Source organism: Mytilus edulis, chromosome 7 (genome assembly GCF_963676685.1).
Source record: "Mytilus edulis chromosome 7, xbMytEdul2.2, whole genome shotgun sequence".
Lineage (NCBI taxonomy): Eukaryota > Metazoa > Mollusca > Bivalvia > Mytilida > Mytilidae > Mytilus > Mytilus edulis.
In genome coordinates, this window is record NC_092350.1 from 19,314,232 (window position 1) to 19,375,421 (window position 61,190).

General features: G+C 33.9%; 2 protein-coding genes across 5 annotated transcripts; one reads left to right on the forward strand and one right to left on the reverse strand.

Annotated features, from left to right (window-relative positions):
• Window positions 1-3,652: 3,652 nt before the first annotated feature.
• On the reverse strand, window positions 3,653-58,876 carry LOC139480943 (sulfate transporter-like). 4 transcript variants are annotated; one of them, XM_071263931.1, is made up of 3 exons: window positions 10,000-10,096; window positions 8,681-8,730; window positions 3,653-5,991 (listed from the first exon to the last, which is right to left on the reverse strand). In XM_071263931.1, the coding sequence occupies exon 3, from the start codon at window positions 5,954-5,956 to the stop codon at window positions 3,872-3,874; it is 2,085 nt and encodes a 694-aa protein (XP_071120032.1). In that variant the 5' UTR covers window positions 5,957-5,991; window positions 8,681-8,730; window positions 10,000-10,096; the 3' UTR covers window positions 3,653-3,871. The 4 variants fall into 4 exon arrangements, with proteins under 4 accessions (XP_071120032.1, XP_071120033.1, XP_071120031.1 ...); XM_071263932.1 differs by lacking the exons at window positions 8,681-8,730; window positions 10,000-10,096 and adding an exon at window positions 58,780-58,876; XM_071263930.1 differs by lacking the exon at window positions 8,681-8,730 and having other exon boundaries at window positions 10,000-10,104.
• On the forward strand, window positions 29,619-32,344 carry LOC139482802 (sulfate transporter-like). The gene has a single exon (XM_071266856.1). It carries the CDS (start codon window positions 29,676-29,678, stop codon window positions 31,662-31,664), a length of 1,989 nt encoding a protein of 662 aa, XP_071122957.1. The 5' UTR covers window positions 29,619-29,675; the 3' UTR covers window positions 31,665-32,344.
• Window positions 58,877-61,190: the final 2,314 nt, after the last annotated feature.

Genomic DNA, 61,190 nt, shown 5'->3' on the forward strand with positions numbered 1-61,190 from the left:
GTACAAACCAAGGGCAATGAAAATTGTCACTGTGCATGTTTTATAGTCACCATCGCGAAATGTTTGACCGATTCGATTTTTCCCAACAGGTTTTCGAGGTTTAAAAAGTTAATATATCAGAAATGTTATCTGTAAATTTACCGGTTCTGTCCATTTCTCTGTGTTATCATTTTAACTGTGACTTGTCTACCTTTATGCATACATGTCAAAAGCCAACCATGGCATAACTATTTGGAGTTTTGTTTTTTTCAATGCTCATCAAACTTGATTTGGCTTTCCAACTTATATAATTATATAAAGCTAATCGTTGAGTAACCTGTGCGCTGCTGCATCGTCGTACGTCATCATGCCATCATAACCCAATTGGACCTAATTCTCCTCCACTTAGGCGAATTGTCTTATTGATGAGTACTTTATTCCGTGCAATCCTCTATGGCTTACAAAAAGCAGCAGTAGATTATTTATGCTTAAATCTCATTCATAGAATAAGAAGATACAAAACGAGTTAACGAACCCAAATTTGAGGAATTGCATGACCTATAAAAGTAACGATACCAGATGCTTCGACCAGGAAAGCACCTCCTGCTAAGCATGTATTACCGCCCATGTGAATCAATACTTAGCCAAAAGGTCACTTGCTATAAGTCGATTAAAGGCTGTTATTGTGTGTTTTACGATCTAAGACCATGAAAACAAATTGCCAGTTTGTTGAGACAAACATGCCTGGCATTGGTCAACCAATGTGTGATGTTGGAGTTTAAACTTAAGTTGTATCAATTTCAGTCGTTCTTCATAATAACCATGTTGGACTATTTTTCTGTGTCACAAGCACATCCTTGCCAGTTAAGCATAAATATGTACGAGCGTAACGTATCAAATGAAATATGTAAACGCACTGAATGGCGCAAGGAGGAAGTCGACAATTGAAAGCATTACTTTTGTCGTAGAACTTAGTTTGAAGTCGTCAATATCGAGGAAAGGGTCAAGATAAGTACTGATACCTCTTTTTTTAATATATACACATGAAAACATGTTAATAGAGAATAGTAAATGTTTTTTTTAATATTCCATACGTTTCAATACGAAACATCACATTGTTTGGGGATCAATACGGTTTGTAACATTGAATAAGCCATAGCATATACATATAAAAAAAAAAATTACGTGATTTACATATTAGAGGTTTGAAAAAGCCTATGGAACCGTGACTGATATCGATAACGTGACGTCATGCAGGATAGGGTTGTGGTTAAGCCTTTCTTACTGATATTGATATCATCATGATCAAAGAAGGCTGATACAACACGATTGATTGTCATTGAGCGTATTACACATACAACTTACCTTTATTTTACAACTAAGTATATGATAACAGATGATAATAATAAAATATATAGATAAAACTATGAACATGTCTTGCACACATTTCCCGTATCTGCAAATGGAGATTGGTTGGGACTAACCTTTACTATTTGGCTCTCGTTTCTTGCTCGGCCATAAACTAATCTTTGATTTTCTCGTTTGAATTTTTCATATTTTGTCTTGTTTGATGCTTTTGTATCTAACTACGGTTTGTGTGTTTGCTCATTGTTCAAGGCCATGCAGTTACGTAAAATTGCGAACATCCACTTTATTTGACCTTTGTAAATATGTGTCTCATTAGCAATCACATTTCACTTTCTTGTTTGTTATTGTAGTAAAAATCAATTACAGTTTAAAAAGATTTCATTTAAAAAGTTTACTGCAAGATTTAATATTTCTATTAAAGAAATCTCTGTTTTGACATTTAACTATAGGCAATAAAGTTATCAAGAGGTTATTATTATTCCTATGGCGCATTCAGTATCAGACTTGTTCCTGATTTGTTGCAAATTCCAGTTGAATGACACCATTTCAGTTTGTTTTTTTCTAGAGGATATTCTATAACACTAAACTAAAGATATATATTTCGCTCCACAGTAATTTTTCTCATTTTATTTTTATGGTGACGTTTGTTCATACATGTTGGCCATCATACATATCATTGTATGTATATCTCTAAAAACAAATACAAAGTATTTGCTTAATTCGAAAAGGAAAATAACACTATACATTATGTGTGTCTGAAGCGCTTAGAAAAACAAATGCTATTCAGCCTCATGAATAGTTTAAACTAGCCGTTATAGAAAAAAAACCAAAAAAAACAAACATTTCGGAATTTTGGATTCTCGATACTCTTTTCAACTTTGTTCCATTTTTTGTTTTATCTTTTTTGTTTTTAATTTAAGCTTCAATAATAAGTTCATTGTAGATAAAACAAACTATCGTAATTATAAGCCTTATGAGTATTATGTCGTTCAAATGTGTTTGAACTTGATTTACCGTCATCAGGAACGCTCAAACACAGCGTCATCAGGAACGCTTAAACTCACCGTCTTCAGAAACGCCCAAACACTAAGTTTGAAAGGAAAATGTAAAATCACAAAAATACCAAATTTCAATGAAAATTCAAAACGGAAAGACCCTAATCAAATGGCAAAATAAAAGGCTCAAACACATCAAATAAATGGTTGCAAAATGGCATTTTCTTATGTGAAAAAATGTAAAATTCACCTGGTTTAATAGCTACCTAAACCTTTCACTTGTATGACAGACGCATAAAATTTAATTATATTGACAACGATGTATGAACATAACAAACAGACATAATAGGTAAAAATGTAAAAATAGAGGTACAGTAAATAACAGTCAACATTGTGCTAATCACTAAAAACACAAACAGATGTGTAACAAAGAAAGGAGGAATAAAACTGAACTTCAAAAGAAAAGCCTATTCCACCTCAGGTGTGAGAGAATTGTCAAGTTCTTTGCCTGAGAAACTCAGAACCTTATTTACTCAATGATTTTTAAATTATCATGGAGAAGCTTAGAATGATTTGTTGTAGTCACTCTTTTTAAACCTAAACAATGCGATAAAAAGTTAACCCCCAATAGCTCTGTGATACAATATGAGTGATTTTACCTATTTGTTAGATAAGACGTAAAATGATTTTTAAAAAGTGGCGTAATTTATTAGAGTTCATGGCCATATAATATTAGATTTTTTTAAATAATATATCTTATGAATAGTTAAATAGAATAAAAAATAGAGCATCTTTCTCAAACAGAATGTAAACAATCGTATCACAATGTGAATAGGATGTAATGAGATACCGTTACATTCTTTACATTGTATTGTAATTCAACAGAAAAAACCTCAAGTACCTGTAATAAAATAGGGAATAAAATCCAATTTAAATAAAATTCAACGCAATAAGAAGATTATTGCGCATTTCATAACTTAAAAAAACTAGCTTTCATCTAAAAGAGGGACGAAAGATACCAAAGGGACAGTCAAACTCATAAATCTAAAACAAACTGACAACGCCATGGCTAAAAATGAAAAGGACAAACAAACAACAGCACACACGACACAACATAGAAAACTAAAGAATAAACAACACGAACCCCACCAAAAATCTAGGGTTGATCTCAAGTGCTACGGTAGGGTAAGCAGATCCTGCTGGCACCCGTCGTGTTGCTTATGTGATAACAAATCCGGTAAATAGTCTAATTCGGTAGGTCACATTCATATAAATGGTATATTCTCTTCATTTCAAGTTAAATCAGGTTTAAAAAATCTTATTTAATGATAATCTAAACATATTAAGAGTGTACAATAGTTCTTTACTGTCGACAAAAGCAATTTCATGACCGAAAACACCGTGTCAGTCGGCACAGTATAAATATATATTTCTATCTAGCAGTTCTTCTAAATAGCACCACTTATCAATAGGGACTTTAGTTAAACTTAAACAACATCGTTATTCTTTCTTCATGTGGATCACATCTTTTACTTTCTATGAGTTACTGCAAAATAAGCATCTAAAATGTCAGAATACACATTTTGTATATCTACTGTCTCTGATAAATCCGATTTCTCCGTGAATGTTTTCATGAAATTTGTACAGTTTCCAAACATTATAGTAACACCAACTTGTTTGAATTCGGAGTTGATCTGTATTAAAGCCTTCATACCATTCATGTCGATATAGTTGATAGATGAACAGTCGATAATTATATGCGTGAGAGGTACGACGGGTATTTCGTTTTCATAATTTGTTTTTGACAGCGACATTCTTTCATCGTTCTTACCGTATTTTTCGCTTTGATTTATGTTAATTTCAACATTATTTTCTAAATGTTTGTCTTGTTGTTTTCGAAAGGCTTTTGGATTAAATGTTGCTTTGTACAATTCTTTTACAAATTGATCAGCAGTAGCAAAATAAAGAGATGATTCCATTCTAAATATTACAATTTTGGAATTGGATAATGGAATATCATGAGTCTTTTGCTCCAAAAGACGATCTTCTTGCTCAACTTTTCTAATGATGTACGAAGATGAATTCTGACTTTGCACGACAACTGTTAAAAGACAAAGCAGCACTCCAACATACAGGGCATAAGGGAAATCAATTAGAACGCCGCACAATACTGTTCCCACAAAGATAACGAAATCATAACGGTTTACTCGCCACAGTTTCGGTAGTTCCTTGAACTGGTATAATAGATTTTTAACAGCTACGATGATCATTACTGCAAGAACAGCTTTAGGAGCTGATTCTAAATATTTCCCTATGAACATTATTACAAGCAAGACAAAAATAGCTGATACTATTCCATTCAATGTTGTCTTGGCGCCCATTGTACTTAATATAACTGTGCGAGGTGGCGCAACGCAAGCTGGAAAGCAGGAGAAAAAAGAGCCACCTAAATTTGCAATGCCATATGCGACGAGTTCTTGATTGTCGTCAACTGAATATCCGTGTTTCACTTCACAGAGTCGGGCCATCGATATCGTAAGCACAAACACAATGAAACCGACAACAACACTATGTCCAAGTATATCTACCGACACTCTTGGTAGCTCCGGCATTGGTAGACCAGGAGGTATTTCTCCTACTACACCTATACCGAAGGTGTCGTGTAACTTTGCAAAGTATGAAATAATTGTTGCTACAACAACTAAAATTATATCGATTGGTATTGGCATTTTCATTTTGTTTTTGAATCTCTCATTGATGACATCTTTTACCAATACAAGTATTATTAAGCATATAACGGAGACTATAAATGTAGCAACATGAATCTTCGGAAACGCTTTGAATATTTCAATATATACATATATAAGCTTTCCTGGTTTGTTGACGGGAGGAATCTTTATGCCAAGTGCATTAGGGATTTGACTGGAAATGATATGAATAGCACCGGTTGTGGTAAAAGCTGCAATGAAAGACGATGACAGATAAGATGTAATGAAACCCATTCGACACAACCCCATGATGAACAGCAATAATCCAACGATAAATGACGAACCTGCTGCTACCGACACTTTGTACTTTAACACGTCATTGTCCATGTCCGGTGAAACGGTTGTTAGGTTATCAACCGTGGAACCGTTAACAGCAGAGTGATGACCAGGCAAATCATACTGTTCTAATCGCGATTCTACAAGTTCTGCTGTAAAAATTGCAATCACAGCATTTGTTCCGAAAGAAACGTGTTGAGATGTTCCGAAAATCACATACAGAAGAACAGGGAAAAAGGACGTATACAACCCATACGCCGGCGACAATGATGCTAATATGCCGAACGCAAGTCCTTGGGGGAAATGAAGGCAAGCCACAGATAAGCCACTTACTAAATCATCTAAGATGTATTTCCTGACCTTATACGTTCTTACAACCTTTATTACTGGGAAAAGTGTTAGTAAATATGCACATAATTTGGAAAGGGTGCATTTGTTCGAAATGTTTTCTGAAAATGACTTCGATGGGCTCTTTGGTTTGCCATAAAATTCATATAATTCAGACTGTGTTTTACGAGATCTGGAAAGCTGTAAATTGTCAGAAGACATTTCTCCGCCGTTGATGCTCATGATAATTAGAACAGTAACCCAGGATAAATCATTACCTAAAAACAGACAAATAGTAAATTATAATTCTTAACTGACTACAAAACTTGACCATGTAATTAAGGTAATCGAAATTTGAAATCGAAATGCAATCGGGAAATAACTCTTGAATTTGTCATTTGACAAGTTTATCATACCTATAGGCACATCTTCAGTTTATAAACTTACCGTGAACAAATTAAGTTTAGTCAGCATTATATAAACCTTGTAGGAAAATATGCTACAAATAATTACATACTGAATAGTATTATTTTTTAACGTAAAGCGTATAACTGTGATGTGCCAATGAACCAGTATGTCCTAGTATTCGCCTCGTCATTATATAAAGTTCTTACAATGTACAAAGTTCTTTGAACATCTGATGAAATGTGTTAGCACGGAGAAGGAGAACAAAATGATAGTCGTCTTCATCATTAATCTTCGTCCATAGAGTAAAAACGGCATTAGCTGTCAAATTTATGTTTTCAAATTTGACTTCATATTTGATTTATGACTTATTAAAACGTATATCCAAATGATAAGAAGTCTAAAAATACAATTAAAAATGCATGGGATCAAGCATGTGTATCAACATTCCGTGTGTATTTTAGTGAAGACATCATATAATGTACTATGGGGGTGACTTCAGAAGACTGACGACGGTCATTTAACTAGATGTAAACATAAATATAGATGTAAATAGAAAGCGAACTCTTGCATTTTTATTTTTCTCGGTCTGTTTGATTTCAAGTTATAGGTTAAAAATATATGTTAATCATCTCTTTTACCTGTATAATAATGTGTTTTTGGGGATCGAATAAGTCAATCAAATGATTTATGTTTGTTTTACCTTCAATGTTGAAATTATTTTCCTGTTTATATATGAACACCCATAATTCATGCGTAACGCATCTCTAGCGGTTACATTGAATATCATATGAACACGGATTCACTGGGGTCGAAATTATAATTTCCAAGTGAATAACTCATTAGCAATGTTTCTTATCCTATTTTAAACAAAATTGAACCAAACTGACTTCTAAAAGCGAATTATTATTGCACTGTTTTACTTTCATTTATGATTAAAAAAAAATGTTTAAATAATGTATCTCGTAGCTAATGTCTCTTTAAAATGAGATGTTATGTATACGTCGATGAAAATTCAGCCTAATTATTAAAAACAAATTGCTACGATCTACCTAAGTCTTGAAATGGAGCATAAAAATAGAGATAATCAAAGCTCTGCCACGGTATCCGACTTCCAAATAGGACAACAAACACCTATTATGTAATGATGAACAAAGCAGTGATAGCGTACAAATTGTAATTAATAAGATGATGAAGTCGGAATTTTTGTTCATTGACGTACCAGTTAACTTTTGATATTAAAATAAATCATCTTAACTTTTACCAAATTGACACATTTTCAAAGTCAGTAGTTATCTTTAATTCCGATAACGATAGTTTGTCCACTTTCATTGACAATATAAACTTTTTTAAAGCAATCTTTAGAATGGCGAATATGCATGAAGATCACATTGGTCCATTATTTATATATTTTATGAGTAGACAAGATGCAGGTTGCATTTCTGTAAATATTGACAATGCAATTTACCATAGGAACTCCTTTTACGGTTAAAACTGTACCACTTTAACTATGAAGTTTTGAAAAATCCTAGAATTGAAAGTTCATATGCACCACAATTTTTTTCAAAGGTAAAAAAATAGGGTTGTGCGGCATATTTTCAACGTTTATATGCCCTGAACTTCTCAGAGTTTAAACTAACATCAATTTTCTTAACTACCCCTACCTCGAATGAAAGGTTACCACAGATTTCAATGTAAACAATATGCACATGTACATTTACTGGTAACATTCCCAAGTTATGCCTCTGTGAGATGGAAGACAGAGAGCATAACTGGGAACCAGTATGTAAACAAAATTAATTTTCTATGAATATTCAAGATCTCCCCAAAAGAGGCGTGTTTTGAGAAACAGCTGTATTTACAAAGTGCAACCTGTATGTTTATAAAATTGTAATATTTAAATGTATGCAAGTACGTTTGAATTTTGAATACATAAATATTGCACTGTGTTTATACTCGGTTATAACAGAAAATATATCCATTCGGTATTCAATCATTTATTTTGACTTGAAATTCAATCGCAAAAGTTCGTAGATTTAAAATTTTTTGCAACTATATTGATTTGTATAAACCAGGATTTCATAGATGTAAAAACTAGTTTGTGTAGAAGTGTACAATGGTGTGTTATCAAATTTTACAAAGTACACTATCAACACTACCCACCGAAAAAATCTAGAATCTATAACGGTGAGAAAGGACCGTAGAAATAAAAGAAGATGTGGTATGATTGTCAAGAGACAATCCTCCACAAGATACAAATGACACAGAAATTAACAACAATAGGTCACGGTACGACCTTCAAGCATAAGCAAATCCCATACCGCATAGACATCTATAAAAGGCTCCTAAATGACAAATGTAAACAATTCAAACGAAAACTAAGCATAAAGACCAAATGCCTTAAAAAAAATGCTGATAAAGTTTGACACGTACACCACAATCTCATTAAAATCCGATGTTCTGATACGCTACCCTAGTGGAGGGTAGCGTATCAGAACATCGGATTTTAATGAGATTGCGTACACCATGTACACGATCATAAGGAAGTAAAAGAGAACTTACAATTGTTCAAATTATGTATCCATTATTACCAGCTTAGTGTACACTTCTTCCTTAAACAAATATATAGTTTGTTTTTATTATCCAGAGCTTCCGAACCCATATCTGGTCTACAATTTAATCTTGAGATAAAGAATACACTTCCGGCAGTATAAAGATCAATATTTTAAATATAGCAACAATTTTAATGGTGATGAAAGAGAGATTATATGTAATACTAGCATATATAGATTAAAATTGAATTAAATGCGTGAATCGGATAAATTTCTCCATAAGTGTATCTTAGGTACTTAAAATTAAAGCTCCGCAAATGTTACGTGAAATTCTGTCAAAAATACTATATCTTATAAAATTTGTTAAAAAAAACGATGTAGAAAGTAGATATGAACATTCCCATTATAAGATTGTTTTGAAGGGTAAGACTAGATTATTATAAAAAATGAAATTTACATACATGTATTCCCAAGAATTTGAAGTATGAATTTTGATGAAAAAATAAAACATTTAGTTTAAGTAAGAATGAGTGAATTGATGGATTACTAGTATTTAACAATACTAATGGAACCTTCAAACACTAAATGTTATAAAACAGATTTCAATATTTGAATTATTATCGTGTCATTTTTATTTTTTTTAAATATCAAAGGTAACGAGATTACGCTATATACTTTAAGCCAAAAAAACGTGGTTTTGGTCAAAGAAGTCAATAGTAAAACCTGTGAACATAGATAATTTTTTGTGGTAATAAGTCTTTTATTTCAACTGCGCTTTTTGGTAAAACATCGTCTGATGATCACGAGATGTGCTGCATATTTTATTTAAAAAAAAAAGAAGTGAGGAATGCATCCATCTCAATTTCAATCAACGTTTCCTAAACTGGAAACTTGATGAAACTAGGTTGAATTGAATATCTCAATAGTTTATGTGTATGAATCAGTTTAATGTAGTGAAGTGTACTTCGGAGTTTGTAAGTCCTCCTTCCTTGTTTAAGCCACTTGTTTAGGGCGAATGGAAGATCGAATTATTAATGTGGTAAAGGATACGGCCTGGTATTAAGATCACAGTCCCCACTCGTGTAGTCACAAACATTAAATCTTTCATCTTAATGTTTATCATTGTTTCTTTATTCGTGCGTGTCGCAATAGAAGAATTGCTAGATGTTTTTGTACTTATATTTACCAGTCTTTACAATTTAATAATTGTTGAAATTCTATAAGCATCAATTTGTATATATACATCACCCATCTTAAATGTTCAAAAGTTAATTTATATTCGAAAGCGCCAAATCAAGATGATATTAAAACTAAATCTATTCTTCTTACCTTGAAGTTATACAACATTTAACAAGTTTGACATACAATGCATTTTATACCGTCTCAAAAGTTGCACATGGGATACTTTAACATTCATTTATTTAATAAAAGAAAAAGAAAACATCCAGTTATATAGTACGGGTTCAATAACCTGGAGGTTTAAACCATACGGTTAATATTAAGATATCAAGTTGCGACGGTAAAGAAAGTCGAATTGCGGTATTAAAAATTGAGCTGCGAGTTAATGAAGACGACTTGCGAGTAACAAATATCGATTTGAGAGTTACAAAAGTCTAGTTTCGAGTTACAATTCGAGTTGTAAGTTAAGAATGTCGAGCTGCGAGTTGAAATTATAGTGGAGTAGCGAGTTAAGAATGTCGAGCTGCGAGTTGAAAGAATAGGTGAGTTGCGAGTTAAGAAAGTCGAATATTGTATAGTTGCATTCACCTCTGCGTATAAAGCTTCTATTATTTGTTTTACCGAGATCTTAAAAATGCATGTGATTTATGTTAGAAACGAAATGCCTTTTTAATCGTCCGAAATGAAGTTACCCTGGGGTTAATTTCTCACTCCCGTCTTGTTGTGAAAATCTAAATACAGTGTTCACCATTTAAAGTTATATTCGAGATAAGATATTAAAATGGTAATATATTTTCCTATATTTTAACAATCCAACAGCATAAACAGGGTAAGAAAATTTAAATTTCCCTCAAACTCCAACTTCGTGAATTCCTCTCACAGATATGAATTTATTCCTATTATTCATCATTCGACAAAGAAAATTAAATACATACAAGTATATTGAGAAAACATAGATGACTTACTTTAAATCACCTTAATGTCGGATTTTTTTTACAACACAAGATAGATTGCTTGCTTTTTTTCTAAAACCACAATTGTTCATTGAGGAAGTCCAAACCGGCTTATAGTATACTGATGTCGAGCGGATAAGTGGACGGAGAAAAGCGATACCTAATTTGATTTCTTAAATCCTCTTACAGGCGGGGGTCTCTTACAGTATTCAACCCAGATACTTGAAGTTTCACAAAAAGTACAAAGTGTTGAAGCTGTGCAATTCGTGTACCAAGTCAGGACTACGACTGTTGCTAATCATTCGTTTCATGTGTTTGAGCTTTTGATTTTGAAATTTGATAAGGGACTTTCCCTTTTGAATTTTCATCGGAGTTCAGTATTTTTGTGATTTTACTTTTTGCAATTATGGAATTGTATAATCAAATTCTCAAATAGAGTTCTAAATTTTCGTTTTATATTAATCCTTCATCTAAAATTTACATCTAGTATTCAAATATTCAAATTGAGCTGGAGTTATATATTAACAGAACTGAAACAGAAGTTAGATCATTTATATATAATTAGTTACAGCCGATTGCATTGACTGTGTAGATTAAGGTAATATATTTGTATCTTTGATTAGCTTGCTTGAATGCTAGCTGAACCGTGAATTCATTATTAAGTAAAGTTAAATATCCTCCCCTTGAAGTAGCCTAGTCCAACAGACATATATAGATTGGTTATCTGTCGAACTAGTCTTCTCTAATTTTTGTGCTATTTTCACATTTCCTGACCGGTGTGAGAAAAATATTTCTCCTCGCTAGTGAAAAATCTGTTCTCGGCAATTGATTAGTCGAAATTTGATTATCACGTCTAAATGATTTGTTTTCTTCTGAATTTTCCTATTGTGACGTCATGAAAAAAGGCGACCATGCCTGATGACGTCGCATATAAAGAACACAAGTTTCTGAAAATCTTTGAAAAAGAAGGATAAAAATCAATAGAGAAACAGATTCCTACACTATAACTCGTGTATTAAGATATTTTTTCCACTCTCGACAGTTAAATTTTAGTTATTTAAAGAGCTCGGCAAGCCTCGCGCTTTAAATAATAAAATTTAACTGTCTCGAGTGGAGAAATATCGTAATACACTTTTTGCAGTGTTTGAATCTATATTACTCTTAAAGGAGGGTAGTTTTCGTAACCGAACAATTACTTCACGGTTCAGCTAGTAAGCAAGCTAACCAAAGATAATACCTTTATCTACACACTCAGTGCAATCGGCTGTAAGACAGAAATTACAGAAACATTCTTGCATAGCAGAACTGGAATACGATCAATATCAGCACTTGTTGCATTCATTACAACTGTATGAATTAATAGTATTGTTGTTTTAACCTAAATCAATAAACTTCTTTTTCTTTTAAAATATCTCCATTTTAAACTTTAATACACTCTGTATCTACATTTGAGATTAATAAACTGAAAAGTTTACTTAAAATAGTTATGGAATATTTATCTGTATCTCGTATCCCATACAAATATCAGTGTCACCGCCAAAGCTGTTTTTGATCATTGTCATTTGAAATAATATAACTCTTCCTGATTGCAGTACCAACATTGACGCCTACATTTTTTATCACATAACAAAAGAACGGTGCAAATGAAAAAAAAAATGATTTAATTGCATGCAGTGTGGCGAAACACAAATATTGAAAAAGTGAAGAAAATTTGAAGAAATGAACTAATATATTGCAAATAAGGCACTTCCCGTTAGATATAGACATAACACCTAGAATGGTTCATTTGCTGGATTTGGATTAATTATGGTAAATAAATTAGCCCTTTATAGCTTGCTTTTCGGTGTGAGACCGGGCTCCGTGATCTCTTTTATACATTGTGACTTGGATGGCACTCATACCACACCTTATATATAAACTCTCGTACAGTATATATATACTAAGTTTACTGTATATGCAATTGGTTTCTCTAGATCTACGCCGATGAATACATTGGCTGTACCAGAATAAGTATGAGATCATTTTTATGTCTATTATTTTGTCCCACTTTTTGAACATAGTGTTATGTATTAATAGAAACTTCCTAAGTTTGTGATCAAATATAAAGGTATGCAGTAATGACATGTATTAATCATTCTGCATGCATGAGTCTTGCTACGTATATCATGCAAATCATACATAATGTATAAAATGAAACTAAATTATGTAAGATATATAAAAGGAAGTTCACTATATCATAAAATTTATTCATCATTAATTACATAAAATATAATATGGTGAATGCATACATGTACATCTTATGCAAGTGCACATAAAAAGGATACAAATAGAATTGATAGGATTATACTTCGGGTGGCTTTATTAAGAAACACCCATTGAGGCTCTGTAAGCAAACTTCTAAATTGGATCTGTACTCAGAATTTTCGAAAAACTTTATAACATACAATTAATGAGACCTCTGCTTGTTGTAAACACATTAAAGGATTACACAGAATTTAATTATTTTGATTTATTTATATTTTAAACATTTGAAAATTGACCTTATTCAGCAAAATGATATATATTTTTATGAATGTTCATTTTGTTCAGGATAATTCTTTATATGTTTCAATTAGCCTATTTGGTTCTGCTTATTGTTGGAGGCTGTATGGTAACTATTGTGTCAATTGTCATCGTGTTTTGAAACCCTAGATAAAGTATTGACGTATGCAAGAATAAAGGGGGGAACAAACTCACAATACATTGTAGAGAGGCCGGAATCAGCAACAGGAAAAGCTAGAATACAATAAGTATTCGAATTGTTTAATGAACAATAAAGTTGAAATATTACAATATTAGATAATATTTTACACATTGTTTTTTTCCAAAGTATTTGTAAATTGAAAACATTAAAAAAAAAATGAAACATACATTTTTAATTGTTCGTAATATAATCAAACAGATATAATGAATACAGTACTTATGATCTAAAAACTTTCTTTTATTGAAAATAAGTAAATTTAACTATCAGAAATTATCTTAAGAATAAATAGTTTATTTCAAATCATTTCAAACTTACCTAGAATATAAAAAGTGTTTAAAATGAACACACATTGTAAACCTAGGCTTTTATAGACTTTATTGTAATTACTGATTATCAAATTATCATTGATGTCACGACCACTACTGGTAAAATTTCGAATCATGAACGTAACAAACAGATGTTTACGATTATTGTTTAATTATATCTAATCGTATGTGTGTCCAATACTTGACCATCAAGTAAAACGACACTAATGTAGCATCTGCTATTTGTCACAAAATACATAATTAAATTTTCATTATGATATAAATTTTCATAAAATTGTTGATCTTTAACGTGTACTGACTGATAAATTACATAACAGTCTTTGTGGAATTGAGCAACTCAATTTCCATTCTTAATACAGCATATTGATACCAATAATCTATAATAATATCAGGAATAGTTAGATGGATAGTTTACAACATAGTTTGTCCAAAGTCATGTCAAATCTACTTTTATGATTTAAAGCATCAACAATCTATACCTTATATTGAACAATAGCAATATAAAACACAATTTTACATTGCAATAATTGCACTCCCTTTAAAAAGATGACTGTTCCACCAATCATATAAATCAGAAACAGTGTCATACCAAATTCTGGCATGATCTTCCAAATGGAAAAGGAAAGATTCTGCACTAGTTGGTTTCGATAAATCATAACAAGAACAGTATTGTCGAAAAGTGTTCAACCAAGTTTCAGGGTTTTGTAAATTGTCACCCTTAAATTTTTCAATCTTTAAAATAGAAGACATATTAAATATGTTCAGAGTATGTACTTTTGTCCTACCTGCTGAAGCGCTTAGTGTTGTTGTTCTTGGTGGTGCAGATGTCGTTGAAACTGCTATAGTAGATGCGGATGAAGCTGGAACAGTTGTTGCTGCTGTCACAACTGCTAGTGATGCCGTTGCAGTGTTGGATGAAAAATGAGACGGTGTCTGTAAATCAGGCAATCAGAGTTTATTTACCGCCAATGGAGTTCCAAGATAAGGTGGTTTCACTGGTCCAGGTGTTGGTGTCCCTGTGGAATTTGTTAGAAAGGTTTGCGGAATTTTAGGTCGAACCAACCTTGTTGGTTGTAAAGTCCTTATTGGTGTTGATATGATTGACGGTGTAAACGGGTTGTTAACAGGAACAGGTCCAGTTGGTTGGTCACAACTATATTGAGGAGGCAGTGTCCACGGATCTTGGTCAAATGGTATTGTGGTGTCCTCACGTTCAGGTAATTTATGTTCGAATTGATGATTAACTACCAATTCCTCCTCTTCGGGCAAAATGTTCAGTTGGTAAAACGATGTGTCTACTTTATGATGTTCTGCCTCTTTCCTGTAATTAAGAGGTGTTTTACCAGGCTTTGTAGGTTTTCTGTTGCTTTTAACATCCTCACACCATTCTATTGTGCCAATTGTTATCGTGTTTTGGATCCCTAGCTAAAGTATTGACGTATGCCTCAATAAAGGGGGAAACAAACTCACAATTAATTGTAGAGAGGCCGGAATCAGCAACAGGAAAAGCTAGAATACAATAAGTATTCGAATTGTTTAATAAAGATTAAAGTTAAAACATTACAATATTAGGTAATATTCTACACATTGTTTTTTCCAAAGTAATTGTAAATTGAAAACATTAATAAAAAATGAGAAACACACATTTTTAATTGTTCTTAATATAATTAAACAGTTTTAATTTAATTTTTACAGTACTTATGATCTAAAAACTTTCTTTAATGAAAAATAAATAAATTCAACTATTAGAAATTATCTGAAGAATAAATAGTTTATTTCAAATTATTTCAAACTCACCTAGCGGACAATAAGTGTTCGAATTGAACACAAATTGTAATCCTAGGCTTTTATAGACTTTTTTGTAATTACTGATCATCAACTTATCTTTGATGCCACGACCACTACTGATAAAATTTCGATTCATGGACGTAACAAACAGCTGTTTACGATTATTGTTTAATTATACGTCCAATACTTGACCTTCAAATAAACAGAAACTAATGTAGCATCTGCTATTTGTCCCAGAATACATCATTAAATTTTCATTATGAAATAAATTGTCATAAATTTGTTTATTTTTAACTTGTACTGACTAATAAATCATTTAACAGTCTTTGTGGAATTGAGCAACAATTTCCATTCTTAATACAGCATATTGATACCAATAACCAAGGAATTGTATATTTAAAAGGAATGGAAACGCGGCTCGAGATCAATCGGGATACCAACAGCGCACCCGCAGAGCTATAAACCATGTCTGGCTCAGGCGGAAGTAAAATGAATAATATAAAAAATCATGACGGAGTTCCATTTCCTGTCATATAAATCGGTCTTTTAATTCACGGGGTCATCTTGCTTGAGACGATATAAATGAGAGAGAAACCCGAAATCAAGAATAAACTTTTATTCCTAGCAAAAAGTAAGGCCTTAGGTATCATTTTAATGCCTCATCAAACATACGTTTGTAATATTGTATTGAGTAAATTCTCATTAGAATAGACCTCGGTCTTGAAAATTGAGGGAGTTTCATCCGGATAACTAAACAAAAAATACTGTGTTTTGATTTTTTTTCTAAAAACTTGAAAACTGCGAAGTGCAAAACAAAACAGTTGATATCATTATGAAGCTGAAACCTTATTCTATCGCTTAGGCTCTTTTTGAAGTTTCTTGTAACTTTTAAGAATTTTCTACGATTTTTCGAAATTTCAGTTTTGAGTTTCAATATTCTGTCAAAATATGTCTATCAATCTGGGAGTGCACTACGATTTCTTTATTATATTGGAAAGTAGAAAGAAAAAAGTGAGAAAATGAGATATCATTTTAAAGAAGGAATATTTTTCTACAGTTTGATCTAAATTACGAATGCTAAATGTAATTGGTACAATATATATGATTTTATTTCGAAACATGTTGAAAATTTGAAGTTGTGCGTCAACAAATACATCGACACTTTGTATTTTGGTATAAGTTAAATAACTACTTGAAATAGATGTGACATTGACATATAATTTAAAAGCTTAGTCTTTTTTCTATCGCATAGTGTTGGTTTTATGAAAATGGTGATAAAAACGAATTAGCTATGATTTTTCAAAATCCCATGTTTATATTTCACATTGACGCCATTTTGTTTAAAATAACAGACAAGATATATATAGAAGACACACGATTGGGATTTATTGTGCCTTTTTATATACCATGTACGATATTATGCATTTCAAGTTTTTTTGTCAAATGCTGCTTTAGATACTAAATCGTTGTTTAGAATGCAGTTTGCCATTATAAAGCGTTGCCGCAAATTACCATACGAAACAACAAAACTGTTCCTTCCTTTTTCTCCCAGAGCAGTAGTCTATAGGCCGCAAAAGTATTCCTTTGGTGTTAAAATAAATAAAATGCGAATGTGGGAAAGTTTTAACTGTTTCTAATTAGAAAATTTATTGCATCTCTGCATAATTTAGCATTAATTAACAGGTGAGCTCGACATTATTAATTTTTAACATCTTAAAAGTATGTAAGACCAGAGACAAATTAGCTTATCATTGATACATGATATATTATACCCATATACCTGCAAATTGAAACATCCTGCATGCCGTTATTTATTATAACACCTGTAATCTGAGTTCTTTTATCTAGATAATATTACTGCAGTTGTTAAAATTTTCCTTCCTTCATAATAATTTATTAACTTCTTTCTTTAACAGTCATTTAGTTACATTTTTAAAATGTTCTTTATTTTGCATGAAAACTTTTTAACACTCGTAAAATGTCCGATATCATCTGATTATGACATACCTTCATGAAATAATACGATGAAAAAAAATTGAATAATAAGGTTTTTATTACTAACTTTGCATGTGGTTGTATTGTTATATTTTTTTTTCTTGGATTAATTTATTTTTCGTTTCATGATTTATCACTTAGCTACTTTACCACGTTCGTACTACACAATGTAAGTACCGTTACTCTACAATAGAATGTGTATTTCGAATTATCTTCAAAAATAACAATAATATGATTTATTTTACGCCAAGCAAATTGAAACAGAATGCCCCTTAGAATGATGTTTTAGTTATTATTTTTTATTACAGAAACATGCCTAGTAAGAAGAAAAAAATATCATTGTCAAGTTAGATAACTAGTGTCAGATTAAATGACCACGTTCGATAACTTCTACCAGATAAGTAATGAGCCAGTTGGAGCGATGGGGTGTAATTAACACCCGGTCAAAGCAATAGATGCATCATAATATTTTCTTTGAAGTCGGCCGCGTTTCCATTCCTTTTAAATATACAATTCCTTGCAATAACCTATAACAAGTTGCTTTCTTTAAAAAAGAAATGCAATCGTAAACCCAAATGCTTGTTTGGCATTATATATATATTAGATAATTGTTTAATAAAGATGTATTGTCTTATATTACTTTTGTTGTGCATAAGAATTAGAAACTGACATTGCCTGTTTAGTGGTTTAAATAATGTAATACCGGCTTCACACATCAACGTATAGATCCGACGTAAAAAAATCATGCACGCTACCAAAACGCTAGTAATTTTGATGCATTCAACCTGTCAATCATATCTGTATCGTGTGCACAACGAGCTTAAAGCGTGTATTGGATGTGCGTAAAGCGTACCTTAGCGTTTCTCCTGGTCTTCCTACATTCCCAACTGCAGGTCTGTCTATATGTGAATGTTTGTCAATAAGTCTGTCACATTCGCCCGTCTGTTTACATGTTTACCAGTCCGTCTATGTCCACTGGTTCGTCTACATGTTCACTAGCTTTGAAATAGCTTTCGGTAAGTGCGATTATTTCAGTGATTTGTGTCTATTGTTTTTATGTAAGTGATTATTGTGCACCGTACCCATAATTTTAGGGACGCGAATTGCAACTGATATTTTACAGTTTTTTCTTGCGATGTGTTGTCCTTAAGGTTTGGTTCATTTGGGAGGGTTGGGTTTATGGCCACCACATTGTTTATGTGCCAATGTCCATTCTAAAGCCAGAAACATGTAGTACAGTGGTTGTTGTTCATAATTCATGTCGGTCAAGTTGTTTTCGTAAATTATTTTGTTATCAATAAGGCTGTTTAGTTTTGTTTGATTTTTGTTTTTAAATCTTAATGGTCGGGGCATTTAATAGCCGACTAAATAGTAGTTTTTTTTTTCATTTTTGGAGGCCGCTCGGTGGCCTTTAAAGACTTACTACCACGTCATTGTAACTCTGGTTGGTATTTGTATTAGTGCTGGACCATGGTCGATCCTATATGCACCTTTGAGGCAGGCGGGATATTTTTGTAGATCTTGTACAGCTCAAACTAATGTGAGTAGTTCCTGTACTTCTATGTCTAGTCCCATGTTGCATGGTTAGAGAGGGTGTAATATCTTCTGTAGGTTTGATGAAGTTTCACCCGTATCGGACTTCTTTTCCTAAATGAAAGCTTTAAGGCGACGAGTATTTTTGTATGCAATGTGCCCTTAACGTGTCTAAAACTTATCTGTAGCGTTTTCAACGCTCGTGTAGCGTGTATATTATGTGCGTGCAGTTTACAGGTACATGTATATACGTTTGACAAACGCTTGAGCTGAATGATTTTTTTTATGTTCCATTAAAACTTTCCTGAAGTAAAAGCGTTCACCAAGCGTATACCTTTGCATTTCGACGTACTTCAAACTTACGGAACGTGTTTTAACGCTTGCGTAAAGTTCCTCTGGTGAGCAACTAAGTTACGCATACGATGATACGGACTTTGTTAATTTTCTTTTTTGACTGATTGTTTTACATTGTCATTTCGGGGCCTTTTATAGCCGACTATGCGGTACGTGCTTTGCCTGTTGTTGAAGGCCGTACAGTGACCCATGATAGTTTGTATTTCTGTGTTATTTTGGTTTCTTGCAGATAGTTGTCTCATTGACACCAAACCCGATATCTTCTTTTTTTATATTCGATATCTTATCGCCGACCTGGTTAAGTCTGCTAAAAATGCATGCATGATTCATTTTTAGGTTATCAGTCGTAATTAAAGTGGCACATTTAATTCGTTGTTTCATTGCTTGAAGTATCATTTCTTACATCTGCATGGTCAAATGTGTATTTTTTTAAAATAAATTTTAGATTTAGATTTCAGTCACGGTTATTTTTTCCCCCTTCATATAGAATATCTATACTTATCAGTCGCATTTTAATGACGAAAAGGATTCAGAGGTTATAAAAAAAGTAAATAATGTTGCTATATTTAAACAAAGAAAATAACTTTAAATTTGCAATATTAATGAAAATAAATACGGACATAACTTTCATAATTAATTTTAACGTTATTTTCAATAAACGATTTTTTTTTAAATCCTCGTTTTTACACCTATTTGCGGCACGTATTTATGATTATATTTCCATGTCCTTGGTCTATCCTAGACGTAAAATTTCAAAAAGTGCTAATACTTTTTTTAAAGATATTATTTTTAATTGTTCTCGTTCAAAATATTTTATTTTTTCATATTCAATATCTATTTAATTTTATTTTTAATAACCATTTTTTTTTTTATTAAAGTTGCAATATTCAACCAAAAAAAATAACTGTAATTTAATCATATGCAAGAAAGACTTCCCTTTAATTTCAGTATAAAAAAATAAATAGCTTGCTTTTTACAACATGTACATCTTCACTAAACGTAAAATCTAAAATAAAATGCTACTAAAACTCTTTCTAAAGATTTTATTTTTAATTATTCTCGTTCAGAATATAAAGCGCATTGTTTACATGAAATCTTATCTCATATCTAAACACAGCTGGTTACATCGTTTGACTAATTAAAATACTACGCATGTAGGTTAATATTAGCAGCTTGTAATCGTGTGCAAGAAAATATTATATCATAATAAATTTCAGATCATACGTAAAATATCTCTATAGCAACTTAAGATGCTAATGCATATTCAACAGATTTGTAAGCTATTGCGCATGCATTTGAAAGGTGGTCATAGCTATTGCGCATGTATTTGAAAGGTGGTCATAGAAAGACCAGAAGTGTTCCGACTAACATCCGGTGTTCCGAAAGACTACATAACTCGTCCAATATATACTGCGTAAACCCTCAGGGGTTTACGCAATAATATCAGGAATAGTTAGATGGATAGTTTACAACATAGTTTGGCCAAAAGTCATGTCAAATCTACTTTTATAATTTACTAGAAGCAATTTCAGTGTTAGAATTGTTCATCTTAGAAAAAAAGAGGCCCACTTGAGGCTAAATTTACATAGAATTTATACTCTCCTGTGTAAAGAATTGTTCACATTCTTGATAATTCATGCAGCAAATATTTCAAAAGTGTTTCATTTTGTAGGTTCTTACTTTTATTATATCAGACCTAAATAATTTTTCATTTCCTACTGTTTGAAAGGACTTTTGTTGGAAAATAATACTCCCAAGGGACATAATTCAGCTTTTTCATTGATTGATACAGGCAACAAAGGCAACTTTACAGCTGAGTATTTTACATATTTAATGTTTAAAGTGTCTAATAATATCTTTGTTTTCATCATCTCAAGACAGAATAATGGATTTTATAACAAATTTTTAACCACAATATGGCATATACTAAAGTATGGAATGGAGATTAGTATGAAAAATCTTGAATTTGTGCATTTGTTGTAAATTTTTGATAAAATGAATACAAATTGAATGGAACTGTCCATTTTATCTGTTTAAATTGAACTATTTATCATTCTTTTTAAATAAGATCAAGATATGATTGGATACAGGTTGTTTATTAAGGCTTTTCTGAAAGAAGTAGAGAATGAGGTAAACCAACATGTAGGGGTGGGGACATAAAATGATCTATGTTTCTTTAAGTAATGGGGACATACAAGAATTTATTGTAGCCAAGGTTTTCACAATAGCCCAGTATTGCATTAATAATCTCATATGAATTCTTTATATCTTTATGTCACAGTATAGGGAAAACAGTAGTATTTAATTTCCCCAGCATTAGGTTGGCCTTTTGGCAGGTGAAAGAGTCAAATTATGAGCGCTGTGATTGGATGTAAGGGTACAATATATTTTTTATTTATCTATGAATAACTGCAGTGTGTATATTTACAATATACATTTTGAAACTTATTAAAACATTTTCTAGAGAATTATTCGAAAAGACTTCCAAAATTTCATAAATTTGGTGCAAAATGACGGTGGGCATGGATAACATAAACAAGCTCCGTTGCCAGAAGTTGGTCATGATACTAATTGGCTTTAATTTTTAAAACAGAATAATAAAGTACTAACACAACTTATAACTGTTTTATCCAGGTTTATATCTTAAAAAGTGGTAAATTTATAAAATGTTAATATTGTCGTCCGGCAGCTACAAGCATATTTCAGACGAATTGTGCACATCCTGTTACAAGCATGAAATTTGGCATAGACCTTCCTCAACTATTACTCTTTTGTTTCAGATAGGGAGGCATTTGAAAATAATGTCTCACTTCCGGTAAAATCCAAAATGGCGGACGTCATACTTAAATCAGCCCAATATCGAAGGCTAGCGTGTAAAAATGTGTTATTATCATGCTACTATCATAATATTTGGTACAGACCTTTGTTTTTTACTACTTTTGGATAAATTAAATAGATTAGATGTCTTCAGAAACCCCACTTTCGGTTAAAATCCAATATGGCTGACATTGTACTTAAATAAGCTTATTTTTTAGGGAGGGTAACTGAAATGTCTCATCTTTGAAATTTACGTCATATTTTTAACCGGAAGTGTCAACTTTATATCTAAATATTTACAACATGCTAGAATAAGTGGTTTTGAGGATAACTTTAAGCCAAAAGTTTAATGACCAGCACAAAATAAAATCATGTCTTTACATATTGAAAAAAATGAAAATTAGAATAAAAAATTGATATTTCTCTGTCCGCCATTTTGGATATACCCGGAAGAAAGGGTTTTTAAGACATATGTCTTATGCATTGTATCCATCAGAAACACCAAAGAAAGGTTCATACACAATGTAATGATAGTAGCAATACGTTAAAACACATTAAATCACTATAGTACTAAAAATTATTTAAAATTATTACTATTTGGCCAAGAATACATGTTTATTCACAGTCACCATGACATGCACACATCGCAGTGCACGGGATACCCGATTTTCCACATTAAAAATGACCGCGGAATCCTTTCTTACATCCACAATGTATAAGCTTTTGACAAAATGATGAGGCCTCAAAAAGAGTTTTTCAAAAGTTATCCTCTTTGTCCCCGCCTGGAGTGGGTAGCATAAGAGCCAATCCCAAGCTCGTCTCCCTAAACACCTGCCTAAGTATATTGCATTATTTACATGCTGGAAAAGACTAGACCAAGTTGAGGGAATAGCCTCGAAAAGCCGTCCCTGTTGCGCAAATAGTTATTTTCTTGCTTCGTTAACCATGTTATACCCATCTGCTAAGTTTGTGCAATCTTACAGTAAAACCCCGGTGATTTAGTCTGATTAATCATCATTCTTTTTGTTAAAGTCACATCTTCAAATGCAATCAATGTCTCCCACATAGTCTTTTCCCCCCTTTCAAGCAAAGAGAGAACCATATCACAACAGGTAAAGACATGGATAACAATAAGTGTTTCAGATCACCCAGATCACTCATTGCCTAGTGCATTTGAAAGGCCATTGATAGAATATATTAATCCAAAGTCTTTTGCCCTCCCAAACACAACGTCTACCCCTATGTCACGGAATAGCGAAACAGTATTGACAACATCATAAGTGCGTGTTTCACTGCATCAGACACATGCACCATGATTTTAGTGTCTGCCTCTAAATGTGAACTTGGTGCTGAACTTGAAATACATTACGTGGTGGATAAGATAGAATATCCTGACCATTTGTTGCTATAACTACCATACGCATCCAAGACTTCATCCACTCGTATTTCAGTTTTAATGTATTTTATTTAGGTAAGGACATAATACCCAACCAGCATACTCAGTAGGCCGCAATTCACAATCGGAGACCTGATTTCCAACATTTACAAAGACTGTGGTATTGTTTCTCACATCTTAATAAATTCTGCAAAAACACATATTTTCTTGCCTTGTTAACCTAATCTGTTTTTTTTTTTTTTTTTTATCTTCCAACAAAACCACGTATCGTTTTCAATGACATTAAACATCAAATCCATATGGTGATGTTGGCTGGTCAATCATCATTCTAAATGCTATAGTCACATCTTCAAACTCCATTAATGTCACCAACGCAGTTCCTTTTCCAGCGAACGTGTTATCTTTTAATGCCTAGTGCATTTGAAAGGTCATTGATTGATATATATCTTATACTTTTCCCCTTCTAAATGCAAACCAAAGTTTGTCTGCCCTATGTCACGGAATAGCGAAACAGCAATGACATCAGTATCGACTGTTTGAGTCATGACTCAGTTAAGTCTATGTTTCACTGCATCAGACACATCTATCTTGATTCTAGTGTCAGTCTCTTCGTGTAAACATGGTGCTAAACTTGAAACATCATCAAGTGGTGGATAACACTAAACATCCTGAGCATTTGTTGCTTCAACTACCTTGTACTCAAAATTGTATTGAGCAAGCTCCTGTGAATGAAAACTTAAAAGTTCTTTCTTACTGTCGTCATCTCTCAGAAAACTTTCCCATCTTTGAGGATGTTTTTAATCCTGGGTTCGTCTGTGTATTCCCTTTCCCCTAAATGTTGCCCTTGCTTCTTTTAGCAGCTTTAAAACTACCAGTATTTCGCTATTCCGTAACAAAGGGGCAGACGAACTATTGATTGTATTGGGGAGGCAAAAATCTTTGGATTAATATCTATCAATGGCCTTTCAAATGCACTAGGCAATGAGTGATCACACACTTTTATTTCTGACCAATACCTTATGACGGGTTGTGATACTGTTCTCTCTTTGCTTGAAAAGGAAAAAAAAAAGACTGCGTGGGATTAAGGTATTTGAAGATGTGACTTTAACATAAAGAATGATGATTGATCAGCCTAAATCACCGGGGTTGTACTGTACAAACTTATCAGATCTAACATGATTAACGAACCAAGAAAGTCAATTTTTGCACAAAAGGGAAATCTCATTTTAAGTGAGGCTATTCCCACGACTTGTTCTAGTCTTTTCAAGCATGTAAAACGTGTAATATACTAATGCAGGTGTTTAGTGAGACGAGCTTTGGATTGACTCTTATGCTACCTAGTCTTGTCACTAATGGATTGCGAAGGGACAAAGAGGATCCCTTTAAAAAAAACTCTTTCTGAGACCTCATCATTTTTTCAGAAGTTTGTACATTATGGATGTAAGAATTGAAGGATGCCGCGGTTATTTTTAATGTGTAAAATCGGGTCTCCCGTGCACTGCCTTGTGTGCATGTGGTGGTGATTGTGAATAAGCATGTATTCTTGGCCAAATAGAAGTAGTTTTAAATATTTTTTAGTACTATAGTGATTTTATTTTGTTTAAATCAATCTATCCAAAACTCTACATCGAAGAAATAGATTGAGGACTCATCTTTAAAATTTACGTCATATTTTTACCGGAAGTATCAACTTTATATCTTAGCATTTACAACATGCTAGAATAAGTGGTTTTGGGGATAACTTAAAGCCAAAAGTTTAATGACCAGCACAAAATAAAATCATTTTCTTTACATTTTGAAGAAAGTTGAAAATTTGAATAAAAAATTGATATTTCTCTGTCCGCCATTTTGGATAATTCCGAAAGTAAGGGTTTTTAAGACATATGTCTTATACATTGTCTCCATCAGAAGCACCAAAGAAAGGTTCATACACAATGTAATTATAGTAGCAATACGTTAAAACACATTTCAATTACCCTCCCTAAAAAATAAGCTTATTTAAGTACAATGTCCGCCATATTGGATTTTAACCGGAAGTGGGGTTTCTGAAGACATCTTGCAATCTATTTAATTTATCCAAAAGTAGTAAAACACAAAGGACTGTACCAAATATATATGATAGGAGCATGATAATAGGACATTTTTACACGCTAGTCTTCGATATTGGGCTGATTTAAGTATAACGTCCGCCATTTTGGATTTTACCGGAAGTGAGACATTTTTTTCAAATGCCTCCCTATCTGAAATAAAAGAGTAATAGTTGAGGAAGGTCTATGCCAAATTTCATGCTTGTAACAGGATGTGCACAATTTTTTACAAAGCCGCCGGACTACAATGGCAGAATAAATAGTACCGTTTTTCCTCTATGAGGGGGAGGACAGGGGGTACCCTTCTCCCTTCTCCCACCCGTCTTCTCCTTTCTCCTACCCCCGTTCTCCTTTCTCCCATTAGAATAAAACATCTCCTTTTGAGATACTTTTTCTTGAAATATTAGAAAAAAATTTAAAAGGAGAGATATTTTATTTTTTCTCCTTTCCCCAACTTTTTCTCATTTTTCCCAGCCTTCCTCTCCTTTCTCCTACCCCTTTTCTCCTTTCTCCCACCCCCTTTCTCCTTTCTCCTACCCCCTTTCTCCCCGTCTCCCTTACCCCTGTCCTCCCCCTCCTCTATATATCATAGTAGTATAATTGTAGTTTACATGTAGATAAACGCGAAAAATAATTTTCCTCTATATATATATGTTACAGGCATTTTCTAAATTTAGGCATTTTGTAAAATGACTGAAATTTTTAGGCATTTTCTAAAATGCCTGCATGATTTAGGCATTTTACAAATTGACTATTTTTTTCAGGCATTTTACAAAATGCCTGAAAAAATTGTAAGGCATTTTACAAAATGCCTAAAAGACTAAAACTGAATATAATGTACTCAAAATTAAACGACTTGAAATATCAAATAGATAGTTTTATTCTATTATTAAATAAAGCATGCAATTTAAACAGTTACAGATTTTTAATTGTAATTGAATTATTTACATAAACAGTGAAGTTGACAATTATTTGTTGCTACATGTAAGGTTTGGATGACAGCGACTGTTACACATTTGTCCCGACTTTTTGCAAAGACAACGTTTAGTGTTGCATCTAGTCTTACCACTAGCACTACAGCCACATTTTATGTAACCCTGACCATTACATAAAGAAACTTTACTGACAGCTTTTCTAAAGGATATTTCATTATCATAATTTACAGATTGAATAGCAATAAAGTTACTGTCAGACAGTTCAAACTGATTCCTGGTGTAAAGTCCAAGTATTTCTTTTTTAATTCCCAGTTGATAACGATGCTCTTCCTTTCCAGTCACAACAGCCATAAGGTTAGGGGTCATCCATAATTGTCAACCATTTTCCAAAGTGTACAAAACGTACACTTGGGTGGAGGGGGTTAAACAATCAAAATTTTACCGTATGCCTTTTAAAAAAAAATAAAAGTAAAACAGCCAGATATTTTTCAATCTATTTTCAATGCAAATTTTGATATGAATCTGAATATTTCAGCATTTGCAAAAATAATCGGTGCAATCTAATTTTTTTATATCTTAAGTTTAATTAACCTCTTACAAACCAGGTATGTCCTGAATCGTACAAGTATCACCTTTTTTCATACCAATTTTCAGCATACCTTTAAAGCCATATAAGAAAGAAGAGACCTTCCGAACTGATGTACCACTAAAAATAACCCCTGGTTTTCTTGAAATCTTAAATTAGTATACTATGGAGCGCATTAATCCTCAAGTTTTAATGTCAACTCATAGACAACTTCGGTAAATTTGGCCTCAAAACGGTCTTAATATATTTCTCTTTCACCAAAAGTTTCATTTCTGCAAATTTGTTGGGTAGTTTAAGTAAACAATGACATCAAATGCACTATTTTTTGTCCGAGTAGGCATACTTTCACATACGTTCTAAATTTGAGCGAGTAATTGGTGGTGTGACACCTTATCTCCCCAAAAAAACTCAATCTGAATAATCATAAGAATGGATGACAAATGCGACTATGCATGTTACCTATAGGACACAGAGGCATGATGATTAATTTATAGTGGAAAGAAGAGAAGCGATACATAAAATGAAGTCTTCTCGTTTAATAGTATAGAAAACATCAACAATCTATACTTTATATTGAACGATAGCATTTTTAATAAAACACAATTTTACATTACAATTTAACCAATAGTCGTTAATTTCTATATAATTTAGTCTCTTGTGGAGAGAAGTCTCGTTGGCAATCATACCATATCTTCTTGTTCTTTTATTGGTACATATAACATAAGAATTAACTCAAAATAGTTTGAAAACAATGTTAAATGCAACTTAAAAAAGAGGTGGCAATCTTCCCATTATATTTGATTGAAAGTATGATATTGTTAGTGTCATTTATGCTAGGATATAAACCGTTAAGCATATTTCCAAGCAACATAACAAAGCTCTTTTCTGTTTAATTTGCGTGTACGTATATAAAATAGATTACCCCAAAATAGTATATATGTTAATTAAGTATGGGTTTTTTTATTAAAAAAATAGAGGCAACAACAAAAAATCTTTATTGCTAACAGACTAACAGAACAACTGAGAGACGATTTATAGTTGATGTGTAGTTGACGGGTTTTTATAACTCAGCATGCATATCGTAGAATAGTCGTGTACATTTCATTTTAAACCATTTACCCCTTTTTAGTATATAATTGCAGGATATTTATGGTTCTGCGGTACCTGTGAAAATAGTATATATCAAAATTCTAAACCAGTTATTGTATGAGAGTGTATTACAGACACCTGCCTAAACTATCATGTATACACGGCTCAGTGAGAGAATGACACCTGCTTTAACTATCATGTATTCAGGGCTCAGTGATTTCCAGAGAATGACACCTGCTTTAACTATCATAAATTCAGAGCTTATTTAGACCAAAAAAACAATTTCATCACGGTCGTCACCTTTGTCATAGTATACCTTGTATTGAGTTTCAATACCTATAATAACGTATATGATATAAAGTTTCATTGTTAGACCTAATTAACTTAAGTATCATAAAAGAATGTCTTGATTGCATAGTATACCTTTCGAGAATATAGAACTCAATTAGCAGTACCAACAAATCCATATTTATTTCGTTGTTCAATTGAATTCAGAAGGTTTCCATTATGTTTCTATGGAAACCGTTTTTTTTTCTCTTTGAAATATCGTATATCTCTTTTCCCTATGTATAATTATCCTGAAAGCTCGTGACATTACCTCAAACCTACCTGTGATTTAAGGGTTAAAATTCCGTCATTATTCAATAAAAGACAAGCAAATTACAGCATCAAAGGTAAGGATTTTCATTTTCCCGATCTCAAACCAAAAACAAAACAGTTTTTAAGTTCTTTATTAGTGATGATTTATTTAATTTTTAATATTCACAGAGAAACTACATCATTAATGCAAGATTTATAAAGAAAGAAGATGAACACAATGTCAAATAGGAATTGTGTTCGATATTCAGTATAAAAATTTGTTTGCAATTATACTTTCTTCCAAATACAAATGTATAACAATTTAAAAGAAAAATGTTTATTTTTTTCTTATTAAGTTTCAATATTTGATCATTGTTTTGTAATCCTTTTTTTCAGATGCTGATAGACGAAACCGATCAAATATCTTTAAAAAGAAGATTTTATTCGACAGAGAAATTAGACGAAACATATCGCAGAGTAAATCCACAGAGGAGGTCTTTTTTACAAAATTTCAAATCTCAATGTTTTTGTTCCAATAAAAGGGCATGGAATATTCTAACAACCGTCCTTCCGTTTTTGAAATTTGCTGCGGAATACAAAGTTAGTAATATTATATGTGATATCATCAGTGGGTTGACAGTCTCAATGCTGCACATTGCACAAGGTATAAGTTTCGCAATGTTGGCCGGTCTCAAACCGCAATACGGGTTATATTCATCAATCTTTCCAGTTGCAATATACTTTATCTTTGGAACATCTCAGCACATTTCCTTCGGATCAAACGCAGTGTTGGCTATTTTAACCAGAAATGTAATACAGAGAGAAGTTGAACTGCAGAGAGAAGGCTATTATTTGAACACTACAAATTCTGTCTTTACAAGACAGTTTCCTATAAATGCAAGTGAAGATTACATGTCCCTTACAACAGAGTCAACTATGATGTCATCCGAGGCAATGACTGCGAATGCGTCATACCAACCTGTTAATTACACAACTACTACAAAGAGAGTACTAACAACCGATGATGATGACTATTCTCGACTAAATGGAGAAATCGGTGTTATAGCTTGTATGATGACTGGTATTTGGTTGACAGGATTTGGAATCTTACGATTGGGTTGGATTTCGAAGTATCTGTCAACTAGTTTTATTGGCGGTTTCACAACTGCATTGGCCATTCATATTGCATCATTAGAAATTCCACCCATGCTTGGTATACAAGTTTTACCTCGTTTTGGTGCAGGAAGGTTAGTCTATATGTATGTTGACCTATTTACTGAAATTAAGATGACCGTTCTTGGTGACCTTACAATTGCCTTGGTAACTCTCGTTATAATCTTGACATATAGAATTATATCAAATAGATACAAAATACATCTAAAATTCCCTATACCTTTAGAACTGCTTATAGTGGCAATCGGTATTGTAGCTTCTTATTTTGGAAAACTGGAGAGCAATTACGACGTATCGGTACTTGGCGAGGTACCAGTGGGGTTTCCGATACCTTCAGTGCCTACATTTCAACGAGGATCTAATATGGTTACTGATTGCTTAATTATGGCGCTTATAATATTTATCATATGCGTTTCAACAGCGAGAACAGCAGGGAAAAAAGAAAAACAGTATACGGACTACAACCAAGAACTGATAGCATATGGGCTCTGTCATGTTTTTTCTTCTTTCTTTTCTTGTTTTCCTCAAGCCACTTCACCTCCAAGAACAATGACTCTCAAACACTTGCGCGCTAAGACAACTTTTCACGCAATATTCACTGTACTTATAATGGCTTTAGTCATTTTATGGATTGGACAGGTTTTTGAATTCTTACCTATGGCAATGATAGGAGCCATCGTTGTGGCATCGATGACAGATTTGTTTACTCAGTTCTCTGAATTACCAAAGTACTGGAAGGTTAACAGGTTCGATTTCTTTACATGGATGATAACTTTTCTGGTATCAATATTTGCTGATTTAGATTATGGATCAGTTACTGGAATCGTTTTCTCGTTCTTGTCTGTTGTTGTTCAACACCAAGTTGCAAAAGGACGCACAATTGGCTTTTCCGATAAAGAAAGTGTCACTTTTGATGAAAAGAGAAGAATTCACGTAAAAGAATTTCCATCGGTTAAAGTATTTATGTTTGATGCACCGATTATTTTTGCAAATGCTGAAATATTCAAAGACAAACTTTATCGACATGTTCCTAAACCTCAAATTAAGACAGAAGCTGTTCGTTTACCATCTATTGATTCTGTTGGGAGCAGAACCAATGAAAGCGACTACTGTGATAACTTAAAGGTAAATGGTCACGTGCATGTAAAGAATGACAAAATTTGTTCAGTGGCCAAATTGAAACACGTGGTTATCGATTGCCAAAAGGTGAATTATGTTGATATTTCTGGAATAGATGTTCTTACTGAAGTAATGAGAGAATACAAGGAAGTTGAAATCAATGTTTATTTTGTGAACTGCTCGACGAGAGTCAGAGATGCACTACAAGCATCAGGTTTCTTCACATCATTCCCGAAAGATCACATTTTCTACGATGTATTTGATGCTTTATTTGCAATTGACAATTCCTTTCTAGGTACCCCGCTTAAAATTTCAACGGTCGAAGAGATAACAAAGCTATGAAAAAGATTTTCAAAGAGATATGTTTTGTTATTAGTCACTTATCAAAATCTTTGAAAGTTTGATGTTTGTGGCTTTGTGTCTAAGATATGATCAGAAAACAATGTTGTGATAAGTTGCTAAAATTTCTGTGAAGTTTTGAACTATTTTCGTATATTACTTTACTATAATTTTGAACGTTAACATTTTGCATAATAAACATAATCGTGGTTAGTGGGTGTATTTTGCATCTCTTTTATGAAGTATTTCATTTTTTAAATGCAAAAGACCAGAACGAACAGACAATCCTAATTTGAAGCAACATTGTCAATCTTTTGTCAGTAGAAAACACAGTATTCCAATAATTGTGCGGAAACGTCTTTTTGACATTAATTTTGACTTTTTCAAAATTGGTTAAAATTCTTAGTTACTATTTCAAATTAGATTTCAAGCTCTAAATGTGTTTGGTTTTTTTTTGTTGTTTTTTTGTTTTTTGTTGTTGTTGCTTATTTGTGGTAAATGGCCGTATCAATCTGAATAAATGGATCACCTGTCAAGCTTGTTATATAATTTTCACAGACGACACATAACTTTTTCGTCTGCGACTACTAGATTTGTGTATTAGTCTCAGTTTTTATGCATAATCCTTTCAAATGTTAACTAATATCTTGTTGATTATATATAAGAATGTTTACAACAATGAAAACACATTAATTTAAAGAGAAAGCTTTCTGTTTTTCAAAAAAAATATTGTGACTTCCCTGTGAATCTGTATTGTCATATTAATATATTATGTAATTCTTATAAAAGTTGCTGAAAAACTAATTTGTTTACATTATATTTGTACGTTTGTTAAATAATCAGTGTGTTTCAAATATTGGGGGTTAATTTGTGTTTGCTTAATAGAGAATAATAGAGAAAAAGCTCATCATAATAAAGAAAAGGCTCATCATAATAAAGAAAAAGCTCATCATGATAAAGAAAAACCTCATCATAATAGAGAAAAACCTCATCATAATAAAGAAAAAGCTCATCATAATAGAGAAAAACCTCATCAAAATAGAGAAAAAGCTCATCATAATAAAGAAAAAGCTCATCATAATAGAGAAAAACCTCATCATAATAAAGAAAAACCTCATCATGATAAAGAATGTAGTACCATAAGGCAGTTACGGCGTTCCATAGCATTTGTCCGATTTCTACTATTAATCATATATACTGGTATACAATAACATTGCACTTGGTCGGACTGCTTTATTTTTTAAAACGTAAAATACCTCTACAAATTAATTTTGTTATTAAACCTGTTTCGTCTAATTTACATTTTTTCGGTATTAAGTAGCTTTTATTGTGGATGTTATTTAAAGATATCAATAATAAAACACATTTCTTCAAATGCATATGATAATACACATAAATAGGGTAAGCGGAAGAAGGGATCCCGTAGACCGCCTTACGTCACGAATCATGAATTATGCATATTCTATTTATAGGCTATTTTTAAACGATTCGGAAAATACAAATGCTAAAAATAGAATTTTCTTAACATGTAAAACTATCTTAAAAAAAACGATGCAAAATCATTAACTTTCATGGAGAGTGGTAAAGGGTTATTTTCGTGGTACGTGATCGCGTTTTTTATTTCACGTTCAACGTGTTTTTACTTTTTTATTTCACGTTCAGTCGTGCAAAACAGCTAGGTGTTCAACATGTTCTGCCTATGTAATTTTTATACGTGCTTCGTGATTCAAATGCTTATTTTGCGTGCTCAGTATTTAAAAAATAATAAAATCAAACACTAGACAGTGATCGTCACCATGGTCAAGAACGAAACTGATTTAATTTTGTAAATTATCAAGTTACATGTATATCATAAATGTGTACACACTAAATAGGGAATATTAAGTAAAACAGAGAGTTCATATAATTCTACAAGAGGACAGTGACTCAGTCACAAAAGGTTCACCTAAAAGTCTTTGTTTTTCGTGCAACGTTCATGACAGAAATTATTTCACTTTCAACGTAAAATGGTGTCTTAAATAGGAAAATGTTCCGCATTACAGTAGCATATATCATTGTGCCCTCATTAAGCAAATATATTCCTTTTTAAGATATATGATATATGATTTTTATTATCCGCTTAATAGAGTACTTTGATGTAGGCAAATTGAAAAAAAAAAACCATGTAGCTTACACTTTCTTAGACACGAGACATTTCCTTTACGGGGTGTGAGGGGGTGGTGGTAGTGGTGGTGGGGGTGGGGGGTGCTGGTCTTCGTTTCCCCTGTTAATTGTTTATAATGAAGCTACAATAAGTAACATGTTCTATTAGGGCGTTCTACATGATCTTCTAGGCGGTCTACATGATCCTCTGTTGTCTGAACATTATATTTCTACTATAGAACGTTCTTTAGGATCTCTATATTGTTTGTTTATCATGTATATACTAAAGGACGTTCTACAGGATCACCTGGGCAGTATATAGGATCCCCTGTTGTCTGAACATTATATATAAACTATAATAGAACGTTCTATAGGATACCCTATTGTTTGTTTTTGATGTATCTCCTAGAGGACTTTTTACGGGATCCCTTGGTCGGTCTGTGTGATCCCCTGCTTTCTCAACATTATGTATCTACTACAAGACGTTCTATAAGATTCCTGTTGTTTGTTTTTCAAGTATATACTATAAGGCGTTCTACAGGATCCCCTGGTCGGTCTACGGGATCCCCTGTTTTCTCAACATAATATATCTACTATAAATTAAGACGTTCTATAGGATCCCCTATTGTTTGTTAATCAAGTATATACTAAAGGGCGTTCTACAGGATCCCCTGGGCGGTCTTCAAGATCCCTTGTCTGAACATTATATATCTACTAAAGGACGTTCTATAAAACCTACTGTTGATTGTTTTTCATGTTTATACTATATGGCGTTCTACAGGATCCCCTGGGCGGTCTACAGGATCCCCTGTTGTCTACATAATATATCTACTGTAGGACGTTCTATAGGATCCCCTATATTGTTTGTTTATCATTTATATACTAAAGGGCGTTATACCGGATCCCCTGGTCGGTCTACAGGATGGCCTGTTGACTGTTTTTTTTTATGTTTATACTATAGGGCGTTCAACAGGATCCACTGGGCGGTCTACAGGATCCCCGTTTGTTTTAAAATATATATCTACTATAAGACGTTCTAAAGTATCCCCTGTTGTTTGTTTTTCACTTATATACTATAGGGAGTTCTACCGGATCACCTGTATTATCAACATAATATATCTACTATTTACAAGACATTCTATAGGATCCCCTATTGTTTGTTAATCATGTATATACTAAAGGGCGTTCTACAGGATCCCTTGGGCGGTCTACAGGATACCCTGTTGTCTTTACATTATATATGTTCTAAATGGCGTTCTATAAGACCCCCTGTTGATTGTTTTTCATGTTTATACTATAGGGCGTTCTACAGGATCCCCTGTTATCTTAACAAAATATATCTACTATAGGACGTTCTATAGGATATTGTCTGTTTATTATTTATATACTAAAGGGCGTTATACCGGATCCCCTGGGTGGTCTACAGGATGGCCTGTTGACTGTTTTTTTATGTTTCTACTTTAGGGTGTTCTACATGATCCACTGGGCGGTCTACAGGATCCCCGTTTGTTTTAAAATATATATCTACTATAAGACGTTCTAAAGTATCCCCTGTTGTTTGTTTTTCATTTATATACTATAGGGCGTTCTACAGGATCCCCTGGGCGGTCTACAGGATCCCCTGTATTCTCAACATAATATATCTACTATAAGACGTTTTATAGGATCCCCTATTGTTTGTTAATCATGTATAAACTAAAGGGCGTTCTACAGGATCCCTTGGGCGGTCTACAGGATACCCTGTTGTCTTTACATTATATATGTTCTAAATGGCGTTCTACAGGATACCCTGTTGTCTGTACATTATATATGTTCTAAATGGCGTTCTATAAGACCCCCTGTTTTTCATGTTTATACTATAGGGCTTTCTATAAGACGTTCTAAAGTATCCCCTGTTGTTTATTTTTTTATTTATATACTATAGGGCGTTCTACAGGATCCCCTGGGCGGTCTACAGGATCCCCTGTATTCTCAACATAATATATCTACTATAAGACGTTTTATAGGATCCCCTTTTGTTTGTTAATCATGTATATACTAAAGGGCGTTCTACAGGATCCCTTGGGCGGTCTACAGGATACCCTGTTGTCTTTACATTATATATGTACTAAACGGCGTTCTATAAGATCCCCTGTTGATTGTTTTTCATGTTTATACTCTAGGGCGTTCTACAGGATCCCCTGGGCGGTCTACAGGATCCCCTGTTGTCTTTACATAATATATTTACTATAAGACGTTCTATAGGATATTGTCTGTTTATTATTTATATACTAAAGGGCGTTATACCGGATCCCCTGGGTGGTCTACAGGATGGCCTGTTGACTGTTTTTTTATGTTTCTACTTTAGGGTGTTCTACATGATCCACTGGGCGGTCTACAGGATCCCCGTTTGTTTTAAAATATATATCTACTATAAGACGTTCTAAAGTATCCCCTGTTGTTTGTTTTTCATTTATATACTATAGGGCGTTCTACAGGATCCCCTGGGCGGTCTACAGGATCCCCTGTATTCTCAACATAATATATCTACTATAAGACGTTTTATAGGATCCCCTATTGTTTGTTAATCATGTATAAACTAAAGGGCGTTCTACAGGATCCCTTGGGCGGTCTACAGGATACCCTGTTGTCTTTACATTATATATGTTCTAAATGGCGTTCTACAGGATACCCTGTTGTCTGTACATTATATATGTTCTAAATGGCGTTCTATAAGACCCCCTGTTTTTCATGTTTATACTATAGGGCTTTCTATAAGACGTTCTAAAGTATCCCCTGTTGTTTATTTTTTTATTTATATACTATAGGGCGTTCTACAGGATCCCCTGGGCGGTCTACAGGATCCCCTGTATTCTCAACATAATATATCTACTATAAGACGTTTTATAGGATCCCCTTTTGTTTGTTAATCATGTATATACTAAAGGGCGTTCTACAGGATCCCTTGGGCGGTCTACAGGATACCCTGTTGTCTTTACATTATATATGTACTAAACGGCGTTCTATAAGATCCCCTGTTGATTGTTTTTCATGTTTATACTCTAGGGCGTTCTACAGGATCCCCTGGGCGGTCTACAGGATCCCCTGTTGTCTTTACATAATATATTTACTATAAGACGTTCTATAGGATCCCCTATAGTGCTTGTTTATTTATATACTAAAGGGCGTTATAGCGGATCACATGGGCGGTCTGCAGGATCCCCTGTTTTGTCAACATTATTTATTTACTATAAGACGTTCTACGGGATCCCCTGTTGTTTGTTTTTCAAGTGTTTACTATAGGGCATTCTACAGGATCCCCTGTTTTCTCAACATTACATATCTACTATAGGACGTTCTATAGGGTCCCCTGTTGTTTGTTGTTCATGTTTATACTATAGGGCGTTCTACAGTATCCCCTGGGCGGTCTGCAGGATCCCCTATTTTCTCAACATTATATATCTACTATATGACGTTCTATATGGTCCCCTGTTGTTTGTTGTTCATGTTTATACTATAGGGCGTTCTACAGTATCCCCTGGGCGGTCTGCAGGATCCCCTGTTTTCTCAACATTATATATCTACTATAAGACTTTATATATGATCCCCTGTTGTTTGTTGTTTAGGTTTATACTATAGGGCGTTATGCAGGATCTCCTGTTGTTTATGAAAATTATGAATTTAAAATATGACATTCTAAAGGTTCCCCTGTTGTTTATTTATCATGTATATATTATAAGGCTTTCTATAGGATCACTTGGTTGGTCTGCAGGATCCCCTGTTTTCTCAACATTATATATCTACTATAAGACGTTCTATAGGATCCCCTGTTGTTTGTTGTTCATTCACTGGGCGGTCTACACAATCCCCTGTTGTCTGAACATTATACATATACTAAAGGACGTTCTATAAGACCCCCTATTGATTGTTTTTCATGTTTATACTATAAGTCGTTCTACAGGATCCCCAGGGCGGTCTACAAGATTCTCTTTTGTTAAAAATAATGTATCTGAGAAAGGAAATTCTATAGGTCCCCCTGTAGATTGTTTTTCATGTATATACTATAAGACTTTTATTATCCCTTGGGCGGTCTGCAGGATCTCCTGTTTTCTCAAAGTTACATTATCTAAAATAGGACGTTCTATATGGTCCCCTGTTGGTGTTGTTCGTGTTTATTTTATGGGGCGTTCTACAGTATCCTCTTTTGTATGAACATTATATATCTACTATAGAACTTTTTATAGGATCCCATATATTGTTTGTTTATTATGTAAATACTAAAGGTCGTTCTACAGGATCCCCTGTTGTGGATCCCCTGTTGTCTGAACATTATATATCTACTAAAGGACGCTCTACAGGATCCCCTGTTGTTTGAATATTATATATCTACTATGGGACGTTCTATAGGTTAGACTGTTGTTTGTTTTTCATGTATATATTACAGGGCGTTCTATATGATCCCTTGAACGGTCTGCAGGATCCCGTTGTTTGTTTATCATGTATCTAGTACTAGATGTATCAACTAGTGAACGTTTTATATGATCCCCTGTTGGGTCTATAGGATCACCTCTTGTTTAATAATTGTGTATCTTCTATAGGGTATTCTTTGGGATCTTTGGGTCGTTAAATAGGATCCCCTGTTGTGTGTTCAACATGTTTCTTCGAGACGGTGTTCTATAACATCCAAGGGTCGGTCTTCTGGAGCCATGTTGTTTGTTTATCATGTATCTATTAGAGGGCTTGTATATGAACTCTGTGTGGTCTATAGGATCCCCTGTGGTTTAATAGTTGTGTATCTGTATAGGGCGTTCTATATGATCCCCAGGGCGGTCTATAAGATCCCATTGTTTAGTTATCATGTATTCACTAGATTTATCTACTAGAGAGCGTTCTATGGGATCCCCTGTTTGGTATAGGATCACCTGTTGTGTTATAATCGTGTATCTGCTATAGGGCGTTCTATAGGTTCCCCGGGGCGGTCTATAGGATCCCCTGTTGGTTGTAAATCATGTATCTATAACAGGTTGTTCTATAGGATCCCCTGGGCGGTCTATAGGACCCCGTATTGCTTATTAATCGCGCATCTGCTATAGGGAATTCTTTGGGATCCCCGGGTCGGTCTATAGGATCCTCTTTTGTTTGTTCAATATGTTTCTTCTAGAGGGTGTTCCATAAAATCCCAGGGTCGGTCTATAGGAGCCCTGTAGTTTTTTCATCATGTATCTATTAGAGGGCGTTATATATATGCTCCCATAGGCGTTCTTTAGGATCCCTTGTGGTTTAATAATTGTGTATCTGCTATAGGGCGTTCTGAAGGATACCCGGGGCGGTCTATAGGTTCCCCTGTTGTTTGTTCATAATGTATCTATAACAGGTTGTTCTATACGATCCACTGGGCTGTCTATAGGATCCCTTTTGTTTAATAATCGTGCATATTCTATAGTGTGTTCTATAGGATCCCCGGGTCTGTCTTTAGGATCCCCTATTGTTTAATAACCTTGCATCTGCTATAGGGCGTTTTATGTTATCCCTTTCAAAGGGCGAGGGGGGCATATTGTGATTGGTTGTTTTTTTTTTTTTTTTTTTTTTTTTTTTTTTTTTTCTTTTTCTGTTCTTTTTCCCCATAATTTTATTGTCCCGACAAGTTCTCGGAAAAGGATAGAAACATTCATCTTTATGGCATTATGGCATAATGTAAACCATTATATAAAGTTGTGCTTTTTAATAAGGGGATGGTCCAAGATGGTCTCGATTACTATAAACACTGGTCAACAGTATTTTTTACAGTTTTTTGTATATAATTCTAGTATTCCTGAGCATAGAACCATGATATTCAATATACAAAGTAGGTGTCAACAATTTGTATGATCCTCAGAACTACCTAGCAGTAGGTAGTTGTGTTTTTTAGTATATATTTTATTTCAAAATTGCTGACGGTAACCTAGCAATGTCAAGGTCGTCTGGCAACTTGACCACAGTATGACATCCGCCTTTGTTCGCAATGGCAATTCTATTTGTTTTCGTATTCTTATGGATTTGTACAGACAGGAGAAAAGAAATTGACCCGTCTTTTAATATCCCTTTCCGATATATTGATGATGTACTGTCTATTAATGATAATAGATTCAATGAGTATATATGGCAAGCCGTTTTACTATTTATTCTAACTTCAATAGCTCATATAATATATCAGATATTTCAAATGATATATAAAATCTCTCTCTCATATAATATATGAGATATCTAATATAATATACAAGATATCTCATATAATATATATGATATTTTATATTATCTACTCTTTAAAAGATATCTTATCAACTTTAAAAGATAGCTTATATACTTTATAAGATATCTTATATACTTTATAAGATATCTTATTAATTCAATAAGATATATTATACACTTAAGAAGATATATTATAAACGAAATGAAAAAAAAGAAACGAACAATATTATAGATACATGACGAACAACCAACAGGGGATCTTATAGACCGCCCTGGGGATCCTATAGAACGCCCTTTAGCAGATACACGAATATTGCACAACAGGTGATCATATAGACCCAACAGGGGATCCCATAGAACACTCCCTAGTAGATACATGATTACCAAACAACGGGATCCTATAGAACACCATATAGCAGATACACAATTATTAAACCACAGGGGATCCTATAGACCGCCCAGGGGATCCTGTAGAACGCCCTCCAATAGATACATTATGAACAAACAACAGACCGACTTAGAGATTCTATGGACCGACCCGGGGATCTTAAAGAACGCCCTATAGCAGATGCACGATTATTAAACAATACGGGATCATATAGACCACCCAGGGAATTCTATAGAACGTCCTATTATAGATACATGATGAACAACCAACAGCGGATCCTATAGCGGATCCTATAGACCGCCCCGGGGATCCTATAGAACGCCCTATAGCAGATACACGATTATTCAACAATAGGGGATCCTAAATAGGACACCTTCAAGTGGATACATCTAGCAGATACACAAATATTAAACAATAGGGGCTCCTATAGACCGCCCAGTGGATCATATAAAACGCCCTGTTATAGATACATGATGCACAACGAACAGGGGAACTTATAAACGGTCAAGAGGATCTTATAGAACGCCTTATACTGGAAACATAATGAAAAAAATAACCAGGGGATCCTATAGACCACCCCGGGATCCTATATAACACCGTATAGCAGCTACAGGATTATTAAACAAGAAGTGATCCTCTAGACCCAAAAGCGGATCATATAGAACGTTCTCTAGTGGATACATGATTAACAAACAACGGGATCCTATCGACAGTCCCGGGGATCCTATAGAATGCCCTCTAATAGATACATGATGAACAAACAACAGGGGCTCCCTTAGATCTACCTTTGAATTATATCGAACACCCTCTAGAAAATACATGGTGAACAAACAACAGGGGGTCCTTTAGAACGACCCAATGATACTATAGAACGCCCTATAGCAGATAAACAATTATAAAACAACAAGAGATCCTATAAAACGCCCTGTTATTGATGCATGATGAACAACCAACAGGGGAACGGCCCAGAGTATCTTAAAGAACGTCTTATACTAGAAACATAATGAACAAACAGCAGGTGATTCTATAGACCGCCCCACAGCATGCAGATACACGACTATTAAACAACAGGGGATCCTATAAAACGCCCTCTAGTATATAAGTAAAGTAGATACATGTTTTAAAAAACAGGGGAACCTATAGAAGGTCCTATCCTAGATGCCTACAAATCAAATAGGGGATCCTGAAGAATATAAAATGTTCAGACAACAGGAGATCATGTAGACCTCCCTATAGTATAAACATGAAAAACAATCAACAGGGGATCCTATAGAACGTCCTATGATAGATATATATAATGTTGAGAAAACAGGGGATCCTGCAGACCACCCAATGGATCATAAACGCCCTACAATATTTACATAATAAACAAAGAACAGGGGAACCTATAGAATTTCCTATCTCAGATGCATATTTTTTTTAACAAAAGGGGATTCTGTAGACCGCCCAGGGGATCCTGTAGAACGCCCTATAGTAAAAATATGAAAAACAAAGAACAGGGGAACCTATAGAATTTCCTATCTAAGATGCATATTTTTTAACAAAAGGGGATTTTGTAGACCGCCCAGGGGATCCTGTAGAACGCCCGATAGTATAAACATAAAAAACAATCAACAGGGCATCCTGTAGACCGCCCAGGGGATCCGGTAGAACGCCCTTTAGTATATAAATAATAAACAAACAATATAGGGGATCCTATAGAACGTCCTATAGTAGATATATAATGTAAAGACAAAAGGGGGTCCTGCAGACTGCCTAGGGGATCCTATTGAATGCCCTTTAGTATACAATTGATAAACAAACAACAGGAAATCCTATAGAACGTCTTATAGTAGATACATAATGTTGAGAAAACAGGTGATCCTTTAGAACGCCCTATAATATAAACATGAAAAACAATCAACAGTGGGTCTTATAGACCGTCCTATACTAAGTAGTACATATATTATGTTGAAAAAACAGAGATTCCTGCAGACCATCCAAAGTTTCCCGCAGACCACCCAAGGGATCATATAGAAAGCCCTATCGTATAAACATGAAAAGCAATCAACAAGGGGTCTTATAGAACGCCATTTAGTAAATATATAATGTACAGACAACAGGGTATCCTGTAGACCGCCCAAGGGATCCTGTAGAACGCCCTATAGTATATACATGATTAACAAACAATAGGGGATCCTATAGAACGTCTTATAGTAGATCAATAATGTTGAGAAAACAGGTGATCCTTTAGAACGCCCTATAGTATAAACATGAAAAACAATCAACATGGGGTCTTATAGAACGTCCTATATTACATATATTATGTTGAAAAAACAGAGATTCCTGCAGACCACCCAAAGTTTCCCGCAGAGCGCCCAAGGGATCATATAGAAAGCCCTAAAGTATAAACCTGAAAAACAATCAACAGGGGATACTTTAGAACGTCTTATAGTAGATATATATTCTTAGACAAACGGGGATCCTGTAGACCGCCCTATAGTATAAACATAAAAAAACAGTCAACAGGGCATCCTGTAGACCGCCCAGGGGATACTGTAGAACGTCATATAGTATAAACATGAACAACAAACAACAGGGGACAATATAGAACGTCCTATAGTAGATAAATAATGTTGAGAAAACAGGGGATCCTGTAGACCGCCTAGGGGATCCTGTGGAACGCCCTATAGTATATACACTAGAAAAACAAACAACAGGGGATCCTTTAGAACGTCTTAAAGTAGATAAATAATTTTGAGAAAACAGGGGATCCTGCATACCGCCCAGGGGATACTGTAGAACGTCCTATAGTATAAACCTGAACAACAAACAACAGGGAATCATATAGAACGTCTTATAGTTGAGATATAATGTTGAGAAAACAGGGGATCCTGCAAACCAACCAAGTGGTCCTATAGAAAGCCTTATAGTATATACATGATAATTAAACAACAGGGGAACCTTTAGAATGTCCTATCTTAAATGCATAATTCATAAACAACAGGGGACCCTGTATACCGTCCATGGGATCATGTTAAACACCCTATAGTATAGACTTGTAAAACAATCAACAGGGGGTCTTATTAACGTCCTATAGTAGATATATGATGTTAGGACAACAGGGGATACTGTAGAACGCCCTATAGTATATACTTGAAAAATACACAACAGGGGATCCTATAGAACGTCTTATAGTAGATAAATAATGTTGAGAAAACTGGGAATCCTGTAGACCGCCTAGGGAATCCTGTAGAACGCCTTATAGTATACACTTGAAAAACCAGCAACAGGGGACCCTATAGAACGTCCTATAGTAGATATACAATGTTGAGAAAACAGGGGATCCTGTAGACCGCCTAGAGGATCTTGTAGAACGCCCTATAGTATAAACATAAACAACAGTCAACAGGGGATCCTGCAGTCTTATACAACGTCCTATAGTAGATATATAATGTTAAGACAACAGGGGATCCTGCAGACCGCCCAAGGGATCTTAAAATACTGTACAACGCCCTATAGTATAAACCTGAACAACAAATAACAGGGGAACCTATAGAATTTCCTATCTCAGATGCATAATTTGTTTTAACAAAAGAGGATCCTGTATACCGCCCAGGGGATACTGTAGAACGCCCTATAGTATAAACATGAACAACCAACAACAGGGGACCCTATAGAACGTCTTATAGTAGATAAAAAAAGTTGAGAAAAGAGAAGATCCAGTAGACCAACCAAGGGATCCTATAGAAAGCCTTATGGTATATACATGATAAACAAACAACAGGAGAACCTATTGTAAGTACTTTTTTAAATGCATGATTTTTAAAAACAGGGTATCCTGTAGAACGCCCTATAGTATATACTTGAAAAACAAACAACATGGGATCCTGTAGAACGTCTTATAGTAGATAAATAATGTTGAGAAAACTGGGAATCCTGTAGACCGCCTAGGGAATCCTGTAGAACGCCTTATAGTATACACTTGAAAAACCAGCAACAGGGGACCCTATAGAACGTCCTATAGTAGATATACAATGTTGAGAAAACAGGGGATCCTGTAGACCGCCTAGAGGATCTTGTAGAACGCCCTATAGTATAAACATAAACAACAGTCAACAGGGGATCCTGCAGACCGCCCAGGGGATACTGTAGAACGCCCTATAGTATAAACCTGAACAACAAACAACAGGGGATCATATAGAACGTCTAATAGATATATAATGTTGAGAAAACAGGGGATCCGACAGACCGACCAAGGGATCCTATAGAAAGCCTTAAGGTATAAACATGAAAAACAATCAACAGGGGGTCTTATACAACGTCCTATAGTAGATATATAATGTTAAGACAACAGGGGATCCTGCAGACCGCCCAAGGGATCTTAAAATACTGTACAACGCCCTATAGTATAAACCTGAACAACAAATAACAGGGGAACCTATAGAATTTCCTATCTCAGATGCATAATTTGTTTTAACAAAAGAGGATCCTGTATACCGCCCAGGGGATACTGTAGAACGCCCTATAGTATAAACATGAACAACCAACAACAGGGGACCCTATAGAACGTCCTATAGTAGATATATAATGTAAAGACAAAAGGGGGTCCTGTAGACTGCCTAGGGGATCCTATTGAATGCCCTTTAGTATACAATTGATAAACAAACAACAGGAAATCCTATAGAACGTCTTATAGTAGATACATAATGTTGAGAAAACAGGTGATCCTTTAGAACGCCCTATAATATAAACATGAAAAACAATCAACAGTGGGTCTTATAGACCGTCCTATACTAAGTAGTACATATATTATGTTGAAAAAACAGAGATTCCTGCAGACCACCCAAAGTTTCCCGCAGACCACCCAAGGGATCATATAGAAAGCCCTATCGTATCAACATGAAAAGCAATCAACAAGGGGTCTTATAGAACGCCATTTAGTAAATATATAATGTACAGACAACAGGGTATCCTGTAGACCGCCCAAGGGATCCTGTAGAACGCCCTATAGTATATACATGATTAACAAACAATAGGGGATCCTATAGAGCGTCTTATACTAAGTAGTACATATATTATGTTGAAAAAACAGAGATTCCTGCAGACCACCCAAAGTTTCCCGCAGACCACCCAAGGGATCATATAGAAAGCCCTATCGTATCAACATGAAAAGCAATCAACAAGGGGTCTTATAGAACGCCATTTAGTAAATATATAATGTTAAGACAACAGGGGATCCTGCAGACCGCCCAAGGGATCTTAAAATACTGTACAACGCCCTATAGTATAAACCTGAACAACAAATAACAGGGGAACCTATAGAATTTCCTATCTCAGATGCATAATTTGTTTTAACAAAAGAGGATCCTGTATACCGCCCAGGGGATACTGTAGAACGCCCTATAGTATAAACATGAACAACCAACAACAGGGGACCCTATAGAACGTCTTATAGTAGATAAAAAATGTTGAGAAAACAGGTGATCCTTTAGAACGCCCTATAGTATAAACATGAAAAACAATCAACATGGGGTCTTATAGAACGTCCTATATTACATATATTATGTTGAAAAAACAGAGATTCCTGCAGACCACCCAAAGTTTCCCGCAGAGCGCCCAAGGGATCATATAGAAAGCCCTAAAGTATAAACCTGAAAAACAATCAACAGGGGATACTTTAGAACGTCTTATAGTAGATATATATTCTTAGACAAACGGGGATCCTGTAGACCGCCCAGTGGATCCTGTAGAACGCCCTATAGTATAAACATAAAAAAACAGTCAACAGGGCATCATGTAGACCGCCCAGGGGATACTGTAGAACGTCATATAGTATAAACATGAACAACAAACAACAGGGGACAATATAGAACGGCCTATAGTAGATAAATAATGTTGAGAAAACAGGGGATCCTGTAGACCGCCTAGGGGATCCTGTGGAACGCCCTATAGTATATACACTAGAAAAACAAACAACAGGGGATCCTTTAGAACGTCTTAAAGTAGATAAATAATTTTGAGAAAACAGGGGATCCTGCATACCGCCCAGGGGATACTGTAGAACGTCCTATAGTATAAACCTGAACAACAAACAACAGGGAATCATATAGAACGTCTTATAGTTGAGATATAATGTTGAGAAAACAGGGGATCCTGCAAACCAACCAAGTGGTCCTATAGAAAGCCTTATAGTATATACATGATAATTAAACAACAGGGGAACCTTTAGAATGTCCTATCTTAAATGCATAATTCATAAACAACAGGGGACCCTGTATACCGTCCATGGGATCATGTTAAACACCCTATAGTATAGACTTGTAAAACAATCAACAGGGGGTCTTATTAACGTCCTATAGTAGATATATGATGTTAGGACAACAGGGGATACTGTAGAACGCCCTATAGTATATACTTGAAAAATACACAACAGGGGATCCTATAGAACGTCTTATAGTAGATAAATAATGTTGAGAAAACTGGGAATCCTGTAGACCGCCTAGGGAATCCTGTAGAACGCCTTATAGTATACACTTGAAAAACCAGCAACAGGGGACCCTATAGAACGTCCTATAGTAGATATACAATGTTGAGAAAACAGGGGATCCTGTAGACCGCCTAGAGGATCTTGTAGAACGCCCTATAGTATAAACATAAACAACAGTCAACAGGGGATCCTGCAGACCGCCCAGGGGATACTGTAGAACGCCCTATAGTATAAACCTGAACAACAAACAACAGGGGATCATATAGAACGTCTTATAGATATATAATGTTGAGAAAACAGGGGATCCGACAGACCGACCAAGGGATCCTATAGAAAGCCTTAAGGTATAAACATGAAAAACAATCAACAGGGGGTCTTATACAACGTCCTATAGTAGATATATAATGTTAAGACAACAGGGGATCCTGCAGACCGCCCAAGGGATCTTAAAATACTGTACAACGCCCTATAGTATAAACCTGAACAACAAATAACAGGGGAACCTATAGAATTTCCTATCTCAGATGCATAATTTGTTTTAACAAAAGAGGATCCTGTATACCGCCCAGGGGATACTGTAGAACGCCCTATAGTATAAACATGAACAACCAACAACAGGGGACCCTATAGAACGTCTTATAGTAGATAAAAAAAGTTGAGAAAAGAGAAGATCCAGTAGACCAACCAAGGGATCCTATAGAAAGCCTTATGGTATATACATGATAAACAAACAACAGGAGAACCTATTGTAAGTACTTTTTTAAATGCATGATTTTTAAAAACAGGGTATCCTGTAGAACGCCCTATAGTATATACTTGAAAAACAAACAACATGGGATCCTGTAGAACGTCTTATAGTAGATATATAATGTTGAGAAACCAGGGGATCCCACAGGCCGACCAAGGGATCCCGTAAAAACAGGGTATCCTGTAGAACGCCCTATAGTATATACATGAAAAACAACAACATAGGAACCTATAGAACGTCTTATAGAAGATATATGTTGAGAAAACAGGGGATCCTGTAGAACGCCATATAGTATACACTTGAAAATCAAACAACAGGGGATCCTGTAGAACGTCTTTTAGTAGATATATAATGTTGAGAAAACAGGGGATCCTGTAGACCGCCTATGGGATCCTGTAGAACGCCCTATAGTATACACTTGAACAACAAACAACAGGGGATCCTGTATACCGCCTAGGGGATCCTGTAGAACGCCGTATAGTATACACTTGAAAAACAAACAACAGGGGATCCTGTAGAACGTCTTATAGTAGATATATAATGTTGAGAAAACAGGGGATCCTGTAGACCGTCATTTGGAATCCTGTAGAACGCCCTATAGTATACACTTGAAAAACAAACAACAGGGGATCCTGTAGAACGTTCTCTTAGCCTAGTAGATACATCAAAAACAAACAATAGGGTATTTTATAGAACGTTCTATAGTTTATATATAATGTTGAGAAAACAGAGGATCCAACACGCCGACCAAGGGATCCCGTAGAAAGTCTTATAGTATATACTTGATAAACAAACAACAAGGGAACCTATAGAACGTCTTATAGAAGATATATAATGTTGAGAAAACAGGGGATCCTGTAGACCGCCGAGGGGATCCTGTATACCGCCTAGGGGATCCTGTAGAACGCCCTAAGTATACACTTGAAAATCAAACAACAGGGGATCCTGTAGAAGGTCTTATACATGTAGTAGATATATAATGTTGAGAAAACAGGGGATCCTGTAGACCGCCTATGGGATCCTGTAGAACGCCCTATAGTATACACTTGAAAAACAAACAACTGGGGATCATGTATACCGCCTAGGGGATCCTGTAGAACGCCCTATAGTATACACTTGAAAAACAAACAACAGGGGATCCTGAAGAACGTCTTATAGTAGATATATAATGTTGAGAAAACAGGGGATCCTGTAGACCGCCTAGGGGATCCTGTAGAACGCCCTATAGTATACACTTGAAAAACAAACAACAGGGGATCATGTAGAACGTTCTCTTAGCCTAGTAGATACATCAAAAACAAACAATTGGGTATCCTATAGAACGTTCTATAGTTTATATATAATGTTGAGAAAACAGGGGATCCCACAGACCGACCAAGGGATCCCGTAGAGAGTCCTCTTGTATAAACATGATAAACAATTAAACAACAGGGGATTCTTTAGAAAGTTCTCTTAGCCTAGTATAGATACATCAAAAATAAGCAATAGGATATCCTATAGAACGTTATATAGTTTATATATAATGTTCAGACAACAGGGGATCTGGAGAACACGCCCTTTAGTATATACAAGATAAACAAACAATATGGGATCCTATATATATTTTCCCCCAAATTACAGGGCCCTTAAAGGGCATAAAATCAGAGACAATTGATTTACATAATTGGTAACAACAACAATAATAGAGGCATATACATATATATTTGGAATATACGCATTGGTCAGAATCAAGCTAAAAACCACATATATATTGTGAATAATAAAATTACATTATATATGTATTTATTCTCAAATTGTTTACTTGACTTAGTGTTAGTGTTCATACATGATCTCCTTAATTCAAAACAGTCACCAATATAACAGCCCAGTTTTTCCATAAGAGTAACATTTTCTTGGGTCAAGAGCCATAAAAATTTAGAAGATTTATTTAAATTTATAAAATTATAACAATTGTTAGAAATGTCTTGGAAAAAATCGTCCCTTTGAATATCATAAAGAGGGCATTCTAATAAAAAATGAAGCTCATCATCAACTTTACCGAGTGAGCAATTAGAACAAAGACGCTCAGATCTTTCTATATGTTTTTTTGAATATCTGTCTGTCTCAATTTTTAATGAGTGAGCGCTTATTCTTAATTTACAAATTGACTTTCTTTTTTTGAAGTCCTGTAATTCTATACTAGAATACCATGTATTTACATTAGAACTATGTAACTGTATGTTTACAACATATAAATGCATCAAATAATAATCCTTCTTTCAAACGTTCCAGTCTATGACAATATTTTAAAATTGATAAAATTATAGTAAAATACAAAGGAAATCTACCAATCTCTGACATTACAGCTATATTACTTGACTTTCTGTTTACACCAAGAATATATTTCATAAATATGGTATGAGCTTATACATGTTATATGTATATATAAAATATTCAGACAACAAGGAATCCTGTAGACTGCCCAGGGAATCCTGTAGAACGTCCTTTAGTGTATACATGATAAACAAACAATATAAGGGATTCTATAGAACGTTCTGTAGTAGATATATAAGGTTCAGACAACAAGGGATCATGTAGAACGACCAGGGGATCCTGTAGAACGCCCTAACAGTAGCTTTATTGTAAACAAGTAACAATGGTTCCTATAGAACGTCCCGCGATAGTAGAATGGCCAGACAGCAGGGGGTCAGATTACAGATTCGTTTCTTTAAACGCAGACCAGTTTAAACACCCTCTCACATTCCTATAAAGCCTTAGTACGTGTAACATGTTTAACGTGTGTAAGCTACATCTTTTTTCATTTTGCCTACATAAAAATACTTTTTTAAACGGATAATAAAAATATTATTAACTCCATAGTATATCCAAAGCCATGGGACCACGTGCATGTGACATTTGCAGGTCTTTACAACATCATTACGGCACTAAGTACTACTGTTTATCATATATATATGAACATGATGAATTAAATGTATAATGTTTATTTTAAAAAGGAATCTGTATATATATTTAACGACTGTGATGTACGTATGCTACTGTAATGCGGTACATTTTCCTTTTCATGTGATAAAAAAATAAATAAAGCAAATTCACCGTGTTACATGAAAGTTAATGATTTTGAATCGTTTTTTTTTTTTTATAGTTGTACATGTTGAGAATATTCTATTTTTAGAATAAGTAGTTTCAGAATCGTTTATAAATAGCCTATTAATAGAATATGCATAATTCATGAATCGTGACGTAGGGCGGTCTACGGGATCCCTTCTTCCGCTTACCCATAAATAGATGGATAAATTCGCAGTGAAGCAAGTATAACTTAAGCTATTTCTTAAAAAAAATCACCTTTACTAAGATAAACAAGTATCTCATGAACTGTATGAATTGGTGCATTCAATAATGGACCATTTTGATAAGGACTACTTGCATAAATAATTGCAAATTTTGGTACGATAATACCATGAATACGTGGTACGATGTTAAGTTTTAAGTCGTAAACACGAGTTTGACATATCTAAATTTGAATACACATTTGAATAAATCCGTATCCAAGAAACCTTTGATTTAACCGTTGTAAGAGATGGATTGCACATGTGCTAAGCATGTTCAGTGATTGAAAGAATGTCAGATGAATATAGAAGAGTGATATGAGAGCCAAATTTACATTTTTAATGCACCTACCTAACACACGTCTAAATTATATATCACTGGAAAGCTAAGAATGTGTACTTTCTAAATATCCCGGTCGTCAAAAGAAATTATGGTGCATTTTGTTTTTAAATCGAGACCAAAGGTCATGGGTGCAATTTCAATTCACGGATACTTCCAGTAGAAAAATCGAGTCAAAACAAATGCAAAAATGAAACAATGTTATAGGTATGCTGTATTACTGTTGGGAAAATATATTTCTATCATAGTGTTAATTTTGGTTGATTTTAACGGTAACGCATGTTACGTAACGTTTTCTCTCGGAGTCTTTGAAAATCAACCATGAAGTCGCACAACTGTATCTGTAGTCGCCCTTGTATTATCTAAATCTTATTATACCTCCGTATCATTTGATTGCACGTATTTACAAACATATATCTGCAAATTTGATATAAATAATCCGAAATAAAATATTTGAAGCAAGGGGAAATTTAACATACGACGTATTTTTAATTGTTTAGAAAGTCCCATGATGAGCTGTACATTAAAATTGCTAAAATGAGTAAAGTGATACTAGTATATTTATATCAACAAATTGATAATTTTAATATAAAACATCACAAGGAAAAAATGACCACTCATTGTACGTCAAACTGTGTTTGATTTTACTTTAGTCGGCCGCCGTGTATCTTGAGATATCTTAATAATCAAACAACACTTGACAAAGGAGTTTGTACTTTTAAATTGCGCTAGTGATGACCTTCGGCTACTTTGGCATTACGTAATACTTTTTTATATCTTGTTTCACCGCTTCAAACGGAGGACAAGGTTATCCTAATATTGAACCTTTTATTTGGCTTTCTTATGTTAAAATCCCGTTAGCGTATAACCTAAATGATCGAAACGTCGGACCAATGGGATGTAGAACCATTTAGGTGTCGGAATATTGCGATATCGGAATATTAAAACTTCATTTTATCTTGTAATCTAATCATTCATATCGGTCAAAATATCCATACAAAGACAATTTCCTTGGCATGGGCATATACCAGTACAGCAGAGGTTTTGCTCAAAGCGGACACAAGATCTACTATATTCAGATTGAATTAAAAATTGGAAATGGACATGAGGGATTTGTCAAAGAGACACCAACCCGTTCAAAAAGCAGGCAACGGCCGAAGACCACCAATGGGTCATCAATGCAGCAAGAAATTCCCAAACCCGGAGGCGTTCTTCATCTGGCCCCTAAACAAAACTGTGTTACATATTTGTTGTTCGTTCTTTTTTTTTTTACATAAATAAGGCCGTTAGTTTTCTCGTTTGAATTGTTTTACATTGTCTTATCGGGGCCTTTTATAGCTGACTATGCGGTATGGGCTTTGTTCATTGTTCACGTCAGGCGATCCTCGGGCATAAATTAAGCCCGGTTAACTGATCAAGTAATTAAAGTTGTTAACCAGAATACTTCCTTTTGTACAGGCACGTCATTTTTAATCGTCGAAATGTTAGTAAAAGCTGTTTTATGTTCAGAATAAAATTTTACTCTTTACTTTCTGACTTCGTAACATATATTTAGCAATGCAAGCTCGATGGTATAAAGATTTAATAGTAAAATTATCATGAGTTATTTTGTAAATCAGATCATTACGTCCACTTGTATTTTTGTCCATCTGATGAGTTAAAGCCTTTTTCAACTGATTTTTATAGTTCGTTCTTATGTTGTACAGTTATACCACTGTCCCATGTTAGGGGGAGGGTTGGGATCCCGCTAACATGTTTAACCCCGCCACATTATTTATGTATGTGCCTGTCCCAAGTCAGGAGCCTGTAATTCATTGGTTGTCGTTTGTTTATGTGTTACATATTTGTTGTTCGTTCTTTCTTTTTTTTTTTACATAAATAAGGCCGTTAGTTTTCTCGTTTGAATTGTTTTACATTGTCTGATCGGGGCCTTTTATAGCTGACTATGCGGTATGGGCTTTGCTCATTGTTGAAGGCCGTACGGTGACCTATAGTTGTTTATGTTTGTGTCATTTTGGTCTTTTGTGGATAGTTGTCTCATTGGCAATCATACCACATCTTCTTTTTTTATATATTGTAGGAAATATATGAATTTTAACACTCAATACAGCTTGAGTTTGCTACTCAGAGGATACCTTATGAAGTTGTGTAACTTGCTTATAGGCTTTATATACATTTATATACAAACAGACAAATCAGAATGAGTTGTAGATCTATTGCCCTCGTTGATATATGAGAAGAGACTGGTCGGTAGAATTGGTACATGTAGCACACAGTCTTTGTACAGACAAAACAGAAGATGATAGGTTGTGCTTACTTTTGAAATATTCATAGCAACTTTTATGATATTTTGTATTTTTAAATGGGATGTTTTCATTTTTTTCATATTCATCGACCAGTCTTCTGTAAACTTCATCTTTTCGTTTTCCCACTGCGGCAATACAACTGTATCTTCATTTTAAAAGTGTTTAACTACATAGTTTCTATGTAGTAAATACATGACAGATTATGCATCTGTGTCAATCAATAGATAGTTTTTGCTCTTTAGCAAAGGAAGGGTTTCATTGTGAACTGGACTGTGAAAATTTGACAGGACTCGGAAGATTTCCTCTACAATTTGCCGATACGATTCCTTATTTAGAAATGGGTGAATTCTACAGAACTCAAAAACTATGTTTTACTTTGATTTGATCTTAATTTCGGACGATTTTATATTTATTTAAGCTACACTGAAGTTCAAGATAGAAATAGAACCGTTTAAATATGATTTATCGTCCTCTAATACCACTATTAAGTACACGGAAATCGACAAATATATTCAGTAAAAAAACGATAACGAAATAGATAAAGGTGTCAGACCACCAATTACTCCCTCCAATTTAGAACGTATGTAAAAGTAGTCCTACTCTGACACAAAATAGTGCTTTTGATGTCATTGTTTACCTAAACTAACCCACAAATTTGCAGAAATGAAACTTTTGGTGAAAGGGAAATATATTTAGACCATTTTGAGCCAAAATTCACTTGTCTATGAGTTTGCATTAAAAATTCAGGATTAATGCGCTACATAGTACACTAATTTAAGATTTCCAGAAAACCGAGAGTTATTTTGGTAGTACCTGTCTTTTCAAGATCAGAAATTTGTTACAAGACTTTAAACATTGGTTGAAAATTGGCATGTAGAAAGGTGACACATGTACAATTCAGGATATACCTGGTTTCCTTGAAGTTAAACTTAAGGTAAAATATTTAGAAAGCTGTGAAAATTGCAAAATTTGGTTGAACAGATAGGGATTTTTAATTGGTGGTCTGACACTTAAAGCACAGTGTAGATACTATTCTGTACGCTATCCGGAAGTCGCGATTTTCGAAGCGATGATTTCCAACCGGCTAACAGGACGGTTTTGCCTACGATAACTTTTCTCATCATTTGTTTACTCCTATATCTACAAAGTGCTTTGAACATCTTCAAGGTATATATAGCATCATAAATATGAATTACTGTAACAAAAACATGCATTAGAATATAAAATATACGTGTGCATCACATCAACTTGGTAGAAAAAAGTGAAATCGATGGACAATTTTGCTCTCGTAGTACAAAGCAAATAATCTTTTATTGCAAATATTTGCATCACTATACATACAGTTAAATATATACTGTTTCAATATTCTTTTCGTATTTAAGTAGAATATTCGTATTTCCCATAAAAAATATGTTTTCCTCGAGGATCCCAAAAAATTACTGTACGATCAGTCTAGAACTGACTGTATTCTAGTAGCGATTTCAGATTTTTTGACTGTATGACCAGTCGTGATTTTGAAGAAAAAACAACAGCAATTTGAAGGTATATATATACGTGTATATGTGATATTATGAACTATCCAGGGAACTGTAATTACTTTCATCAGACAATACAAATATATTTCTGATGATTTTTTTAGATGGCAAAATAATTGTATTTTTGTTCCATCAGTCTTATTTAAAATCAAATGCCTAAAATGTTATACATGATTCGCTTGTGGACTTTGTAATAGTGTATCGTTACAGTTATCTCTTTATAGCTATTACATTTTTAAAGATTATTTACACGGTCCTCCGTTGACCAATTGATCATAACATAAATCAAGCTTGTCGCTTTTAAAATAACAAAAAATGGATAAAGACAGCTTTGCATAGGGGGTTAATTCATGTGATATAATTTTGGTAAGTTTACAGAAATAGAAGGTCCATAATGCATTAATCGAGTACAAATGGAGCAATTTCAGAAAACTTTAATGATTGGTTTAGGAGGTGTTGGAAATACCTGATGGGTGCCCCCATATAATGCAATGTTCAAGTCCGTATCTTATATAAAGTAACCCCATAAAAGATTTTTACTAAAATTCGAAATAGACGGTGCACAATACAGTCATTATCATTTATGATAAGGGATCCGAATAAGATTAATTAATAGTTATATCAGTGACGGATTAAAAAAAAGGGGGATCCGGCAGTTTGAAACCCTTTTTTAACTATCAATGCATTTGTATGGGAACATATATTTGAAATCCCCTTTTCTCCTGGATTGGACCCCCTCTCCATTTAAAAATGGCCGGAACCCCCAATGTATAGATAAAGTGGTTTATGAGGAGATGCGCTTACAAAACCGGCGAAACATATTGTACCGGTCGAACGGACGAACGGAAAGACGGACTCCTTCATCACTTTAACGATTTTTAACCCTTCGCTTGACAAAGTGGTGTACAATTGAGTGTCAAAGAGACAGCTCTACATCTTAAACAAAGTGAAGGAACTGTGATCAATTATGATAGGCTACAGTACGGCCTCGAATGTGTGTAAATACATGCATTTTTATATAATAACTAAATCTGTGTGTTTGTACAATTTTAAGTATAACGGAGGACATTTCTGAAACTTATATACTAGTATACATCAAACCTTCCGCTTATTTTAGCAACATTTAAACATCCTTATACTTAATGTAGTAAGTCGAGTACACCCTATTAAGCTAAAATATGTTTCAGGATGTGAATGTATTGAAAAATATTTGTGTTATTTAGAAAAATGCCACCTTCTAATGTATCGTAAATAACTTTGAAATCACCACTAGAATACAGTGATATAAAGACTGATCATACAGTTTTAAAATATACAAGCGAGACTGATCGTATGTAGTGAGAAATTCAAACAAGTGTAATTTTCTTATTTCTGGCTTCAAAGATCTGGTTGAAACTTTTACCACCACTTGAAATATACTTCATTTAGTTAATTAAGTCTGGATTTTACGTTTATTTGAACACTAAGAGGGTAAAAGATTGTTTTTAGGTTCGCCGACTGATTTTTCTTAGTGATGCACTTGAAAATCTCTTGATTAAGGCAAAGATACGAATAATGAATGCGCGGAATTTAATTCTAAACCATTTGAGAATATCGATGTCGGCTGAATTAATCATTAAGCAATGTACAGATGATCAACTTACCGTTTAATTCAGTATACCCATCAAATTTAAAATGTGATCCAAAAAGTTCTCGCTTCGAAAATCGCGACTTCCGGATAGCGTACAGAATAGTATCTACACTGTGTAAAGGATTCCGGAAACTATAGTGATTTTACCCAACATCATAAAATTACAGAAATTCGTGATTTTAAGAAATGTTGAGATAAAGTCTTGATCTTGAATGAAAAAACGATAACTGATGAGTGATTTGGTGTGTTCTAAAATGGATAGAGTGCAAAAGCATTTAATAAAAAAAATTAATTGTAGATCCGAAAAGGTCAGGATTATGAAAATTTTCGTACAAAATGTCAAATATTTAGAAGGAATGTAAAAGCATATGGAGTTATAGTTGTAAATATTGTTTTTCATTATTTTAAGAATCTAATTCACTTAATTATTCTGTCTAAAAGAAGAGATACGACTAATTTCTTTTGCTTAAAAAACATGTCGTAATTTTATAATTTTCAACTAATTTCTGAAATAAACGTCAATTTTACAAAAACTGCACCGTACGATTTTGTGACGACCGGGCAAAAATCAAAGTTAAATCATTATTCTTTCATTTAAAAAAGAAATTAGCCGTGTGTAAGGTGGGTGCATTAAAGTCCTTAACTAGACGTCTTTTTCAAATATTACACTCGCCTTATAAGTGAAGCTAGATTATGCAGCAGAAGGATGACTAATTTCGACATGCAAAACATAAGTATTTGATGTATATTTAATTCATATGATTTTTAGGCTATATTAATATACAACGAATGGAAAACAACTGTCATATTTCTGACTTGGTACAGACATTTTCCGAAGAACTTGAAATGAAGATTAAACCTGGTAGTATAGATAGTTAAACCTCACACTTGTATGACTGTTGTTTACGGTTTCGTTATATCCGCCAAAAAGTAACACGTGTTTGTAGTTGATAGTACATAAAATATAATACCGTACAGAGACTTGTATAAGGATCATAATGACGGTCAAAATTGCCCAAGGTCACTCCTGGTCGGTGCTTTTGTTGTATTTTTGTCAGTATAGAACAGTTTGACTGATCAGACAATGATTTTGATCATGCATTTTCATCATACATCTTTTTTATCATCATTTTATGAGGTTTAAAAGAATACCAAACGTCGTTTGAATTTGTTAATACGAATATAATTCAAACGGTTAACAATATTAACATGGCTGACATCTAAGAAGTATTTGAACATTTAAAGATAGAAGCAGCAAGAACCTTCAAACTCCGAATAGAACAAGACAATATTTTGTATGCTGTTATTGAATATGTTCTAATAGACCGATCTGAAATTCAAAAACTAGAGGTATAAGTCATTTGAAAGTTTCATAGTAATTATGCAGCTTGACTGTGATGCTAACATTCAGTATCAAACAAGCCCAGAACAATAGTTTAATTGATTCTCGTATAATTTCAATTGGGGAAATAAACAGAAAAAAATCACAGAATCTAACGAAATTTATAGTGTTTAGGACAACAAATGGGATAAAGGGTGCATGACGGTTGCACAGTCTGTTGTGTGATACAATTGTCTTTAGATTTGCTATCTTGAAAATAAGCTACATTTATATAAAACGATATACGTCATTAAATATACATCTGTCAAATGATAATAAAGATATCGATTTTTATTCCAAAAAAGAAATAGGAGCCATCACTCTACTAAGCGAATGAGCTGTATATTGCGAACTATACGTTTCTGTTTTCCATACAATTGTTCATATTACTAAATCCATATTGTTATTGACACACAACTTATTTTTATTATAATGACGATTTACACCGGCAAATCATGTATTATATTTTCACACAAACACATAAAACCAAATCTCTACCAGTTGTTCAGAAATTCTTTGATACTTTTTTTATTATCCATGCGTGTTATTGAAACCAAACATAACTAATACAATAAAAAAATACTAATATGGAATTTGGTTAGTATATAGATGCTTAATGACAACAAACAAAAACACAAATACTTACAAAATATCTGTGGTGTCGTTTATTATAGGTTAAAGTCTGTTGGGAAAACGGATGTGAAATCGATAACAAATCAGGAACAATCCAACAGCCTGATGCAACAGATTCATTCTAATTGCAATAATATATAAAGGTGAACCCGGATTAGGGTTTTCTTAAATACACACGACGCTGTATTTCCTTAGAAAATGATATATAAATTTTACCACAGATCAAGAAAAAGAAAATTATAACTAACAATTTTGAAATTAATCAAAACCTCAGTGACCTTTGTTACTGTAATACTCTTAAAATAGTTCAGTGATGGCAGTAGGACTGTTCAGTCCTCCATTTCAGATTTGCATAATATAAAATTTGATGCATTGTATTGATATTTTTGTAATATTTAAGTATATATGTTGACCACTACTTCTCTTCGATGGGTCCGCATTTGGCATATGCATGTTGCAAGGCAAAAGTTTCCCCATCTACAACATCTTTTCCTTAGTGGCATTCTATTTTTCCTGTCTTTTATCTATTTTACATTTCGATTTGCTAGTAAGTCACGTTCTGAACGTATATGATATAAATATATAAATTACCTCTCCGCGTTAGGCAAATAGCAACAATCAATCATTCAATTAATCAATCACAATAATAATAAATGGCGATTGTTATGCATATTGACAGAAATTTTCCACCTCAATGAGATGCATGTACAAGTTTCACAATGTATCATATATTTGTGTTTGTTTAAGGAATGACTGTAATATTGTTTTCTGTCTATGATAAAATAACATAAAAAAATGTGGTTCACACTGAATAACCCGCGTAGAGGGTTATTTTAAAGTGTGCAACACATTTTTGATGTTATTACATATAGACAGAAAAAAATATTAAAGTCATTCCCTGTAATCTAAATCAATATTCCATTTTCAGCCTGAGTAAATCACGAAAAAACGTCGATCACGTCACGGTAACATGACAAAATTATGTCTATGAGCTGATAAACAAAACACTTTCCATCAATCAGAAGACGCGTTGCATCCAAAATTAAATTATTTTGATAAGCATACATTTGACTGTAAATATGTATAATACATTTGGTGTTTACATGTATCATATTTAAGCGAAATAATTCAATTTTATAGAGCTATAGTATACAGATCATTTTTAATTTATTTTCGTAAACCGACTTTTGATATGTGTACTTGGAAAGTGGATAACTTCGTACAACCTCTCGTGTCCAATTAAGATTTACCCAGATGTCGATATCGTCGATATCAGTAATATCGACATTCGATAATGATGTTTGCTTTAAACATCCATGACACGTCAAGACATACCCAGTTGTCGATATAGTCAATATCGACACCATATCGAATCGATATCGATTTTTGCTTAAGACATCCTCTTACAATATTTATTAAAAAAAAGTAAAGGACAGTTCTTTTATTAATAATACTAGAGAGCGCGCGATTAGAACAGAAAAGATCCATGAACTTGAGAAACATCAATTATTAGTTGTAATGGCTTTGAACTAGCTCACCACTGGCCCCTCTTTTTAGGGAAAAACGGGGCCGGGAGGGTCAGGCCTGCAAACATAATTTACCCCACACGCATTCTGGATATGCCTGTTCCAAGTTAGGAGCCTGTAATTTAGTGATTCTTTTTTATTCTTTTTTTTGTTTAAAACATAAAATTAGGCCGTTTGTTTTCACGTTTGAATTGTTTTCCATTTGATGTTCTGTGCTTTTATAGTCTACTATGTGTAATGAGTTTTGCTCAGTGTTAAGTGCCGTATTAAGGTGACCTATATTTGTTAACCTCTGTGTCATTTGGTCTCAAATATACCAAAAACTTGTAAAAAGGTAAACTGATAAAACATTTGTTAAACTTTGATCGATGATTTGCGCATCTTAGACATATATAAAGAAATTCGATCTAGATAAATTAAAATAAAAGTCTAGAAGGAATTTTCCGAATGCTGGTTTTGCGAGATAAACTAGGCAAAATCTACACTTGCATAAAATGTTTGCAAAGAAAGCATATTAAGAGGAAAAAATTATGACGAGAAATTTTAAAATGAACATATGAACAAAGCGAGACAAAATTCTGATCTTGAATCAATATTGTTGAAATTGAAACTTGTTTGAGATGAATACAAAGTTATGAATCAAAACAACACATTACAAGGGAAATTTTAAAGGTCGTCGGATATCGACGATATAGACTCTAGTTTAAGATGAATACAAAGTAACATCGACAACATAATCAAAGGAATACTTCGACAATTTTTGAAATTTTTAAAGTACAGAATTAATGATTCACATTACGAGGGAAAAAAAAAATGTCGATATCGATTCGATGTTCAGGTAACTACTGACCAGGGAAATTGGAATAAATAAGCTTTATTTAGAGTCGGCAAGGTATAC

Excerpts from the sequence above, each read along its gene's own strand:
- LOC139480943 (XM_071263932.1), bottom strand. The coding sequence starts at position 5,956 with ATGAGCATCAACGGCGGAGAAATGTCTTCTGACAATTTACAGCTTTCC.
- LOC139482802 (XM_071266856.1), top strand. The coding sequence starts at position 29,676 with ATGCTGCACATTGCACAAGGTATAAGTTTCGCAATGTTGGCCGGTCTC.